This window comes from Oryza glaberrima, chromosome 10, assembly GCF_000147395.1.
Source record: "Oryza glaberrima chromosome 10, OglaRS2, whole genome shotgun sequence".
NCBI lineage: Eukaryota > Viridiplantae > Streptophyta > Magnoliopsida > Poales > Poaceae > Oryza > Oryza glaberrima.
In genome coordinates this window covers 2,723,355-2,795,162 of record NC_068335.1, presented here as the reverse complement: position 1 = coordinate 2,795,162, position 71,808 = coordinate 2,723,355, and the positions used below count along the sequence as shown (strand labels likewise).

Below are 71,808 nucleotides of genomic sequence, written 5' to 3'. Positions count from 1 at the left end.
TTCCTGAGATTAACCACCCGCCGGGGTAGGCTACGATAACATAAATCAAAAATTTTCTACCGCGTAAATCAGGAGCCATGCAAGTATGGGATCATAGATTGTTACCACTCGATGCGCTGCGCTGTGGAAGTAGGTATTAAGAAGCTGAAGGAACGTCGGCGACGTAGCGCGTGTCGATGTAGAGGATGTAGTGGATCGCAACAGCCCGACCTTCTCCTCCTTGTGTGTTCACCTCGCCGTGCTCCCACGCCGATCAGCACCGCAAACCAGCGGTGTCTCTACCGGTATCCACACGTACAAAGATGGAACACCACGCGTGGACGTGCTAGGGCCCGTGTGCGGCTAGGGTTTGGCTCGGGGTGGGGAGTGATGGCTAGGATTTCTCTCCATCCAATCCTCTTATTTTGGCTCGTTAAGCTGCAACCCTTAGCAGAATATGTTGACCCCCCAGACATTAATAAATATCATATCGGCTGAACCTCTAATATATATTTGTATGAACCCTTTTTCCTCATGATATTGATTAAGCTTAAGGCTGGATTTGTGTCATCCTCTAATAGCTCAATCATTCACTTGATCCTATGATTTATTTAGCCTGCAATTGACTCCTCAATCACTTTTGGCATGGCCATGCACCTCCATAATCTATAATATCGAGGGGCCCAAAGATATCTCTCCATAGGAGAGACAAATCCCATGATTATTCATATACCACTACATATTTCATAGCATACTCGAAGACTACTTTTATAACTACCCAGTTACGGAGTAGAGTTTAGCAGTCCCTAAGCAAGCTACTACACATGTTGGGAACCATGATAATCTCGGGTCTAAGGATTTTACACCAACACTAAATAAGACCACTGATGACACATCACATATAGATATAGCTCCTGCAATGTCTTATGTTGGTTCTATCCAATAATATGTTCCCCAACATGTGTCCACAATATTAATTTGGTATATCCATAATCCATGAGACATGATCATCAATCAATACATGTGCTAATCATTAAACCATATTTGTTCCACATATCCTCTCTTACTATAAAATTAGAATCCACTAAATCTCAAAGCTTAACATCCAAAGTTGCCGCATCATCATCTACTAACAATTATTGCATTTAAACATCATGCAAGCATATTATATTATTTATAATTTTATAATTTATTAAATTTTGTAGCTTTTCAAATATAAACATGTTAAATCATCATCTCACACATGATATTTCAATATGTCTCTTCATCTTTTTTATAATATTTTATATACTTATTAACTTATATAGTTAATCTTAACTCCTAACTTAGTTAATGTGCTTTCTCAATTCTCTCTTCTCTCAAAATTTCAAATAGCCCTCAAAACAGAGCTGTAGGCATTGGAAGGCACAGGAAATAAAACCTGTGATCCTCTTGATATCGGGAAAAAGAAAAAAAAGAACTGATAAAATCGAGTAAATGACCTGCAGTAACCCCCCCCCCCCCCTCCCCCCCAAAAAAAAATCTAGGCATGTCCTGGGTATAGACAATTTCCCCTACTTATCTTGGATTTAAATTGCTATTCCTTTTATAAAGTTTCAAGGCAGAGAACAAGAATTGGTACGAATCTGCCCCGTTTATGATCTCCACTGTTTGCTGTATATGTTGCTGAAAGTCTGCAACGGTTTCAGGCTTTGGGTATTTACGTACTGATATACTGTATGTATGTATTACATCAAACTAAAACAGAGTTTGCGTCGTACTGAACATAGATTGTTCGTCAACAATAAATTTTCTTAAGAAACCAAATAGTCATGGTCAAACCGACTATCACTACATGTAGATGAAGGAAAAAGGGGACAGCCTGTTGATTACAGTAAGGCAAATTTTGACAAGTTATTGGCTAGTAGACTAGGAGTGTTTGCCATATATTGGTCAAATGTTCATGTGCACTGACATGTGGGTCCTTAAAGGTGTTACAGGTACTCGGCGGTAGCGAGACAGTCGGTTTGATTAGGATGGTTTGATTAGGATGATGGTGGAAAGAAAAAAGGACAGTAACTGCTTTTGCTAGTGAGCCTGAGGGATTACATCACACTGACTCTCAGAAAATACATAATAGCACACCTGGTTACTGGTGTTCCAGATTAAATACAAACAAAAGTAAGTTCAGTTCAGAATACGATTACAGACATGGAAATAATAATCAAGCTGATTGCTCTGACTGGTTACTTTGCTCCTCACGCATTCCTCCAACAGTTTTTACCTTGCCCCTGCTCCTAGGCCTTTAGCATCACTCATTCTTCTTCTGTAAATGTCGTCAATTATATACATCATGCAAGACATTTCTGAATGATGCTGTAGACTACAATAACTACACAATAGAGAGATTCTTGAAAACCAGCCTTATTTAAACATGACTTACAATAATTAAAACTCACCTTCATCACTACTAGGATGGGGCAGATTGTGCCTATAATTAGAGTATGACGCACTATCATATAAATTGGACGATCTGGGATTGGGTGGTTCATCGATGTCGATGGTGCCCTGAAGCATCTCAACAACCTTCTGCATGGAGGGTCGATGGTCTGCATTGAATTGCATACACCACAAGGCCGTTTTCACCATGTGCTCTGCTGTGGCCATGCTTCTGGCAGAATCATAGGCCTCTGCCTGGATAATGCATGGATCCAGGCAGTCCGCAATTCGTTGCTTTAGATAAACTTCCTGATAGACTATATTGACGAAGTCAAATGACTTTCTGCCCACCAACTCCTCCCAGAACATGGTGTCACGGATACCAAAGACGATATCCAGCAGCAGCTGACCGAAGCTGTAGACGTCAGCCTTTGCCGTGATGAATCCCCGAGAGAAAAATAACCTCTCTGGTGCCATATACATGTAGTTACCTGGTACTACTTCAGTAGTCATGATGGTACTCTCATTAATAATTATAGGTGTTGGCTTGGACAACTTGGAGCAGAAGTTACCATCCAGGAGAATATCCCACGGCGTGATGCTGTCATTCAGTGTGTCCATCCACTTCTCGTGCAAGCATGCTATCGCGTTCGCCACCCCCAACGCAATAAAGTGACGTGTATTCATATCCAAGAGTGACCTTTCCCCTGTTTCTTCACCCTTCTCCACAACTAGGTAATTGCAAAGGGCACCATTGGGCACATATTCACACACTGAAATCGGATGATCCATCTCCAGGCAACAACCAAAGAGCTTGACAATGTTCTGATGTTGCACTTGAGATTGGATGATCAGTTGCAAAACAAACTCCTCACGAGATTCACTCACGTTAGTGAAAACCTTCACTGCCACTCTGGTATTGTCATCAATGTCTCCCAAGTAAACATCGCTGCTAGAGCTTTTACTCAGAGCAGTTGAGAAGTTATGTGTGATATTAAGTATTTCCTCATTTGTGTAAATCCTTATGTTGTAGATGTCTTTTAGTATATGTCCACCATTCTTCTTAAAGTTATTGGTTGCGCCAATCCAGTTGAAAATGCCGAGACTCTTCCTCCTATAGAGAACCGTGTTGGAGCTGGAATTGCTTCTTTCATGTTGGTTCTCTTTTTTCAAATCATTCTGACCTCCAGAAAAGAATTGCCAACCTGTCTTTTCCCCCCTAGTTCAAGAGTTTTCCTGAGCTCTCGGAGACGTGCAGCGACATTATTCATTTCTGGACGTTTATCAATGTCCTCTTTTATGCAATCTTTTGCTATTTTCCCAATACCCTCAAGAATTTTCATGTTGCTCTCCTTTGCAATGTCCACATCAAACAACTCCTTTGCACCCTTCCGTTTTTGAGGAGCTTGAATAAATCTTCTAATGACATTTTTCTCCATGTTTGTTGGCTTTGTTTTTGTAATGAGTTCAATAAGAACAACCCCAAAGCTGTACACATCACTTTTTGGTGTGAGGCGCCCCTCCCTTGCAAATGTTGGATCCATGTAGCCGATACTCCCTCGCACATTCATAGTTAGATTTGTGTTATCTGTTGACAGAATCCTTGATATTCCAAAATCAGATATTTTTGCATGAAAGTTCTCATCCACAAGAATATTGGACAGCTTAAAATCACAATGAACAATGGGATTGTACATGGAGTGCATGCACCCTAATGCTTCCGCACATTGTATAACAATGCTCAATCTTGTGCCCAAAGAGATTGGAGTATCACCACAATAAAGAAGATCACTCAAGTTTCAATTAGCAGCATACTCAAATACAATCATTGGAGCATTTTCGTCTTTACAACACCCAACCAGCCTTACTACATTCTTATGGTTGACTTGAGTATGAACAATTACCTCTTTAGCAAACTCATCTAGTTTATCTACTCTGATAAATTTCTTCACAGCTATGAAACGGTTATCCCCAATAACCCCTTTATAAACCTCTCCATAAGCACCCTTTCCAAGCTTAGTGCTGTAATTGTTTGTTATTCTTTTGATATCATCTTCTGTGAAGTAAGTTATGTTGTGATTGTTGTCCAGTATCCATTTTACCTTGTCAACATCTGGGATATAATCTCTAAGAATGTTTTCTGGGAGGTCTATTTTGTCTCCCATTGTATGTTGATACTAACACAAAAGAGCTCTGGCTAGGAATTTGAAATTCCAATAATATGATCTTCTTTTCTCTTCTTTTTTTTTGAAAGGAACAATATGATCTGACAGACTGGAAACACACAAAAGCAATTTGTTAAAATCTACGTAAACCTGTGAACATGATTTAGATCACAGATAATGTTAAAACAGTAGCTTCATCATGCATGTTTTGGGGAGGGTGGATGAATTTTCCTGAATTTATCACTAAGCTACAGGTTCTCAAGGTTTTGAAGCAATAGCTTCTGTCTTGATGAGCGGCCCCATTCGCAGCTTCTGTCCTGAATTCTGATTTTCTGAAAATGATATAGGGAAATACTTTCATAATACTTATGTAGACATGCAACAATAATCCTTTTGGCATCCGGTTTGCAGGATGTAAAATGGGATCCTGTTGGCTTTGAATCCTTAATCCTTTGATACTGAAAGTTGCAGTAAGACTATAGGTAGTTTCTTGTGTTCATTATTCTGGTTGGACCTAACCTATGCATGATATTTGTGGAAGTAGGATAGCCTAGTATTTTTCTAAAAACTTATCAGTCTGCATGTACTAATCCATGCGTAAACAGATCCTCTGCAGTATGCAGTATTGCCCTCTAACTTTTAGTTGATAACAGGTAGGCCCCATGACCAGCAGGCCCACATGTCAGTGATCCCACGCCAAAGGGCAATACTATAGAGGAGACTCATCCAATCCATGATGTATTTTGTTCTTGTGAAAAAAAGGTAATACAAGTTAAGAAACCATCAGATCTAGAGCAGCTCCAGAATTAGGCAGCTCGAGAGAGGGAAAGAAAGAGTAAAGATACGTGAAGATCAATCGAGGTGCAGCTTGGCTTGGGCTTGTGATGAGATTTGATTTCAAGCTACTCTACCATCCAACGTGATGGCTATGGCTGCTTTGCAACCTAGCTTAAATAGCTTGTACTACCAACTAATTCCTCTAAAAAAAAAGAGGTCATTTTCAGCCCTCGTGCCGCTCAGCCCCGGGACGGCACGGGCGGCGACCACCGAGCGCCACCGCCAACCACTTCTCCTCCTCCCCTCCGCCTCGCCGCTGCCCAAGATGGCGGCGGCAGGGCTCCTTGCCTCCTCTCGCGGGCATGGCGGCTCGGGGCGCTGCCAAGATGGAGGGAGGACCCCAAGTGGTGGTCGTCGGCGACCAGCTTCGACAACGGTGGGGACAAATCTGGGCCTCTCATGGCCGGATCCGGCGTCCCAACTGGTGTCTAGGCGGAGGTGGTCGTTGTGCGCATGGAAGAGGCCGGCGGCGCACGGGGCGGAGGTCGACGACGTGTCGGGAAGGCCGCGGCGATGGTGGCCCTCGGCCCGGTGATGGGGATGGCCGGTTCCGGCGCCCCTTGGCCAGATCCGCCGCCTGGATGATGACGGTGAGCTGCCAATGCAAGGTGGGGGCCAGCGTAGCCTCGCCGGCGCGGGGATGGCTACGGGAGGTCAGCCAAGGAGGAAGTCGGGCGCGCGTGACGGAGGCGGGGGCCTGGTGCTACGACGGAGGGGGCGGGTGCGCCACTAGCAGTTGCAGGAGGCCCTCGTCGGCGTGGAGACAATGGCAGCCACCGGCTGCGCCCACCGGCGGTTGTGGTGGCGACGGTGGCAGCGGTGCAGCGGCGTGTGGGCGCTCACGGTGACGTTGGCTTGCCGAGCTTCGATGGTCGGATCCATGGCCACCTTGGCCAGATCTGGTCGGTGCAGCAGAGGTGGCGGCAGGTTGGCAGCACGGCCGACTCGCGAGGCTGCCTAAGTTGTGGGTGGTGGGCTAGGCTTGGTGGCTAAAGGGACGATGTGGCGGTTCGGCAACGTACGTTGTGCAGGTGGGTTGTGTGGTTTTGGATGACGCTGGCGAAAGCCTTGGCTGGCCTTTGGTTGGCTTGATGACGGCGCCGCCATTAGGCATCGTTCCCCTCCTTGGAGGCGCCATTATGTCGTCTCCCTCACTACCAAGAACCTTTTCCATGCAAGGATGGTCGTTCGTGGACCCCCCATGTAGAAGCTCTATAAGCCTAGCTATTCGGCGAGGCCTTCATCTCCTGGGTGCCGCTCTTGGATGTGGCAAGCGTCCAACTTTCTCCGTTTTCTTCTAGGTGAAGTCGGAGCTGATTTATTGGGGTGCGATGAAGCTTGGCAATGATAACACGTTGCAGTTTTCAAGGGAGGTTGGTGTTAGCTGTGCACAAGTAGTAGTGCTCAAGTGGCTTGGGCTGATGTTCAAAGTGGACAGTCGGTGTCTTGCTCGTTTTCTGCGATGCCTTTGTCAACGATGACGTGATAGCTGTGGAGTCGAAGCTGCTGTGTCGCTTGGTGACAAGCTCGGCAACGATAACACTTGCCTCGCGAAGTCGAAGCCTTTGTGTCGCTTTCAACAAGCTCTTTATCGATGGCTGTTTTGGGCTCCGCCATTTTTTCTTTTTTCGCGGTGTTGGTAGCTTAGGTTAGAGTGTCGTGGTTTTCATCCAGTTTTCTATAATTAACTGCGCATTGTAAGTTGCGCAAGGTTTGGTCTCGTTTTCTCCTTAAAATGAGACACCTTCTTCTTTATATAAAACGTCGGCGACGGCCTCATCGTTCGAAAAAAAAATCTAATTCCTCTCGCATGGTTAATTGTGCAGAGGCACTTGCAGGTCCAGGAAGATGAGACGACGCTGCAATTTGTGCGCTACAACACAAAATAGGAGTATGTATCTATCGTGCAGGAAAACAGATGGACAAGAGAGTGGGCTTGACTAACTTCTTGTCCACCTACCATACGCGGCAGCTTGATTAATTAAGTTGACGTACGTGGCATGATTAGTCCACCGGGGGTACGCGCTCAAGGCTCACACTCACACGTGCTCGTAATATTTCTTTTAATTTGCTTCAGGATTAAATCTTGAACGAGTCATTGCGCACCATGCATCTTAGAACGGGATGCACAAATTTAGATGATGCTGCTCAGGGCTGGTACTATGATTTTGAGGGCCCTAGGTGAACTCATCGTGATGATCCCTCTAAGCTATAAAATAATTTATTATATATATATATATATATATATATATATATATATATATATATATATATCTTCTCTACTACTTAAAAAATAAATAAGAGGTGCTTCCATCGTCCGTCAATAAGTATTTGGTTCGGACAAAAAAGTCATGTCCAATTCCAGAAAAAAAATTATGTGAAAACCAAATCCGTTACATGAAAACAAAATCCCATCGGTTTCCAGGGAAAAAAAAACAAAATTGCTGTTGGGCCATACCTACAGAATGCCTGTTGGGCCATACAATCAGTTTGAGATTTCCTGTAGCCCAAACTAATATGTTTTAGCCCAAAGCCATATTTACTAATATGTTTCAGCCCAAAGCCATATTTTAGCCCAATAGGACTTGGCCACTATTACAAAAAATGAAGATGTTTCCGTTGGAATTTTGGTACGTCATTCGTATTTTAGTTGGTTTTCTAATTTTTATGTTATCCATATGTGAGTTAGTTTTCTAATCCATCAAATCCTTGTCATTCGTAATTGTACATCTGGCATCATTATCACGTCAGTCGCATGTTAGTTGCAGTCTATTTCACACATGCAAGTTCCTTTTTCATACGACAATTGCGTACGACATGTGTGTGCCTTTTTTTTATCCGAGATGCACGTGCTCGAGTTCCTTTTTCATGTGCCCCTTGCCGCGCGCCGTGATTGGACGTGATTGGACCTGTGACGGCTCGCGCGATTTGTTTCCTCTGCCGTGCAGCCATTGGGCCCACAGTTGCATAAAATTGTATCTGATTCTCTACACTGTACATTTTTTACGCATCGACATGATCTCTGTTTCCCATTTTATATATACGTAATAAGTAGCCAGTGTAACCAGTTTGTCTCACTTGGAAAACCGAAAACTCTTGAAGTGACTAAAACTCTTCAAGTGCACTAGAAATTGATGTATGTACCTAAAAAAACATAAAAAGATTGAAAGTTTTGTTTCTCATGCGCATAATCGGCTTATTATGCTAGAAAATCAGTTATTTTTAATCTCTAACAAAATCCCATTCCCTCTCGCTCTAGCATATGTCACCTCCCTTGCTAAGTTGCTGTAGAATAACCACACTATCTCTCCTTCCACATTGCCATCTTACTTGGTTGTTTGCTGATTATGCCTCTCTATCTATATACTCAACTTTTTCATATTTTCTTCCCATTGCAACGCACGGGCACTTTAGCTTGTGTGTGTGTATATATATATACACACACACATATACATACATACATACATGGCAACATATCCTATGCACACAGGCCCTCACGTGTACACACGTGCACACCAACTAAAAAATATCACCAAAAAATCTAGAAAAAATCATACACATACTTTCAGTTGTATTACACCTAGGGTTAAAATCTTAACGTCAAATTCATTATATTTTAGCCGTAACAAAAAAAAACAAAAAATCTAACAGTTTTAAGGTTGCAATTTTGTTAGAATTTTATCTTTTTTGTTATTCTCTATGTAGAATGAATTTGAAGATGCGACTTTGCACGTAGATGTAATACTATTGAAAGTACATGTATGAATTTTCCTAGAATTTTTTGTGATAATTTTTAGTTGGTGTACACGGTGTGTACACACGAGTGCCTGTGTGCATAGGATACGCTCCCTACATACATACATACATACATACATACATACATACATATATATATATATATATATATATATATATATATATATATGTATATACATACATATATATTGCTACTCCTAATGTACTAATCTAAAGCCGGCGGTTATGCCGTCTTTTGATTGGGCCACGTGGCGCCCCTAACTTATCAAATAAATCTTGGATTTTGTCTAAGGAAAAAAATACAGAAGATCAAGAAAAATAGAAAACTACAAGTTCTATGATAATTCTAGAAGCAAGTAGTACCATAACAGTTTTTTAAAGAAAAAGTAGTACCTTAACAACTCTGTCGATCATTGATGTCGCGATTCCGGTATTTGTATAGTATGGGGATCGTTGGTACTAGGATATATGCAAGATTGTAGTAAAAGAGATGAGGACGAGGATTTTTATATAGGTTCGGGCCCCTGAATTGTCAGGTAATAACCCTACTCCTGTTGGCCGAAGCCGGTCGTTGCTCTTATTTACCATAATCACACCAGTACAATATTTGGGGTAGCCTATCTAACTGTTGTCGACATGACGGTCTGTAGTACTGACTCGTAGTCGACAACAAGGTAGCCTTCCTCCTTGAATCCGCATCCAGCGAGATCAAAGACAGCGCTATATCTCTCCTGACAGTATCTGTAGACACCGTAGGGGACTAGCCATGCTTATCTCTGAAGTCGATATCCGGCGTCTTGTCTTGGCGTATGTTGGCTTGTATGTTGATCTTATGTCCTGATCTATTGTTCCGTGTCCCCTCTCCTCCTAGGGGGCCTTGTATTTATACCCATAGGTGTCCCCTTATCGAAGTAGAACTAGGGAAATCAATATGGATACAATCCGAGTAGTCCTTGTCGTTTCTATGTAGAACTCTATTCATCCTTCCTTATGCGGAACTCCTCCTATATTCGAAGGTTGTTTCTGTATAAAACATGGTATGTTGTGGGTCCTGCCGAGATTTAGTCAACTACTATTAGGTATGTGGTATCCATAACCCTGACAAACTCAACATCCAGAACATTTTGATTAGATTGGATTAAATGGATGTAATCCCCCTCCCCCTCATATGCTGATCCACCTAAAACTTGCATAGAGAGGTATTTACTTAAAGACCCTAAGCTTTTTTTTATTTGGAAGAGTGATCCAACTGTAAAAATCACTTAGGATTTGTTGCCACTTTATTACATATATTGTTAGAATTATACATTTCCATATTATTTTTTTCAAATAGGAATATAACAAATATTCCATTTCATATATGTTTTAGAATTAATCAATAAAAATAAAACTATTTATGTAGATAACCCCATATATTTAATCTCCCTAGCTCTTAAGTATATGAATTTCACATATATTTGTATATGACTTATTGACTTATCTTACACTACTCACCCTAACTTGACTTTGTGGAATGTGTCTAACTAAATGTTTTCCGGTGGGTACTATAACTATATATAACTACGTGTTCTGGAGGTGAATTTCATTCTAATATTTTCCTTTTTAGTCTCTTTGCTTCCGTTCGTTTGTATAGAGTCTTCAAATCTCAAGAAAAAAAATGATCAATTTATGTATCTCGAACATGAATAACAATATCACCACAGGCTTTATTAATAGACGCGCCAACTGGCACTCCTATTTTCTAGTTTGGTACTACAGCTGGTTATGAATTTGGGGATTTGGCGTTACTAATAATTCCTTTGGTAGTACAACGGGTAAATATAGATGGACTGATCAGTGGTCAGGACAGCCTGCTTGTCCGAGCCCAGCCCAGTAGCTCCGCAGCTCGTGGTCACGCGTCACGCCTCGGCCCAACAGAGCGCCCGCGTCACATGTTGTCTCCGGCTAGGAAAAAGTACACTGAAGGTCCCTCAACTTGTCATCGAGTTACAAAATCGTCCCCAACCACAAAACCAGATATCCGACGTCTTTTAACTAATCAAAACCGGTCATAATTGATGCTTAGGTGGTTTTGGCCCCGATTTTATCCTACGTGGCGGCTGAGTCAGCGCGGGACCCACGAGGGGCCCACATATCAGGATGCCATGTCAGCACCTGTCACGCCCAGAAATTCACGAACCAGAATTTCTAAGCTGAATGTGCATTAAATCCCTGTCCAGGACCAGCCAGGGTACACAAACGACAATTGTTGATATACAGATTCACGTCTTACAAAAATAGAAAAGATTACAAATGCAGCGGAAAAGATAAAACGAATTAAACTCGGAAGCTTGACTTCAGCAGCGGGGCGACTCCATTCCATAGGCAATCCTTGACGGCAGCGACAAAACCAACTTCCACAAGACAGCTCCAACTAGAAAGATCTTCAGCTCTGGTGTGGGGGAAAAGAGAGCAAGACTGAGTACTACCCACTGTACTCAGCAAGTCATACCGGAAGAGGAGGTATGATGCAGAATATAACCAAAGGAGGCTAGGGGTTCTTTTGCATAAAGCTAGCATTTATAAGCAATAGTTGAAAGCAGTAAAACAGCTGTAATAATTAATCAATATTAACCAATCACTGTCCAACGCTACACCACATTGCAACAGGCCCAACCAACCACCTAAACTACACCAGTTCATTAACCTAAACTAGGGTGAGACTAATCACGGTGAATCTGGTTGATCGCCCATAACCGCGGGCACGGCTATTCGAATAGTTTTACTCTGGCCAGAGGTGTACAACTGTACCCACAAGACACGATTCCACACATGTCGCCATGCCCCGAAGTATCACCATGATACTGCAAAGGGGGAAATCGTGACAAGACCCTCCACATAACCCTCCCCTAACCATCCACACCACGCTAAGGTTTCACCCCCACCCCTCAAAAGGCAGTGGGCGGTCCCCTCTTGCGCCGCGGTGAATCCGGCAGCTGGACAACCGGATACCCCGGCCGACCCAACTCCATCACGCCCACCCTCGCCACCGGTGCCTAGGAAAGGGTTGAGCTATACTTCAGATCAAGCAGTTACCCACTCCCGCTTGTGGTAAGCACGGTAAGTCTCCCAGGGTTTTCCGTGAACCGGTCCTTAACTGCCATGGGTTTGACCAGCAAAACCATGCACCCACAGCCCGCCATTCAGAATATTTTAATTAACTGACACCCTTGCGGTGGCACCAGTCCAAAGCTATACTAATAGTCAGAGTCTATGTAATAATGTGATCCCCATTTATGTACTAGTTGAACTAAACATGGCTAAGCATTTCCTAAGCCAACATTTAGTCATTTTGATACCCAAGTTATCAATGGCATAAGGTAACCAATATGTGGCTGAGGAATAGGACCCATCCCACATTACATTGTAAAAGAATGCAACATTTAATAGAAATGCGGGATATTTGTAAATTGGGTACAATATGATCAATTGTAATGCATGACTTGCCTTGCTCTCGCACTGATGAGACCACAGCAACGTCTTCGAGAAACCGCGGATCGATGAAACGGCCAAAATCTATGCGACAAACAAAGCACACAAGCAAAACATGCTATAAGACTATTGAAACAGGAAACAAAACCATTTTTAATGGATTCTTTGCATTTTTATGAATTTACTGAGACTTGAATGGACTTAAACGGAGCTTGGATGAATTACTTATGAATTTTAGAAGATAAATTGTGTTTTTACTAATAAAGAAAAGTCCTTAATCAATTTATTGCGCAATAATACCCAGGGCTGACGTCATCCAGGGGGGCGGCTGCGCTGACAGGTGGGCCCCGCTTGTCAGCGCACAAGGGGAGGGAGAGGGGGCTCGGGCAAGTGGGCCCCACTGGCAGCGGCACAAGGTGGCCGGTCTACCGTGGACCGGGACCACGCGGGTGGTCCACCGCCGGTCCACGGGACCGACGGTCCGGATCGGCCCGAGGCCGATTGGACGGCGCGGGCGGCGGCTAGGCACGGCTCGGCTCGGCACCAAAACCGACCGACCGGCCATGGCGAGCGGCGGCGGCGCGCACGGCTGCCGACGGCGACGACCGGCAGAGGGAGGCGGCGGCGGATGGCGCGAAAGGCGACGACGGACGGCCGGAGCGGCGGCACGGCCAAAGGCGGCGGCGCACGCGGGAAGGGGAGAAAAGGGAGGGGGAGGGAGTCCTCACCGGAGGGGCGGCGACCGGAGCGGGAGGGGATGAGCGGCAGCAGCGCTTCGGAAAACGGCGAACGGGAGCGGCGCGACCTGGGAAAAGGCGGTGAAGGGGTTAGGGAGAAGAGAGGAGCCGCGGCACGGCGAGGAGAAATGGCCGGAGATGGAAACAATGGCGAGCTCACCGGCGGCGCAAGGGAAGAGGCGCTCCGGTGGGATTCCGGCGACGCGAGGCGGCAGCCGGGAAAGCTCTCGCGACGGCGAAGCTAACGGCGGTGGCGACTCTAGCGGCAGCGGCGCGCGGCCGAAGGCGGCGGCAAGCGGCGGAGCTCGGGTGTGACGGCGTGGGCGCGGTAGGGGGCGTGGGAGAGGACGGCAAATGGGGGAAACGAGGGAGGGGACTCGGGGGAGGGTTTTTATGGGCGAGGGAGGGGCGGACGTGGCCGGGGAGATGGCCGAAACCGCCGGCGACGTGGGGACGAGAGAGAGAGAGTGAGGTGGGATTCAAAATGAATCCCGCCCACTTCGTGCGTGCACGCGGGCGGGAAGGGCGGAGGAGTGGGGCGGCGACGTGGCTGCGCGGCACGGGCGGAGCGGGGCGCGGAGAACGGCGGGAAACGGCGGCGGCAGTGTGGGCGGTTTCGACGGCAGCGGCGGTTCCCGGAGGTAGGAGACGACCGACTGGTGGGGCCCACCTGTCGGCGTCCCGAGAGAGGAGGGAGGGGCGGCTTGGGCCGGCCCACAAGGAGGAGGGGCCGCGGGAGAGGTATGGGCCGACGGCCCAACAAAGAAAAAGGAGGGAAAAGAAAAGAAAAAGAGAAAAAGGATTTTCCTGGGATTAAAAATATTGCACTTGCTCAGTTTTAATTGGTTAAAATTATTTCCAAGGCTCTGAAAATTCCACTAAAAATCATGTTAATGTATTGGAGCATGGGGAACTCAAGAAAAATTCCACCACGCCGAATTCGATTATTAAATGCATTTATTAATTAGGGGTTTAGCTCTAGGTTAAGTAAACAATTTCTTCGGGCAATTTATTTAACCCATTTTTAAAGCAAGGAAAAAAGGGGAAAACTTCAGGGCGTGACAAACCTACTCCCCTTAAACGGAATCTTGACCCCGAGATTCGGAAGAGCTGGCGAAGAGGTGCGGATGGGCGGCCTTCAACTCATCTTCTCTTTCCCAAGTGGCCTCTTCCTCTGAGTGGTGGCTCCACTGAACCTTGTAGAATCTGATTACTTTGTTTCTGGTCCTTTTCTCGCTGGTTTCGAGGATACGAGTCGGCTTCTCCACATACGTCTTCTTGGATTTCGATGTGATCCGGACTTGCCTATTCCTCAGGAACTCTCAAACATTTCTTCAACTGAGAGACGTGGAACACATCATGAATGCCAAGCATGTTGGGCGGAAGCTCCAGCTGGTAAGCGACTTCACCTCTACGTTCCAAAACCCGATATGGTCCCACAAAGCGTGGTGCCAACTTTCCTTTGGTTTGGAAACGGTGTACTCCTCTGAGCGGAGTGACACGAAGATACACATAGTCCCTTGCTTCGAAAACGAGCTCCCTTCGACAATTGTCTGCATAGCTTTTCTGTCGAGACTGCGCGATTCTCAATCTTTCCCTGACAGCTCTGACTTTTCTTCTGCCTCATTTAAAACTTCTGTACCAAACAACTGACGTTCCCCTGTCTGATCCCAGAAGAGCGGAGTACGACACTTCCGTCCATACAGTGCTTCAAATGGTGCCATCTGCAGACTAGCCTGGTAACTATTGTTGTAGGAGAACTCAGCATACGGCAAGCTTTTGTCCCATGCTCCACCAAAGTCAAGCGCACAAGCTCTTAACATATCCTCTAGTATTTGATTGACTCGCTCAGTCTGGCCATCAGTTTGTGGATGGTAGGCTGTGCTGAAGTTCAGACGGGTTCCCAATTCTTCTTGCAATTTCTGCCAGAACTTTGAGGTGAATTGGCTTCCTCGATCAGACACGATCTTGTTAGGTACACCATGTAGACACATGATTCTTGCCAAATAAAGCTCTGCTAACTTCTTCCCTGAGTAGGTAGTATGCACCGGAATGAAGTGAGCCACTTTAGTGAGTCGATCAACGACTACCCAAATAGAATCATGCCCCGATGACGTCCTAAGCAAACCCGTAATGAAATCTATTCCGATTTCTTCCCACTTCCATTCTAGAATCTGAAGTGGCTGTAGCAAACCTGCTGGCCTTTGGTGTTCTGCCTTTACTCGCTGGCAAACGTCACAGAGTGCGACGAATTCAGCTATTTCCCTTCTCATGCTGACCCACCAGAATTTTTCTTTGAGGACTTGGTACATCTTGGTACTGCCAGGATGAATGGAATACTGAGTTTGATGAGCTTCTGTCAGTATCAAGTCCTTTAACTCCTTGTTTTCAGGTACACACAATCTTTCTCCCATCCAGATTGTTCCTTGTTCATCCTCAATAAAACCTCGGGCTTTTCCAACTCTCATGTTCTTTTTGAGCTCTGCTATTTCAGGATCACTTGCTTGAGCTATGCGAACCTGTTCCACCAGTGTGGGCTGTGCCTCTAGGGCACCCACGAATCCGTGCTCAACTATACCAAGGTTCAGATGTTCCAAATCGCGTTGAACCTCACAACATAGTTGCTCTACAAATGCAACATTGCAGTAGCTCTTCCTGCTCAAGGCATCTGCAACCACATTAGCCTTGTCGGGATGATAATGTATTCCCATATCATAATCCTTGATCAGCTCCAACCATCTTCGCTGTCTGAGATTCAAATCAGGTTGAGTGAAGATGTACTTTAGACTTTTGTGATATGTATATACCTCACAACGGTTACCGATGAGATGGTGCCGCCAAATCTTTAAAGCATGAACAACTGCGGCCAATTCCAGATCATGCGTCGGGTAGTTGCCTTCATGAGGACGCAACTGCCATGAAGCATAAGAAACCACTTTGCCATCCTGCATCAACACACATCCTAGCCCCTGGCGAGATGCATCACAATAGACCTGGAAACCTTTCGTCTGATCAGGCAGGATTAAGACTGGTGCAGACACCAACCGTCATTTGAGTTCTTCAAAACTCCTATTGCATTCAGCAGACCAGATAAACTTTTCTTCCTTCTTCAATAGCTGTGTCATTGGCTTAGCAATTTTAGAGAAGTTCTCAATGAACTGGCGGTAATAGCCCGCAAGTCCTAAGAAACTCCGAACCTGAGTGACTGTCCTTGGTGGGGTCCATTTGGTAACTGACTCCACATTTGCTGGATCCACAGCTACTTCTTGAGCATTCACGATGTGACCGAGAAACTGAACTTCCTTAAGCCAGAAGTCACACTTGCTGAACTTGGCATATAGCTGGTGCTCTTTTAACTTTTCAAGTACTAGCCGGAGATGCTGCTCATGTTCTTCCTCGGACTTGGAGTAGATAAGTATGTCATCGATGAAAACCACGACAAACTTGTCTAGAAATTCCATAAACACCTTGTTCATCAAATTCATGAAGAAAGCAGGTGCATTAGTGAGTCCGAAAGACATAACTGTGCATTCGAACAACCCGTACCGAGTGATGAATGCTGTCTTTGGAATATCCTCTTCGCGGATCCTCAACTGGTGATAGCCTGATCGCAGGTCTATCTTAGAGAACACAGTAGCTCCTTTCAGTTGATCGAACAGATCATCAATCCTTGGCAAAGGGTACTTGTTCTTAACAGTGACCTCATTGAGTGCGCGGTAGTCGACACACATCCTCTTGGTCTTGTCCTTCTTCTCCACAAAAATGACCGGAGCACCCCAAGGCGACGTGCTCGGGCGGATGTATCCCTTCTGTAACTGTTCATTGACCTGCTTCTTGAGTTCCGCCAACTCATTGGCTCCCATTCTGTAAGGCCTCTTGTGGATCGGTGCAGTTCCAGGTACCAAGTCAATCCGGAACTCGCTATCCCTTTTTGGTGGCATTGTTGTCAGATCATCCGGAAAAACCTCTGGATACTCTCTGACTATGGGTATATCCTCCAACTTCTTAGTGGTTTTCTCCACTGCTACCTTTTGTTCTTCACCAGCAGCCTGGTTCAGACTGATCCTTGGCTTCTGTGGCACTGGAGACTGGAAGGTAACCACTTCTCCCTTCGCATTGGTCAACTTGATGGTGCGGCTAGCGCAATCGATCACTCCTCTGTGCCTTGTCAGCCAATCCATTCCCAGAATAACATCTAGATCCTTGGATTCGAGAAGAATGAGGTTGGCTGGAAAAATCAACCCTTGGATTTCAACTGTCACTGACGGGCAATAGTGAGTTGTGGTCATGCCACCTCCAGGAGTATGAACTCGCATAGGTATCTTAAGCTTCACTAAAGATAACCCATGTGCACCAGCAAAACGCTTGGAAATGAAGGAATGAGTTGCACCAGAATCAAACAATATTACTGCCGGTGTCGAGTTGACGGGAAATGTGCCCAATATGACCTCTGGTGCTGACTGTGCCTCCTCTGCAGACGCATGATTGACACGGGCCTGCAGAAACTTGGGTCCAGCATGTCTTGGCTTCGAGCACTTTCCAACTGTGTGTCCCGGTTTGTTACAATTGAAACAGAGTTCGGGCTTTCCTTCGAACTTCTTGGGCTGTTTTGACTGAGCAGGCAGAGCTGGCTGAACTGACTGAGCTGGAAACATTAGTGGACTTGGAGTCGGGTTGAGGCTGTGCTTCTCGCTGTTGCCGTGACTGCCACTATGGTGGTTCTTGTTGAAGCTACCCGGGTGGTAGGGACGGTGCTGCCGGATAACCATGGTGGAAGGTCCACCCTGACGTCCCATCATGAAGCGAGGCTTCTGACTGTTCCCCTGGGAAGTTCTGAACTGAGATGCCTTTATTTTTCGGTTCATTTTCGGTTCATTTTGTTACCCTGCTCCTCCTGACGGATAGCTTTGTCCACCAACTTCTGAAAGTCCTTATAATCTCAGGAGATCAACTAGTTGGTCAATTCATCATCAAGACCCGACAAAAACTTCTCCTAGCTCTCGGCATCAGTGCGCACGTCCTCAGGAGCGTAGCGCGTAAGGCGGTTGAACTCGTGCAAATACTCTATAACTGTTCTGGTTCCTTGTTGCAGAGAACGGAACTCTCTCTTCTTCTGTGCCATGATTCCCTCGGGAACCTGTGCCTTATTAAAACTCTGGCAAAACTCTGACCAAGTGACTTCTATCCCAGCTGGACGGGTCACCATGTAGTTGTCCCACCAAACAGAAGCGGGACCTTGCAGCTGGTGTGTAGCAAAAGTAACATTCTCTTGTTCGTTGCATTGCAAAAGGTTCAGCTTCTTCTCAATGGCATGAAGCCAGTCGTTGGCCTCGATTGGGTTGGTGGTGCTTGAGAAAGTGGGTGGCTTGATACAGAGAAATTCTAACAGTTTGGACTGGGGTGGTTGAAGACCAAACTGCAGGTTCTGCTGCTGCTACTGTGCTTGCTGCTGCACCTGCTGCAACACCTGATGGTACTGTTGCTGCATCTGTTGCATCATCATTGTCATCATTTGAGTCTGATTGTCCAACACCTGAGCAATTGTTGGGTTCTCGGGCGGTGGAGACGGACTGTTGTCAGATGCACTGTTGGCACGTGCTCCATTGATCTGCTCTTCACTGCCACTGGCGTTGTTGGATTCACGGGAACCATTCCTTGTCTTCACCATCTGAAGGGGGATAGGTAGAAATAAGAGAAAAGAAAGAAAAACAGGAGGCTTAGAAACTAATCTTTCTTATAAGTTTAAGTGCAATTATCTTAATCTTGATTAAAACACTGAAAAAGAGGCACACAACTCCTAATTAAGGCAGCCATACCACTGACACATGATATCGACCGCCGACTAACCCACAAGCAATAAACCTAAGCACGGAAACTAGCAAGCAAACAAAACTAAGAAGACGAGAAAGCTAAGGGCGGCGACTCTGAAGCTCGGAGCGGCGCTTGCGATCGAGGAACAGGTCTGACATCTAAAGATGGACAAGGGATAGGAGCCAATTCATGCTCAACTCCAAATTAAACAAAGCAACAAATGACACAAATAAACAACGAAGCATGATGATTTTTATGCATAGAACATTTTCATGAACTCAAATAAACACACTAATGCAACTGACCAAACAATAACTTAATGCATAAAATAGATGCATAGCCATAATGATACACATAAAGCTGTCCCATCGAACCTAGACACGACTTAGTGCATATCACCCGATAAATTTCCAAATAAGATCTTTCTAAAACCCTAGACTGTCCCTAGTCGAGAAATCCAATTGAAGTAGCGATTAAGATTTTTCCCAAAAATCAAAGAACGAACCCCCAAATTTTCCCAAAACAAATCCAAGTGCAAAGAGCATATGCAGATGAAAAGGGGTTCAGAGGGCTCTTAGGGTTTTCCAGTTGGCTTATCATACGGTCAACGTCGGCTCTGATACCAACTTGTCACGCCCAGAAATTCACGAACTAGAATTTCTAAGCTGAATGTGCATTAAATCCCTGTCCAGGACCAGCCAGGGTACACAAACGACAATTGTTGACATACAGATCCACGTCTTACAAAAATAGAAAAGATTACAAATGTAGCGGAAAAGATAAAACAAACTAAACTCGGAAGCTTGACTTCAGCAGCGGGGCGAATCCATTCCACAGGCAATCCTTGACGGCAGCGACAAAACCAACTTCAACAAGACAGCTCCAACTAGAAAGATCTTCAGCTCTGGTGTGGGGGAAAAGAGAGCAAGACTGAGTACTACCCACTGTACTCAGCAAGTCATACCGGAAGAGGAGGTATGATGCAGGATATAACCAAAGGAGGCTAGGGGTTCTTTTGCATAAAGCTAGCATTTATAAGCAATAGTTGAAAGCAGTAAAACAGTTGTAGTAATTAATCAATATTAACCAATCACTGTCCAACGCTACACCACATTGCAACAGGCCCAACCAACCACCTAAACTACACCAGTTCATTAAGCTAAACTAGGGTGAGACTAATCACGGTGAATCTGGTTGATCGCCCATAACCGCGGGCACGGCTATTCGAATAGTTTTACTCTGGCCAGAGGTGTACAACTGTACCCACAAGACACGATTCCACACATGTCGCCATGCCCCGAAGTATCACCATGATACTGCAAAGGGGAAAATCGTGACAAGACCCTCCACATAACCCTCCCCTAACCATCCACACCACGCTAAGGTTTCACCCCCACCCCTCAAAAGGCAGTAGGCGGTCCCCTCTTGCACCGCGGTGAATCCGGCAGCTGGACAACCGGACACCCCGGCCGACCCAACTCCATCACGCCCACCCTCGCCACCGGTGCCTAGGAAAGGGTTGAGCTATACTTCAGATCAAGCAGTTACCCACTCCCGCTTGTGGTAAGCACGGTAAGTCTCCCAGGGTTTCCCGTGAACCGGTCCATAACTGCCATGGGTGCGACCAGCAAAACCATGCACCCACAGCCCGCCATTCAGAATATTTTAATTAACTGACACCCTTGCGGTGGCACCAGTCCAAAGCTATGCTAATAGTCAGAGTCTATGTAATAATGTGATCCCCATTTGTGTAGTAGTTGAACTAACCATGGCTAAGCATTTCCTAAGCCAACATCTAGTCATTTTGATACCCAAGTTATCAATGGCATACCCAAGTTATCAATGGCATAAGGTAACCAATATGTGGCTGAGGAATAGGACCCATCCCACATTACATTGTAAAAGAATGCAACATTTAATAGAAATGCGGGATATTTGTAAATTGGGTACAATATGATCAATTCTAATGCATGACTTGCCTTGCTCTCGCACTGATGAGACCACAGCAACGTCTTCAAGAAACCGCGGATCGACGAAACGGCCGAAATCTACGCGACAAACAAAGCACACAAGCAAAATATGCTATAAGACTACTGAAACAGGAAACAAAACCATTTTTAATGGATTCTTTGCACTTTTATGAATTTACTGAGACTTGAATGGACTTAAACGGAGCTCGGATGAATTACTTATGAATTTTAGAAGATAAACTGTGTTTTTACTAATAAAGAAAAGTCCTTAATCAATTTATTGCGCAATAATACCCAGGGCTAACGTCATCCAGCGGGCGGCTGCGCCGACAGGTGGGCCCCGCTTGTCAGCGCACAAGGGGAGGGAGAGGGGGCTCGGGCAAGTGGGCCCCACTGGCAGCGGCACAAGGTGACCGGTCTACCGTGGACCGGGACCACGCGGGTGGTCCACTGCCGGTCCACGGGACCGATGGTCCGGATCGGCCCGAGGCCGATCGGACGGCGCGGGCGGCGGCTAGGCACGGCTCGGCTCGGCACCAAAACCGACCGACCGGCCATGGCAAGCGGCGGCGGCGGCGCGCGCGGCTGCCGACGACGACGACCGGCGGAGGAAGGCGGCGGCGGACGGCGCGAAAGGCGGCGACGGATGGCCGAAGCGGCGGGACGGCCAAAGACGGCGGCGCACGCAGGAAGGGGAGAAAAGGGAGGGGGAGGGAGTCCTCACCGGAGGGGCGGCGACCGAAGCGGGAGGGGATGAGTGGCGGCAGCGCTTCGGAAAACGGCGGACGGGAGCGGCGCGACCTGGGAAAAGGCGGTGAAGGGGTTAGGGAGAAGAGAGGAGCCGCGGCACGGCGAGGAGAAATGGTCGGAGATGGAAACAATGGCGAGTTCACCGGCGCGCGCGAGGGAAGAGGCGCTCCGGTGGGATTCCGGCGACGCGAGGCGGCGGCCGGGAAAGCTCTTGCAGCGGCGAAGCTAACGGCGGCGGCGACTCTAGCGGCGGTGGCGCGCGGCCGAAGGCAGCGGCAAGCGGCGGAGCTCGGGTGTGACGGCGTGGGCGCGGTAGGGGGCGTGGGATAGGACGGCAAATGGGGGAAACGAGGGAGGGGACTTGGGGGAGGGTTTTTATGGGCGAGGGAGGGGCGGACGTGGCCGGGGAGATGGCCGAAACCGCCGGCGACGTGGGGAGGAGAGAGAGAGAGTGAGGTGGGATTCAAAATGAATCCCGCCCACTTCGTGCGTGTGCGCGAGCGGGAAGGGCGGAGGAGTGGGGCGGCGACGTGGGCGCGCGGCACGGGCGTTGTGGGGCGCGGAGAACGGCGGGAAACGGTGGCGGCGGCGTGGGCAGTTTCGACGGCAACGGCGGTTCCCGGAGGTAGGAGACGACCGACTGGTGGGGCCCACTTGTCGGCGTCCCGAGAGAGGAGGGAGGGGCGGCTTGGGCCAGCCCACAAGGAGGAGGGGCCGCGGGAGAGGGATGGGCCGACGGCCCAACAAAGAAAAAGGAGGGAAAAGAAAAGAAAAAGAGAAAAAGGATTTTCCTGGGATTAAAAATATTGCACTTGCTCAATTTTAATTGGTTAAAATTATTTTCAAGGCTCTGAAAATTCCACTAAAAATCATGTTAATGTATTGGAGCATGGGGAACTCAAGAAAAATTCCACCACGCCGAATTCGATTATTAAATGAATTTATTAATTAGGGGTTTAGCTCTAGGTTAATTAAACAATTTCTTCGAGCAGTTTATTTAACCCATTTTTAAAGCAAGGAAAAAAGGGGAAAACTTCAGGGCGTGACAGCACCCTCTCTTCCCCTCCCCTCTCTCTCTTCTCTCGTGCCGCTGCCTAGCCGTCGCCTCCGCCCCCTTGCCCCGGCCTGCGCTCGCCCGCCATGGCCGCGCTCACCTCCCGGACGTGCTCGTACTTGTCATGGCAGGTGACGGCCGAATCTAGGGCGACGCTGCTGCCAAGCATCAAGGTGATGCCGACGGGGGAGGAGGGCCGGCACAGAGTGGTGGTGCTTGCCGGGTACTCCTAGCCACTCCTATCTCCAACCCTTCCCCAAATCGCTCCACCGAAAGCGGCGCCACGGAGGAAGGCTGACGCGGCCACGCTCTCCGCCGCCACCACCGCCACCGTCTCCTCCGTCGACGCCTTTCTCGCCGGCCTCCTCATCGACCACAGCGTGCTATCCCCTACATCCGTCTCTTGTTCTGCCTGCGTCGTCGCGTCTTCTCGGACTTGGACTCCCGTCTCCTCTCCGAACTACATAGTTCGCCGGCCTTCCATCTCTCTCGAGCCGCACGCCGAGCTCAGAGACCCAATCCGATCCTGCTAAGGTTTGGTTGGTAGCTCGAGCAGGTGATGGTGACGACATACACCCTGTTCCCGGTGATGTTGGTGGCTGCTACCGCTAGGACCTACTGTCCGGCTACTGCCACGGGGGAAAAGCGTCAGGAGAGGAAGGAGGAGCTGCGATGCCACCTCGCTGAGGACGCCAACTGGCCCCGCACCGATGGCCGCTCCTTCCATGACTGTTGTCCTGCATGTACATCCTCCTCCTTCATGATTTGTAGGCCGCCGGGGCGAGGCGGGAGAAGAGTAGGCGGTGGCGGCGACGGTTGCGAGGCGTGAAAAGGCGAGGGCGGCGGCGAGGCTACGGTCCTCGAGGTACTCTACGATGTCAGTGAGCCACTGGGAGGCGATGCCGTAGTTGTTGGAGAGGAAGTGGAGCGCCTCCTCGAAGTGGGACAGCACGTTGAGGTATCCGGGGAGGTCATCGGCGACGGCGGAGGCCGCGAGGAGCGGCGGCTTGAGGCTGTGCACGGCGGCGGCTGGCCCCAAGGCGTGGTCGATGTACTCCCCGGCGCCCTTGAGCGCGTCCTGCGGGGCGCGGATCAGGCGCACCGCCGCCTCCATCATTGGGAGCCTCGCCTAGATCTCCCCGAGTGGGAGGTCGACGACGAGTCGCCTGCTCGGCTCGGTTGCACTGCAAGGTTGGAGCCAGCTCACCTACCTCGCGGCAGGCGCACGCCTCCACCTCTGTGCCCACCGTCGCGGGTTGCGGCGTCCGGCCCCGTCTCCGCCTCCGCGCCCAACGTCGCAGCGCCCGCCCGCGCGGGACTGCTTCGCCGCTGGCAGCGACACAACGCCGTCAACGCCATTCGTGACCGGCTGCCGCCCTCGCCTTTTCCCACGTCGCAGCCGCCGCCGCCGCCTTGTCACCCGCCGCCTCCTCCTCTCTCGCGTCGCCTCGGCGGCCTCCGCCTCAGCCGCCAGCCAGCTTGCTGCCTCGTCGCTCTAGCCGCCACCCCAGAAGAGAAGAGAAGAGTGAGTGAGTGAGAGAGAGGAGGAATGGAGAGAATAGGGGAAAGAGAGAGGAGGCTGACATGGATTGTCTGACATGTGGGGCCCACGTTGGTCCCACACTGACTCAGCCGCCACGTCGGACAAAACCGGGGTCAAAACCACCGATGGACCTAAAGCGGATGGCTTTGTTAGTTGAGGGACGCCCGGTATCTGGTTTTGCTATTGTGGGATGATTTTGTATCTCGATGACAAGTTGAGGTACCTTAGGTGTACTTTTTCCCTCCGGCTAAGCTGGTCGATCGCCACCGTGGCCAACACAACATTTATAACTTTCAATATAAAAAATTTTCAATATAGACTTTAGAAGATTTTCAATTCAAATTTGTACAACTACCAACACAAATTATTGATACTAACTTTATATTGACACTGAAAAATATATACATGGCATCTACATGTCATATAGCCCACATGGCCCATTTGTCTTCAAAAGCCCGGTACACAGACATTAAAAACGGAATAAGCCTATTTTGCCTCTTTCAGCTATTGCCGTTGGTCATCCTGAATCGGGTATAATGCAATTTCCAACTTCAAAATTTGATGCAAATTAATCTCATTGGTGGTTCTGATAGCAGTTTTTGTTAACGTGATAGGTTGACTTAATCCAAATACACTGACGTGACAATTCAGTCATCAAAGAAATTGAAAATAGAAGTGGATCTAACGTGTAATAAAAAAATGGGGCTTCTACTTGTCAGCGCTACTTCTTTTTCGAACAGCGACATGTACGTACGTAGTTGAGCGCCTGTTCGAACCGCTCCTGTAACGCGCCGCCGCTGCGGTTTGCCTCCTGCTGATCTGATCATCACCATGCTTAATTAGTTCAAACAAAACCTGGTTTGACAAGAATCGAAGCTTCAGTTTTGTCTCAATTAAGCTGCAAACATTTTTCGAAGTGTGGCTCCTTCTTGGAGCAAACGTTCGCATTTGGATCCAAGCTATTGTTCTTCTTTACCTCCAAAACTTATTTCCTCCGTGCCGCTTGTCACCGTCGCCGTGCGTGCCAGCTTTGCCCGTGAGAGGAAGAAGAAGATAAGGAGAAGTGGGGCTGACAAGTGAGCCACCATTTTTTATTTTTATCTTTGTCATTTACACATGGGATCCATATCTGTTTTCACTTCCTTTGATGGCTGGGTTGCCACATCAGTATACTTGGACCAAATCATTCTGTCACGTCATAAAAAAACCGTTTTTAAAACCATTGAAAGAAGTCAATTTACACCGATTTTTAAAGTTAGAAGAGGTATTATACCCAATTTTGCTGTTACAAGGGATGCGAACAAGAGATGGAGACAAAGGCCTTGTGTGTGCAGCTTCTAGCGTGTGATAACGCACAAAAAAGAAGAAAAAGAAAGAATTTTTTATTTTTATTTTTTAAAAGATTTAAAAAAATAAATTACCATTTCGGTTTTTTAAAGAAATATACTCTTCCCGCCCTATGGTACGGCGGGTCATATATAAATTGTTCTACCGTAGGGTGAGAAATATGACGTGATGGATGATAGGAGGAGCGCGTCGTGGCAATTTTGCAGGCATCCCCTTATCGCCTTCTCGTAGGGTGATTTATTATCGGGAAGAGGTCGCCTGCAAAATAAGACCAGGGAGCTGCTTGATAAATTGCCCTTTGTTAGGACAACCTATCAGGAATTTTTTGAATGTGGCCCTCTCTTGACAATAAATCGTCTAACGGAAGAAAAAAAAGGAGCGCCTGCAAAATTTTCAGTCTGTCACGTCATATTACTCGCTTTAGCATAGGGCGATTTATATGCTCCGTCCTACGGTTAGGTAGGAGGAGTACATTTCTATGGAACTTCGAAACGGTAATTTATTATTTAAATTTTAAACAAATAAATAAATAAAATTCGAAAAAAAGAAACACCTCAAACACGTGAAGGTGAAGCATTCGCTCAGGCGTGCGCCCAATAGCAAAGAGCCAAAGATGTTGTTTATACATTGAGAAGGTGATTTGATTGACCCAATTCCGATCATCTTGTGGAATCGGCTTCCACTATCTTAAAAAAATCGACTTATAAGAATGTATTGCTCGTACAAAAATAACAGGAAAGAGATTGGAGAACAATTCCCCAATTATTCGTGTCGTGTCCATATTCTGATCAGTGCTTAATTAGTTAAGGAGTGTGGATAAACTAGCTGAGCTGGGTCTCTGCATGACTGCATAGATGCCACCTGGACGGAGCAACATGCAACATGCATGCATGCAATAATTGTGGACGATTCCCTAAAAGAAAAAAATAATACTAGACCTTTTAGCATTGTCCATATTCATATACTCTCTCCGTCCCAGAATATAAGAAGTTTTAGAGTTAGACACGGTTATTAGAAAAGTAGGTAGAAGTGAGTAGTGGAGGACTGTGATTGGATGATTAGTGGAGATAGGTGAGAAAAGTGAATGGAATGGTGGAGGGTTGTGGTTGGTTGAGAAGAGAATGTTGGTGAGAAGTTGTTATATTTTAGGACAATCTTAAGAGCTAAAAGTTGTTATATTTTTTAAGGAGGGAGTAGATATTAATGAATTTAGGTATACATATATGTCTAGATTCATTAACATATATATGAATATGGATAATGTTAGAAAATATTATAATATGAAACGGAGGAAGTAGATGTGGACGCAGTCGGCGTCGGAGATGTGGCCGACAAGCGCTACGGCGACTTCCCACCCGAAGATGCACTTACTGATCGACCAGGCCGGGTCTCTCTCTGCTACACTGTTTTCTTTTTTTTATTTAATCTTCCGAATCAGAATAGTCGTCTCTTATCCAGATTTATTTATAGTGTCAAGACATCAATCATATTTTAGAAATGGAGGAGGCATCGTCGCCTTGTACAAGTCGATGAATGGATCATGATATTCTTAATTGATAAACATGAGCCGGCTGGCTTGTTTATTTCCGCCCGCAGCGTATGACTGTACGTGTGCGTTCATAAATAACGTCGTCGTCGTAGAGAGTAGAGGGACGAGGTGTAGTGCACGCATCACATGGAAACACACTCAATTAATTTAGTCATCATATATACGGATTAATTACGTTAGATGAAATACAATGCGCCACGATTACATATACTCAAGACATATAGTACTTCCAGTAAAAAAGAGAGTAACGCTCTTGACTTTATACCCACTTCATTTCAAAATATATATGCCACCATTGACTTTTCACATAATGTTTTACTTCCTCCGTTTCATATTATAAGACTTTCTAGCATTACCCGCATTCATATATATATATATATATATTAATGAATCTAAACATACATATATACATACGTGTTTAGATTCATTAACATATAATAATGCTAGAAAATCTTATATGATGCTAGAAAATCTTATAATATTAAAAAATAATGCGAATATCATTTATTTTATTGTGACTTGTTTATCATCAAATAAAATCTAATCTTAACTTATACTTTTACGTATTTATACTAAATTTTTGAATAAGACGAATGATTAAATATTGTGCGAAAAGTCTACGTTGTGCGAAAATTCTACGGCGAAAAGCAGAGAAAATTGTTCATTGCTTCTCCTCCAGGAATTCGGTGAAGTCAGTGATGAGTGTACTTGGATTTTCCACACAGTTAACAGACTTGGTAATTTTGCCCCATATTTCGCATACAATACTCTTTTAACATTTTTTCTAACTTAATCCATTTTCTTTTCTTCTCCTATTTTTCCATCAACTGATGTCATCATTTTACCACTAGCTCTGCTTTTTCTCCACATTAATCTTCTCCTCACGCTTAGTCACCATTTATATACTCCTTTACAACAAACAATGCATCATCATTGTAAATTTTAAAATTAGTCCTCACCTGTTCTTGTTGTGAATTTAGCAGATTAGTCCCATGAACTTCTTCATATTAAAAATAATTAAATCAAAATAGATAGCCACATACAAGCGGATATTCCCTATACAGTAAAAAAGACAGGTTACAACATCGCATGGGGAAACATATTTTATTTATATGATATTATAATACCTTTTCTTTTACCCATAACAAAGCAAATGCATTCACCTAGTACTCATAAAACCGTTATTCAAAATTACCAAACCCATTAATTAACATCTTCAGTCAAAATTGCCAACTCTACACTATACTCCCTCCTTCCCTAAATATTTGACGCCGTTGACTTTTTTAAACATTTTGACCATTCATCTTATTCAAAAACTTTTGTGAAATATGTAAAACTACATGTATACATAAAAGTATATTTAACAATGAATCAAATGATAAAAAAAACTAATAATTACTTAAAATTTTTAAATAAGACGAACAGTCAAAAGTTCAACAGCATCAAACATTTAGGAGGGAGTATACTCCAAGGAAAAACAAAAACTTATCTCTTATTGATACATACAACCAACTTCCCCCTTTTTTTGAGGGTTGAAAGGAAAATTCACATAGGACCATATCCTGCAGTCCCTGTTGATTCATCCTGCCACCGATCTTGTCTCTTCTCCGGCCGCCGGGCCGCCCTCCGCTTTGGACCTTCCGGCCACCGGCCTCCGCCCCGTGACCTCCTCCTCATCCTCATCCTCCTCGTGGAAACCACCACCCTCATCTTCTCATGCTTCCTAGTTTCTAACGCATCGATCACTTCCGACACGACATGGCGTCGTCGTCGTCGGCGCTGGTGGCGGTGGTGGTTGTGGCGGTTCTTGCGTTGGCGGAGGCCGCGGTGGCGTTCGCGGGGTACAACACGAGCGCCGGGGCGGTGGCCGGGAAGCTGAACGTGCACCTGGTGCCGCACTCCCACGACGACGTCGGGTGGCTCAAGACCATCGACCAGTACTTCGTCGGCACCAACAACTCCATCCAGGTAACGTATAATTCCCCCCTCCCCCTCGCCGCGTTCACACCAGCGCGGCTAGGTGTTCGTCCGCGTCGCCGCCGCCGTCGCCCGGCGTGCTCTGTTCTGCTCTGCTCCGTGGTGCGCTGCTTAATTGTGGTTGGGGTTTGGGGATGGGGGGATTTGCAGGGCGCGTGCGTGATGAACACGCTCGACTCCGTGGTGGACGCGCTCATCCGGGACCCCGCGCGCAAGTTCGTCTTCGCGGAGCAGGTGAGGTGCTCGTACCAATGCTCCACCCGATTCGCCTTCTTCTTCCTCCTCGATTAATTTCTCTCTGTGATATCGTCTTCTGTTACAAACACCAACATCCTCTGCTACCTCTGCTAGAAATGATTTTACCATGGGTAACTAAATTATCTGCTACCTCTGCAAGAAACGATTTTACCATGGTAACTAAATTATCTGCTACCTCTGTAAGAAACGATTTTACCATGGGTAACTAAATTATCTGCTACCTCTGCAAGAAATGATTTTATCACGTGTAACTAAATTATCTGATTTTTTACTACGTGTAACTAAATTGTCTCGTTTGATGATGTCTCACTAGTTACTGATTCCTGGGTTTGCTTTTTCAACACCTCGCCTCAGCTCTAAATAAACCCAAAATTTATGAGTTTTTTTTCTTTTGGGAAATCAGTGCTGCAAAATTGCATGACAAGTGTAGAATGAATACAAGGACTAAATCAGATAAGAGAAAGCAACCCCAAAAAAGGTGCTACTTTCGTGTTGCCATCTTGTGCTTGGAATTTAGGAAAGAAGCTAAGGTGGTTGAGCTTTGCTGGGGCTTCATGAGGGATTCTTCACATATTGTTTACAAAGATGCTCGTCACACTCATAATATTCTTTCACTATGAAAGCAAAACATACTCCAGATATAGGAGTACTTCATAATCGTTTCCTCTTCTTTTTTTTCCCCTTTTTGAGAGGCTATTCTGCTTCTACATCCGTGATTATGGTCTGTTCCTGCGTTTCTGTCAGTGGCTTTGGGTTTTGCATCAACTGTGCCACGACAAACAGAAGCAAATATTTTAATGTGCTTGATAAATTAGTACACATGTGCATCAATCCCTACTTTGTACTGTACTATGTTCCAATGATACCATATTCGAGCTTAGGCTGTGTTTAGATCCAAAGTTTGGATCCAAACTTCAGTCCTTTTCCATCACATCAATCTGTCATACACACAACTTTTCAGTCACATCATCTCCAATTTTAACCAAAACCCAAACTTTGCGCTAAACTAAACACAGCCTTAGCTGTGGGGAAGTGTCTCTTGTCTGCTTCACTTTATCCTTTGGAGGATATTCCCTCCATCAAAAAAATATAGCAATTTCCAACATTCAAAATTCGGTTCAAAATACTGCAACTTCTCTATCTACTCTTTTATCTCAACCAATCATAATCATCTCCTATTTAATTTCTTCATCTACTTTTTCATCTCAACCAATCAAAACTTTCTCCCATTTAATTTCATCCCTCGTTTTAATCTTCTGAAAAAAAAATCAGAAGTGCTTATATTTTAGTATAGGGAGAGGACAAGCAATGGCCCATGGACCATACCAGACCTCGCTCCTGTTCTGGATAAGCATGCCCATAATTCAGTGTCTCACTCAATCGAACTTTCATCCTACAATTGCCTCTCTATGATTGTCTGTACCAATCAGAGGTAGTATTCGGATTTGAGAATTCAGAGAAGTAGAAAAATGACATTTCAGAACACATGGCTTAAAAAATATCAGTAAATAGCTGACTTCCTACTTCTTTTTTTTATGGCGAGGCAATCATAACTTTTATGGAGGACGAATCATTTCGTAGCTGCATGTGGTGACATATCAAACGGGAATTTTAAATTTCCTTGTCAAAAAAGTATGAATTTTTAAAATACTTTTTCGTATTTTCAAAATACAAACTGATACATTCAGAGAAGAAACTGTTTCTTATTGAACTTGTTTCCATGAGGAAAAGAAATCATTTCTTGTCTTTCAACTGAATCGATTCTGAAGGGGCCTTGAAACTTTTTTGGAAAGTCAAATTTCAAGCTTTGAAATTTTCATAGCAAGTCCAAAATTCAAAACAACTTTCTATGTCACCGACATGTTGGACCGACTAATAGGTGGCACCCCTCCTGTAAGTTCCTGGAGTCTCAATAGATCACAGGGAAATTGTTCATAAAAATATGACTGAAGTTAAGAAATGAAAATGAAATCTCAAATGTCTTAATGGATCTAACTCATAGATTGATACTCTCTCCTTTCCAAAATATAAGAACTTTTAGGATTTGAATTTTGTTCAAAATATAAGGACTTTTAACATTATTCACAACAATAGTTGTCCCATCAATCAAATCCCATTTAAATTTCTTTCCGTCTTACTCTCACCTACCCTCCCACCCCCACCCATCCCATATTTGTTGAGGGTAATGAAGTCTTCTCTTCATAACCTTAATCTCTGCTAAACATCCTAGAAATCCTTATATTTTGGAATGGAGGGAGTAATAAGAATAAAAGTCCTCTATGTATACTACCTGCCAAGAATTGTTGGTGTTGGACCACATCAACTGTAGAGACTGACATATGTCTTTTCCTTCCAGGCTTTCTTCCAAAGATGGTGGGCAGAGAAAAGCCCAAAAATCCAGGCCATAGTCCACAAGCTAGTTGATTCTGGTCAGCTAGAGTTCATGTATGGGATTCAATCTCATTGCTATATTGGATTTTGTCTTTAGAAGTTTGAGAAAATTTGGAAATTTTAAATTCAGAAATGGTGGGTGGTGTATGCATGATGAAGCCGCCGTCCATTATATTGACATGATTGATCAGACCACACTTGGTCATCGGGTAATCAAGAAACAGTTTAACAAGATCCCAAGAGCTGGCTGGCAAATTGATCCTTTTGGTCATTCTGCAGTTCAAGGTTATTTGCTTGGGGCAGAGGTAATATTAACATCACATTTGAGCACCATGCATGTCGAGTCCTTATAGAACTGTTGGACCGCTATAATCTCATGCTCCTACATACTATTCCATTTTCTGAAAGCCTTGCCAATTTATTTATGTGTATTTGTGCAAATGTACCTTAAGTCCTTTTGTTGTTTTAAGTTATCTTCATATCAAAGTTTAGATTTTGCCAGATCGATGTATCATTTTGCTGGATGTTCAAGAAGTTCACTGTGTCATAGAATTCTTTTTTCCTCATAATATCGGTGCTAGAGTGTGGAGATTTTACATTTGTTTACATTGCAATTCTAGCTTGGTTTCGATTCTATGCATTTTGCGAGAATCGATTACCAAGATAGAGCAAAGCGTAAAGGAGACAAAGGCCTAGAGGTTATATGGCGCGGCTCAAGAACATTTGGTTCATCTTCTCAGGTTACTATTGTTCTTTTTTCTTGCAAATAGTTTCATATCTATTCATTAGTAACTTATCATGTGTTGTTAAATTGTTGATTCTATTATCACTGTTCATTTAAACATCTGATTAAACTGCAGATCTTCACAAATGCATTTCCTGTCCATTATAGCCCTCCAGAAGGCTTCGGCTTCGAAATTTTCGATGATTTTGTACCTGTACAGGTATATGCATGGTTGCAGATCAGCAGTTTCAGTTATCCCCAGATACACAAATTTCAATTGATTGTTCAACCATTTCGATATAGGATGACATGTTGCTGTTTGACTACAATCTTAAAGAACGTGTGAATGATTTTGTTGCTGCAGCCTTAAAACAGGTAAATTTTCATTTCTTGGTTTATTTCTTCCCAGTTAAAAATCAGCATTGAACAGAAACCCAGATTTGGATTCTGCCTTTTTTTTTTTTATGTGACAGGCAAATGTTACGCGCACAAACCACATAATGTGGACTATGGGGGACGATTTTAATTACCAGTATGCTGAGTCTTGGTTCCGGAACATGGACAGGCTTATCAATTATGTGAACAAGGTATTGCTGATTCACAAATTTAACTTCAGACTATCGATCAGACTGTCTGTGTGCCGTTTATGTTCTCTTCTGATCATTTTTAACTTTCTGCAATTTAATCAGAAGAATATGAACCGGCGAATTTGAATTAGTTATACTGAATTCAAAAGAAATGAAATTTTCTTGAGAAATAGTGGTGGGGGTGGGGGTGGGGTGGGGTTCCGAGGTTTCGAACATTTTGAACCAAAATATTGAACCCTGGTTTAACAGCTGTTTTATCGGTTTTCGACGGTTCAAGCATATGGATGGTCGTTTAGCAAAACCAGAATAACTAGGCCCTGGATCTGGTTTTAATAACTAAGCCGCTGGGTAATTTTCTCTTCTTGAAAAAGAAAGCTTAGTGTGCTGAAAACGCAGGATGGCCGTGTGCATGCACTGTACTCTACTCCATCTATTTACACAGATGCAAAACATGCGTCAAATGAATCATGGCCACTCAAATACGATGATTATTTCCCGTAAGTTACCAAACTTCGCAAATCAGTAAGAAGAGTTATCCTTCATGCCCTCATTCTATTGCATATTGCAGGTATGCTGATGCAAAAAATGCTTACTGGACTGGATATTTTACAAGCCGTCCAACTTTCAAGCGATATATTCGAATGATCAGTGGATATTACCTGGTATGATATTTCTGCAATGCAAGTCGAAAACTACAGGAATTATGATGATGCCTAAAATAGTACTTTTATTTTAAAAAATAATAATCCTAAACTAGATATTTAGAAGCTCTAAAATAACTAACTTTAGGACATGTGTTTTCCTGCAGGCTGCGCGTCAATTGGAATTTTTGGTGGGTAGAAGTTCCTTAGGATTGTTTACTTCTAGCTTGGAAGATCCACTGGGGATTGCCCAACATCATGATGCAGTCTCAGGAACGGCAAAGCAACACACAACTGATGATTATTCGAAACGCCTTGCGATTGGGGTTTCTCAGGTTCATAATATTTACTACAGAAATTGTTGCCGTGATTTATCATGATGTACTATTATTTAATCAAATAATTTATAATGAAGCAAAATATCTATTCCTACCTTTTCAGGTTGAGAAAGGTGTTAATACTGCTCTAAGTTGTCTCACAAGTTCCAAAGGAACATGTACAGCAACAAAATTTAGTCAGGTAACATAATATGTACTTGATTTTGTGTACGATGCTTACATTTTCACAAAGAATAAATATTAGTGATTCTAGTACTTTGTCACATTTATCTTTACCATTAGTTTCTTCTAGATTTTCCATCAGCATTACGATCTACAACCAAATGTAAAAGGCGGGCAAGCATTAATATTAATTGTTAAGACTGTTTTTGCACAACAGTTTCAGAAATATCATTTTAAAATTTCCATATGCAATTTTGGAACATATTTCCCTGGTGTGATTATTTGTCTTGTTCATTCAACTTTTTCAGTGCCAACTCCTCAATATTAGCTACTGCCCTTCAACTGAGGAAGGAATTTCATCCGCAAAGAGTTTAGTAAGTACAAATTAGTAATCTGTTCTATTACAAGAAATGCCAGTTAAGTTTTTCATATATTGACATGATCCTATGCAGGTTATAGTTGTTTATAATCCTCTTGGATGGGAACGTAGTGACTTTGTAAGAGTTCCAGTAAGTTTTTCAAAGCTCTGCTCAACCGTTCTGTTCAGTAGTTTCTGATGGTCTGCACAAGAACTTATAGATTAAGAGTTCTTAATGATCCATATGGAGAAAAATATACCTCAATTTAATCAAAACACTTCAATATACTTTGTAAACGCACAGAACGAAATTTCCGATGAACCACGTGCTCTTTTTACTAGATCTAGCTTCTTTGACTAACCCGTATTCCATAATTATTTTAACTATTTTGCAGGTAAATGATGCCAACTTAATTGTAAAAACCTCTGATGGAACTTCTCTGGAGTCACAACTAGTTGAAGTTGATATCGTGACAGCACGTTTAAGGAAGTTATACATAAAGGCTTATCTTGGAATCACGTCCGATAAACCCCCAAAGTATTGGCTAGTTTTTCAAGCTTCTGTACCACCACTGGGATGGAATACCTACTTCATATCAAAATCTACTGGAACAGGTGAAACTTCATAATCTTAACATAATTAGGTGCATCGAATTGTCCTGTCGCAAGTGCTGCTTATTCTTTTTGGTCAGATAAACATAATTATTTTGTTGATAAGGCGGGACATCGTATCATTTTCCAGTGGGGCTGCTGAAAATACCTTCTTTTATCTTTTTTTTTTTGAGAAAATGGGTAAAACTCGCCTCTAAAAGACTAAAAGTCGGATGTACACGGCCAGCAAATACCTGTTGTATTCAACTTTGTTGTTATTAGTCTGTTGATTTACATCATTAACCTTCGAATTATCCAGGATCTAATGGAATGGGGTATGTCTCAACCATGGTTTCTCCAAGTAATGACACAATAGAAATTGGACCAGGGCCTCTGAAGATGTCCTTTTCATCAAAATCTGGACAACTCAAGAGAATGTTCAATTCTATCTCTGCAGTGAGTCTAAAATTCATTTATTTCTGAAAAAAGAAGAAGATCTATTTACAAAATTGAAGGAATCTTCCTCTAATATTTGTAGCGCCCACAATGAAATTTATGGCTGTTACATCAAAATGTGACACAACATAAGATTTGATGACCATTGGGTAAACCAATTCCTGCATAGATTTGATCTATCACAACATGATTTTGGCATCATTCATTTATATAAATTTATTTAGGCAAAATTTGCTACAGAACACATAAAAATCATGTAATTAGTTGGGAGACAACGTAAAAACGCGACACGGCTGATGGATACTACAAAAATTGTGTAATTGGCTGTAGGACACCGGAGGCAATATTTTATAATTTCCGAGTCAAAATAGGTGAGAAATTTTTTGAAATGGCGGGATTGCCCTTGGTGCCGCAACATCTATGCACGACTGGATTTGGTAGAACAAGACCTAGTCACTATCTTTTCCCACTCGAAATCCCCAAATGCTAACCCTAGGTTGGTCATCGGCGGTGGCGGCGGTGGTGGAAGAAGAGGCGCCGACAAAGACGACGGTGGCGACGATGGGCAATGGAGCACTTAATTCTTCCTCTTCTTCATCATGAAAGGATAAAGTTTGGAGAACGTTATTCACAGTGCATTAGTTGGAGCCGGGGACGACGAGCCAAAAATCGTGGCGAGAGTCGTGATGCCTCCAGCCGCCGCCAACATGGCCGGAGGAAATGCTGACGGTTGCTGCACCGGCGGCGAGACGACGCGCGACGATGACCGATCGGAGAAGAAAGAGCGGGAGGAGGATGAGGAGGTGGAGAGGCTGAAGGAGCTCTGGTTGTCGCTCATGGAGCTGGAGCAGTTGCTGCAGCTCCTGCAGGCGGAGCTCGACAAGCATCGGGAGCAGGATGCCACGGCGCGTGAGTTCGAGCTGCCCGCCGCCGCCGTGAAGGCGCGGCTGCTGGAGCTGAAGGCCACCTCGCTGTAGGAGGAGAATCGTCGCCTGGAGGAGGCGCAGGCATCGGAGCTCGACGCCGTGCGTGGCAAGCTGGCGTGCACCGAGGAGAAGCTGCGGGAGCTCAGGGCACGCGTGGAGCGCGACCAGGAGGCGGCCGCGAGCAAGGCGGTGACGACGCTCGGTGACAGGGCGAGCGAGCTGGAGAGGAGCGGCCACAGGGGTAATCTCGCCATTTCGAAAAGTTTCTCACCTCTTTTGACCCGGAAATTATAAAATATTACCTCCGGTGTTCTACAGTGAATTACACAATTTTTTAGTGTTCATCAGCCGTGTCACGGTTTTGCAGTGTCTCCCAGCCAATTACATGTTTTTTGAGTGTCCTGTAGCAAATTTTGCCTATTATTTAAACCTATTTGTGCTTGCAGTATTTGCACATTTTTTTTGGGGATTTCTCAATAATTTTATGCAGCAACATATATCTATTTAAATGCATTATGCATATAATTTATTATTCTTATCCATACATGTCTAATTATTTTGATGCAGAATGTTACATTAGAAAATTAGATTTAGCTAGTACTGGTTTCTCCTTTGCTTAATTTGCATGATAAATGAAATGATGCCATAATAAATTATTCTACAAGATCCATTCCTAGGAAATAATTATAAAATAGTTCAATTTTGTCATATGAATTCATTTTGTTTGTAGTGATAAACTTGTTATATGTTTGTATTGTCTATGGCATCTACCAATACGATACCACAACTAGTGAGTTTCTTTCAGGTGGATTTGCCAATTCAACAGAGCTTTCTTTGGTATGCTTCAAGCACGGGAGATTCTGAAGATTCACAGGTTTTATGTGAAACTAAAACTTTCTCAATTGCAAAACATATTATTCACATAGTCAACCGTTTCAGTTATCTATGGTTAATTACAGGCATCCGGAGCATATATTTTCAGACCAAATAGGACTACACCGACTATAGTTTCAGTAATGGTAACAGAATTTCTCATCTCATATTTGCATTCGGTTTTCTTTTATTTATCATCCATATACTGTCCTGTGACATTAGTTCCCCTAGATTAATATGAGGGTAAAATTTCTAATAACAGCAAGTAATTACTGCTGAATCAGTGGTGGCGTACATGGAACCTAATGTTTTGTATTTTCATATTATCACCTAACATCAAATCACTTCAAAAGATATAAACTAAAATAGCATAGTATAGTATTTCAGGGGACAATCAAACAAATAATCTTGTATTGTCTATCAAGTTGCTTTTACGCACGTAGTCTCTCCAGTTGCTACTAAGAGAGCACTCAAGTACATAAATAATAAATAAAACATTTACTAAAATAATTGCACCTCTTTATTATGTATATTATAAATACAGTTCTGTATTTTATTTCCTGTTAGGCGCCATTGAAAGTTATCCATGGACCTCTTGTTGACGAAGTCCACCAACAGTTCAGCTCATGGATTTATCAGGTTATAAAAAAAACTGACTCAAATTTACGTTCGTCCATCAGGATTGTAACTAGTGTGGTTCACTTGATCTTTTTAGGTCACGAGACTCTACAAGAATAAGGAGCATGCTGAAGTTGAATATACTGTTAGTAAAATCTTCCACCTCAAAAATAGATGTTTGGGATGAACAATGATATCCCATATTTTAACATGCATCTAATTGGCTGCAATTCTCTCTTATGTGAAAGATTGGACCAATACCTGTTGATGATGATGATGACATAGGAAAGGAGGTTGTTACCAGACTGACAACAAATATGGCCACCAACAAAATATTTTATACAGATTCTAATGGAAGAGATTTCCTCGAAAGGGTGAATATCTATATAATTTGCACTCCATATATTTATTTCGAGTGGTCTCATAATTTATATCGAAATTGTTTTTTTTATGGGAAACAATTAATAGTCATATTGAGCATGTGGTATGGATGTTTTAAAATTTTTGTACTCTTATACCAAAGTTCACAGAAAGCATCGTTCATTTTCAGGTGAGAAACCACAGGGATGATTGGGACCTTAATTTGACTCAACCTGTTGCAGGAAATTACTACCCGGTATGTACAATATTAAAATTTTCATAGTGGATTCATCTTAGGTTTTCTAGATACCACCATAACTCTTTAACTACAGCCTTTTTTTGAACCTTCACATAATGAGATACCATCGCAAATTGATGCATATTAATGCAGTGTTTTTATCCCTATGCCTGTGGATGACACTTTTTGAAGCTATGCTAGCTGTGCAAACTGGATCGATATGTGCTTAATGCTATTTCAAAAGAAAAAAAATTACAAATGTTGACTGTTATGGGTAGGTTTCATTGAAGATCAATAGAGTATCATTTTTCCTTTTAGCTCTCTGTTTTCCTTCAATAGCATGAGGCCCATCTGAGGAAATATATTCCAGTTGAGTAGTATAAATTGAGTTGCATGTATCAATCAGTTTCTTCTATGCTTCTGAACAATATTAACATTGTTTACTGTTGTTGCTAATTCTTATGCATTAACTCTGCAGGTCAATCAAGGAATATATGTAGCAGATGGGAAATATGAACTATCTGTCCTTGTGGATCATGCTGTTGGAGCTTCGAGTATTCAAGATGGTCAGATTGAAGTTATGCTCCACAGGTATTGGCTGGAGTATCCTGATCTAGTTCTGGATGACTGAATCTAGCACCAGACCATTTTCCATTAGGGTCTCAATATCATATTCCTTCTGTTACCTGTTGACACCAATCTAATTGTGTTGTCTTTTATATCTTAATGTGGTACTGTTATTTTTAAACCAAAATACAGCTTGAATTTAGAGGAGCTGGCCAAAGCAAAAATGAAAAAGGGCCTATTCTATCCAACCTATGTCATGGGCATTGGGACAGGAGTCCTAGGCCCAATGGGAACGATATCCTCACCCCTCACGACCTCACGATAAGTACGTAGCTCATTTGGATAGAGTCAGGTGGATTAGGTTAAGGAGTCCTCCATTTATATAAGGAGAGATCATATCCCTGGTCATTAGGTATTTGATCAAGATTTATCTTAGTCTCCACCGGCTCTGCCTTCTCGGGATGTGATCTTACTCCGTCGCTCCGTCAAGGTCCAGGGTCATTCATGTTACTTTTATAATCCAATCTATTTCCTTTCACCACCCTTTCATCCTAAATAATCCTTGCATGTGACAACCCAAGTTTTGAAAAATCATTTTTGGAACCTACCCAGGTTCGTTCACTATATTGTTTAACTGCGTAGGTTTCTAATTTACAACATCTTGAAATTCAGCGATAATTTTGTGGAATGAAAAATTATATTCCTAGCTCCCTCGCACATTATACATCTAACCATGAATAATTTGTGTCAGGCGTCTTTCTGCAGACGATGGCAGAGGAGTTGGGGAACCACTTAATGAAGTAGTATGTGTGGATCAAAAGTGCGATGGGCTAGTGGTATACATTCATTTAAAACAATTTCTCTCTCTTTTATTTATGATATACAACTTGATATCACATTCTCTATAGATCCTGCAACTGACTGGTAGAAACTTTTACAGGCCAGGGCAATTTACTATATCAATGTCAATAAGAAAGGACATGGAGCTCATTGGCGCCGAACATATAGCCAACAAGTTTATTCACCGTTCCTTGTTGCTTTTGCACATGAGGTACATTTATACCATTTTTGTATCAGTTCTTTTAAAAAATCATGTTACAGATTCTACAATTAGCAGCTATAGGGTGTGTTTAGTTCACGTTAAAATTGAAAGTTTGGTTGAAATTGGAACGATGTGACGGAAAAGTTGAAAGTTTGTGTGTGCAGGAAAGTTTTGATGTGATGGAAAAGTTGAAAGTTTGAAAAACAAGTTTGGAACTAAACTCGGCCTATATTTCTCTGACAGGACGAACGCAGTTGGAAATCCAACAATATTGCAAAAGCAAGTACGGTAGAAGGAAACTATAGTCTTCCTGATAATGTTGCAATCATCACCTTGCAGGTTATCACAAAAATTCCTTCTTGCCTCTTAAATTCTAGCATTATATTGGTGATAAGTTCATTTAAAATCATCTCTCAACATTTCAGAGTCTTGATGATGGCACCACACTCCTTCGATTGGCGCATCTTTTTCAGGTATACATTTAGTTCATATGAAATTTCTTTCTATATTTCTCCATGATACTCATTATTATATTGGTGCACTTGCAGGCTCAAGAGGACACACAATATTCAGTAATGGCAAAGGTTGAATTGAGAAAGCTGTTTGGAAAGAGGATAGTAAGTGATGTGTCACACTCACACAGCCCTTGTTTTTCTGCATTAACAGAAATTGTTTCTGTAAAATAATTATAAGCATAAAGAGATGAGACCTAACATTAATTTAATTGTGTTTGCTCAAATCCATTGTACAGATCAAAGATTTGACTGAGACTAGCCTATCTGCAAACCAAAAGAAGTCAGAGATGAAGAAGCTCAATTGGAGAGTAACCGGGGAGAGCAAAACTGATCCTGCACCATTGAAGGGTGGCCCAGTTGACAGCCACGCCCTTGTTGTTGAGCTTGGACCGATGGAGATACGCACATTCTTGCTGAAATTCTGAACTGCGGTTGTTTTGGCCTTTTATTCTTCTCTCTTTTGCTGTGAGGGAAAGGCTTAATTTGGATAGTTGCCTGGATTTATCTGAGGATGATGTTGCTGTCGGTAACTGGTAATAAGAGAATAATAAGTGCTTCCAGCAAATGAAATAAAGGAAAATATTCTTGTTGCTCCCCTGATGTTGCAAATATTATCTTGATTCATGCGATAATTTGTGCGTGTCTTGGTGAGTCTTCACATTAGTTAGCTTCCAACAGTGGCGAACGTAGCTATAAAATAATAGTAGCTGGGTGAACGACAAAGATAATCGACGCATACCATACCATAAATATGTTGTAATAATCAATCAATCAATATATTTAGGCCTCGAAGAACAAAAAAAAACAAAATAGAGTATAATTTTTTAAGTCACCTACTCCCTCCGTCCCAAAAAAGATCCATCCTAACATCCCAATGTAAAATCCGTCCCAAAAAAGATCCATCCTAACATCCCAATGTAAAATTAGTGGGGAGTAAAAATACCCAAAATGTATCACATTATTCGAAAAGTAGTAATGGTACGTGATATGTAGGTAAATGGTATTAAATGGTATTTAAGGGGTAAAATTTCTCATTTTATACTTTTATGTGCTGAAGATATGTGGGATGGTAGAATTTGGTTTTTCGTGAACAAAATTTAAATTCCAGAAGTTGATTTTTTTTTAACGCAAGGAGTATGCATTGCTGAATGCTGGCTGGGTGTGTTCGGATGCCCCTTTTCACAACCCCTTTTATTTGTTTTCTGCGCGCACGCTTTTCAAACTGCTAAACGGTATGTTTTTTTAAAAAAAAATTTCTATACGAAAGTTGCTTCAAAAATCAAACTAATCCATTTTTGAAAAAAATTAACCAATACTTAATTAATTACGCACTAATAAATTGCTCCGTTTTTCGTGTTTACTACGTGCTGGATGGGAACAGAACCAGCGAACTCACCCTAAGGCGTCAAGTAGACATCTATCACATCACATCACAGGGCAAACCGACAGCAGTCCGCCGGTGTGCCCATGGACCCACGCATGACACCATGTCGGCACACAAACTGGCTCTAGCAACCGGCAAAATCACTTAAGCCAAATTTAGTACCAAACTTTTTCTTCAAACCTTTAACTTTTTCTGTAAAATTAAAGGTGTTTTTGATTGTTATTCTGTGATGAAAAATTGGCATTGGAGATTATTGGTTTTGTTATTTGAAATTTATTCACGAAGTGGTTTTGGAGATGATTGGAATTTACAGGTGATTGACAGGGACTGTTGTTTGTCGGGACCAGTCAGACCGGACAGGGTATGCCGGTCAGACCGGCGGTATGCGCGCGGTCAGACCGGCCAGCCCGCGGTCTGACCGGCCGACTCTGTGTCGGTTTCAGTTTCGGGTTGTTTGTTTGGATATCCATGATTATTTCATGATTATGGCTTCTAGATAGATACTATACGTATGTAATACTATTATTTGCTACTAATGAGTCAAGTTGGAGATAGCTTAGTCTCGGAATATTATTTCTTTGTTTATTTCATGTGTAGGTGACTTGATGCCTCGGGAGAGTATTTGCGGTGATGGACCGAGAGTCGGCTTGGGGATAAGACGACGTCCGTGGTGGTCAGAGATCATGCGGGATACTTAGGCTAGAGTTGATGCACGTGGTTGGTGAAGATTCCATATGGCATACGATGGAGGTATTGTGTGCGTGTGGGATGCGGAGTCGAATTTGGAAGGAGTCTAAATTTGGTACGATTGGTTATGTAAAGTTTGTTTCTTGTACTAAAGGGTTTCCTAAGGTGTTTAGGACTTCTAGTATGAGTTTGGTTCGTGGCTTTAGGCTGCCTACCTCGGGTATAAATAGAGAGGGAGCGTGAGGCTTCCCGGTATTGCTTTTGAGAGCAATTGAGTTGAGTTTTGAGTTAGAGTTTCGAGTTTAGTCGAAAATTTTGTAAGGAGTGCTGTTGGTGTACTCTGTAAACACAGAGAAAATCAATAAAGTCGTCATCCACTTTAAGAGTTCTTCGATTTATGTTTCACCGGGTTTCGGTGGTCTAACCGGCGATATACCGGTGGTGGCGAGGCGGTCAGACCTGCGGCGGCGACAGCGAGCGGCAGCTGATCTCGGCGGTTAGACCGGAGATCTAATCTCGGTCAGACCGACGGCAACCAGGTGGTCAGACCGGTAGGACAACCGCGATCCGTCGATTTCGAGGGTAACTTTTATTTCCGCTAAAAGTTTTCGGTTTTTGGGTATACCAACCATTCACCCCCTCTGGTTGGCTTAGTTATTGTGATTCGATCCTATATTTCTGTCACATAAAAAATTTTTCTACACACATAATTCCGTCACATCGTTTCAATTTCAATGAAACTTTTAATTTTAATTTTGACGTGAACTAAACACACCCTTACACAAGGAAGGGGATGAGTGTCAAGCGAAAAGTAACAAAAATAAACGGTCAAGTGCTCAGGACGAAGGGGTGCATAATAGTGAAATTGGAAGATTAAACAACGATTGGTTGTCTCATGTCTAGCCTAGATCTGTACTTGATGAATTTTATGGCTATTTATGGGTTGGTGAGCGATGCCTAACCCCGGTTCATATTATTTGCCCCTTTGAATTTTTTTCTAATGTTTGATTTTTTCTTATTAACAAAAAAAAATTGAATTATTATTTATTTTGTCTGTAACTTGTTTTATTTGTCAAATGTACTTTAAGTATAACTTATCCTCTTTTACATTTACATTAACTTTTTAAATAAAACGAATGATCAAACAAGAAAAAAATCAAAACGACAAGTAACATGGGACGGAGATAGTAACTCAAATACTCTAAAACGAAAAGACACAGAAATGTGCAGATTGGCCGGGTCTCTTGCGTTTGCATGCAACTACCTCTACTCACCTGGACAAAGCCTCTCCACTCACTGAGAGTTGTGATCAGATCACTCATCATTAAGCTGTAAAACCCCACGATCTGAATATTTCTGATCAGTTCATCAGTACTGTCATTACCAGCCATGGCCACCGTGATAATCTCCTACCTGCTCGTGCTCGTACTCGCCGGAGCGGTGGCGGTGGAGGCCATTCTGGGAGCGCCGCCGGCTCCGGGGACGTCGGCGGCGAAGGTGCCGGCGGTGCTGGCGTTCGGCGACTCGATCGTGGACACGGGCAACAACAACTACCTCCCGACCATCGTCCGCTCCAACTTCCCTCCCTACGGCCGAGACTTCCCCGGCGGCAAGGCCACCGGCAGGTTCTCCGACGGCAAGATCAGCATCGACCTCCTCGGTTCGTTCGTAACTGTTTGTCATTTATTCCTTTTGAATTTACTAATTTCTAGATCTATCTTTTCATCGTTTGTCTTTTAACTTATAAGCCGTTGCGATTTTTTTTTAACGACTCACAAGACGGTGCGAAGTTCTATTGATAGAGCAGGAAAAAATTACAAAATTACAACCTTAGAGGGTCATAACCAGGAAAAAGGAAAAAATATACATCCCCCACACACCGACAACGCCAACACACACGACCAGGAGGAGGCTAGCACCGGACCGGCCGCCGCTAGACCAACAAAGAAACACAGACGAGATCGCCCTACGCAAGGGGGTGCCAAAACGACGTCTCCAAGAAGAGGAGCGACGGAAAACCACCGCCGCTGTCCGTCGGGGCTCAAAGGAGCCAAGACTGGGCTTTCACCCGGCAACCGCCCTTGAGGGGTGAGACAGCACGACAACACCCTCAGGAGGGGGCATACCATCATTGTCGGCCCGGCCAAGGCTGGGCTGGGTTTTCACGCGCCGTTCACCACCTACGAATCCACGGCTGACGCACCGATGCTCTACCACCACTCATCCTCTGCCGACATGTGGGACCCCCGCACCGGCGCCCCCCGCCAGCCAACCTTCGTGTGCCGAAGACTGCGCCACACCCACCAGCAGCTCCTCCTCGCACTAGGGTCGCCTCCTCTACCACCGGCCGCGCCTCTCGCGCCAAACCGGCCTCCTCCACCAGACGCGCCTCTCGCGCCAATCCGTCCTCCCTCCATCGGTCGCGCCTCTCGTGCCGAGCCAGCCTCCATCTCCGCCGCCCGTGCCTCTCGCGCCGAGCCGGCCTTCGCTGCCATCGGCCGCGTCTCTCTGCGCCAAGCCGGTATCCGACCTCTCCACCGTACTCTCCCGCGCTGGCGAAATGCAGCCGTCTGCCATGCCCTCGGCTAGCCCACCGAGGCCACCATGCCACCTCCCACCACCACTGCAGCCACTGCTGCCGATGGCCACCTCGCCGCCGGCCAGCCGCAGCCCCATTGTCGTCGTCCAGCCGCTACCGCAACTGTCACCATGAGCTCCGCGCCGCTGCCTCTGCCGTGAGAACCCCAAAGCCACCGCAGCCGACAGCCGCCAATGCCGTCGACCAGCCACCGTGCTATCGTCGCCGACCAAGCTGCTGCTGCCACCATCGCCATGAACTCCACGCTGTCGGCGTCGCCCCATGCTCCCGTGCTGTTGCTGCCGCCGACGTCGCCGCAAGCTCCGTGGTGCCGCCACTGCCGCGAGCTTGCCCCACACTGGATCCGCCCTCGGGGGGGGGGGGGGAGGGGGCGGGGCGGATCCGCCTCTGCCCGCCGTCGCCATCCTCAACGGCGCCCAGGAAGCGGCCTCCCTGCCATCGCCCCGCTTCAACCGCCGCCTGCCGACGCGCCCGGCCGCGCCGCCCGCGCCGGGCCTCACCCGCGGCCAGCTGCGCCGCCCGCGCAACCGTTGCCGCCACCGCCTCTTCCTCGCCACCAGCACGCCCGCTGCCCGTCGTCGCCCAGCGTCAGCCCTGCAAGATCCGGCCAAAACGGCGTGGATTTGAGCGGGTTTCCACCGCCGCCAGCCCTGTCCGCCGCCACCACACACCGCCAGATGCCGCCGCCACCACTCCGCCCCGCCGCCAACTGCCTCCCCGCCGGATTCGGCCGGGCAGGCGCGGATCCGGACGGTTGCAACCCTCGCCGCCGGGCCAGCTCCCAGGCCACCCGAGTGCGCGCTGGGCGAAGCCCCGCCGCCGCCGTCCCCGCGGGCGCGCGGCTTTGCCAGTGCCCGCTCAAGCGGCGGCGAGGCAGAGAAGGAGGAGGGGAGGAGGAAGAAGACGGCGGCAGCGTCGCCTCTCGTGTCGCCCGTGGGGCGACGCGAGAGCTTAGCTGCAATGTCCTAGGGACAGTAACAACTCGGAGGCTCTTTGCGTTGCGAAAATTTAAATGTAAGTATTTAATTTTAGTGTTGATTTGGGTTTTCCATGTATTTTATTTTGAAGTATTTATTTTCAAACCGAGGATAACATAGATATAAAAGTTTTATTCATAATATTTTTTTTATCTTAATTCATATTTTTACGGCTTTACTTGTCCCTGTTACAAAATGGATGATTTTTTAAATGCGTGCAGTCAATTGGTTTAAACTTCCCCTTAAAAAATGCGTTAAACTTTGAGCACTGATATTTCTTGGGATATTTCGACTCAACTCTTGAAAACAGAGAGTATATATGGTAAGGTCTCGTCCTCAAAATAGTTTTAAAATATCAATTTTATAGTACATGTAATTCGTCTAGATGATTTTGTCGTCACTTTCTTTGCCGGGATGACGGAAGAAGGTTATCCAAATGTTATTAAGATAGGAAGAAAATGTTACAAAGTTTTTCATCGATACCTACAGCTGGCTGTCGTGGAAGGCTGTCGTGGAAGGATGTGCTCCAGAGGACACGCCCCGAACCATGTGCCAAATCAATTCTATACATGTTAATTCGATCATTTGCATGCATGTATGGATCCAACAATGGCGAGCAGCGTCAGCGCTGGGGGTGAAGGAGATGGTGCCGCCGTACCTGAACAAGAGCCTGAGCACGGAGGAGCTGAAGACCGGCGTGAGCTTCGCGTCGGCGGGGAGCGGCTACGACAACGCCACCTGCCGGACGATGATGACGCCGCTCACGGTGGAGCGGCAGCTGCAGCTGTTCGACGAGTACAAGGCCCGCCTCGCCGGCGCCGCCGTCCCCGACCGGGCGCTCTACCTCCTCTGCTGGGGCACCAACGACGTCATCCAGCACTTCACCGTCTCCGACGGCATGACGGAGCCGGAGTACGCCGACTTCATGGCGGCGCGGGCGGTCGCCGCCGTCCGCGGGCTCGTCGCCCGCGGGGCGCGCCTGCTCGTCGTCGTCGGCGCGCCGCCCGTCGGGTGCGTCCCGGCGCAGCGGATCATCGCCGGCGGCGTGCGGCGGCAGTGCGCCACCCCCCGCAACCAGGTGGCGCTGCTGTACAACCGCAAGCTCGGGCAGGAGATCGGCCGGCTCAACGCGAAGCTCGCCGGCGTCAAGATCGTCCTCGTCGACCTCTACAACATCCTAGCCGACGTCATGCACCGATACCAAGCGCTAGGTACGACGAACGATCCATAATCTATTCTAACATCATGTTGCACTTTTTGCATCCACACGGATAGCAGTCAAACTTTGGAGACGATTTTTAATCACCCGAGTGGACATCCACCTGTTTATTGCATGTCAATCAAATAGTTATGAATAAATTTTTTAAATTTTTTTTAAAACATTTACAAGATAAATTAATATGTAGTATATCACTCCACAAACATGGAAGTTCAAATTCAACTTCTACGTATTAGTTGTAAAAAAATAACAAACTTAACTGCAAGTATATGTGTACTAATTTAAGTTTTATTTGTTATTTTTGTTACCATTTATTCCTTCTATTTCATACTATAAAATTCACTAATGAAAAATGAAGGGTTCAAGAACGGGAAGGATGCGTGCTGTGGATACATCGGGTTGGCAGCCAGCGTGCTCTGCAACTTCGCGAGCCCGCTGTGCAACGACCCACCGCAGTACGTGTTCTTCGACAGCTACCACCCCACGGAGAGGGCCTACAAGCTCATGGTCGATGAAGTCATCAAACGTTACCTCCGATTTCTATAGCTAGCCACCTACCTACTGGCCGGCTCTCGATCGATCATCTAGCTAGCTTTTTTTCCTTTATTTTTCCCTTTTTCAGCTCGCAATAATTATTTATTTGTACACAATTTTGTATGCTATATATTCTAGCTCTCATCACTCCATCTATCTATTGAGGGAACAAGGGTATACTAATTAAGTAGGAACTAATAAACAAGATATGCATATGGAATGTTTAAACCCCTTTAGCCTATGATGCATGTCTTTTTTTTAATCTCTTTAATGACTTATATCTTTTAAATTGTATATTATTTTCAAGATTTATTTGCATCATTGTACTCTACGTAAAATATATGACAAAACAAGATCTATGTTGAATATATTCAAACATTTTTATTAATTTAAAAGTAACTTATTAAAATTGAAGAAGTAACTTAGCTATGCACTAGAACTAACTCTCTATAACAGTAGAAATAATTACGTTATGACTAAGTTGAAATAAAAAAAACTATTGTCAACGTTTGATGTCTCGACTACGGTATTTGGATAGTATGGGGATCGTCGGTGCTAGGGTATACGCGAGACATGTTCGGGCCCCTGAGCTATCAGGTAATAGCCCTACATCCTGTTGGCCGGAGCCGATGTTGCTTTTTATTCACCATAATCACACCAGTACAATATGTGGGGTAGCCTATCTAACTGTTGTCGACATAGCGGTCTGACGATCTGACTCGTAGTCGACAACAGGGTAGCCTTCCTCCTCGAGCTCGCGCCCGACGGAATCAGAGACAGTGCTAGATCCCTACGACCGGCCTCTGAAGGTACCGGATAGGGTCGATCCAGGCGTATCTCTGATGTCGATATCCGGCGGCTTGTCTTGGCGTATGTTGGCTTGTATGTTGTGGCTTCTGGTGGGCGTATGTTGATTGTCATGGGTGTCTTTCATGGTGGTTCTCTGTCCCATGGTGGGTGTTGATCGTGTTGATCGTCTCATCATGGTTGTCCCCCTGTCCTCCTAGGGGACTTGTATTTATACCATAGGTGTCCCCTTATCTAAGTAGTACTAGGGAAACCAATATAGATACAATCCGAGTAGTCCTTGTCATTTCCATATAGAATTCTGGTTGTCTTTCCTTATCCGGAACTCCCTCGAGGTCAGTTTTCGTATAAGACATGGTATGTCATCGATCCTGCCGAGATTTAGTCAACTACTATTAGGTATGTGGTATCCATAACCCTGACAGTAGCCCCCGACTTCAATGCAAATGAATGAGTTCATATTCTCAACCGTAGACTTCGGAGGAACTGTTATCGAGCTCACGTGACTGTTCTCGGTGAGTCTAGAGATAACGTTAGACTTCCTTTATCAGCCTCGTGCGGGCACCGAAAGGGTTTGTCTAAGTCAATCTCTGATGTCGACCGAGAAAGTATAGAGCGTACGACTAAGTCTCACATCTTGCTGTAATCGAGAATTTGGATTGAAGTCAAGAAATTTTATCTCGGCGGGTACACCATCTCTTCATTTCGTATTCCTTGTCGAGATCCAGCAACCGTTCTCGAGCGATCGAGAAGGCGTAGAGTCTGTGACGGAGCTTTGTCAACATTTGTCATACTCACCTTAGTCGATCTAGGTGTAGAACCATAGAGACATGGAGTCTTCGTCAATGTCGAATAGAATTTTCCTGAAATCAATACTCAGAAAAGAATATCAAATAGAAATAGCCCTCGAGCGAACGCTCAAAGGGTGACATGTTATAATATGAATGGAAAACTATAAATGAATTAAATTTACAGACCAATGTTTTGTATATGAGCGTCTTCTCTCTTACCGACTCTGATCAGTCAGTTTGTAGAGTCATACACTCTCTCTAGCCCCCAGCCTTGTCGTCGGAGAATCGTTCTTGGAGGATAAGGCTCTTGGACCCTTGACCTGCCTTGGTTGAACAAGCACTGATCCTAGCCCCCAGCCGTGAAGTTGGAAAACTCAATTTCCGATTACACGGCCTGGTTAATATGCACGGCGAGAACTCTTACACGACCAGATCTTACATGGTCTTTTGTCTCTACAGGATCCGACAAGGCCTTATCGGCTCTGGGCGTCCCCAGCCGAAGTTCCCTTAGGTTCCTCGGAGGCCTTGTCAAGACGGCGTAAAGGGACAGTAGGATAGGTTTCAACGCTAGGTGTCGTCGTGGTAAGGGATCTCTGGGTAAAACACTTGGCGATATTGTGTACCTGATATCAACTTTGTTGAAGTAGAGGTAGTAGGAGAATCGCTACACCGCTGGTCGAGGACCAGGCAGTAGTCGTAACTCAACCACTTAAAGTGGAAGTAGTGGGAGAAACGCTACATCGCTGGTCGAGCACCAGGCAGTAGTCGTAACTCAACCACTTGAAATGGAGATAGTGGGAGAAACGCTACATCGCTGGTCGAGGACCAAGCAGTAGTCGTAACTTGACCACTTAAAGTGGAAGTAGTGGGAGAAACGCTACATCGCTGGTCGAGGACCAGGCAGTAGTCGTAACTCGACCACTTAAAGTGGAAGTAGTGGGAGAAACGCTACATCGCTGGTCGAGGACCAGGCAGTAGTCATAACTTGACCACTAGAAGTAATTGTACGAGAGATTGCTACGATTGACTGGTTGAGAACCAGTCAATAGGTGTCTCTCGATCATTTGAAGTCGTGGTGCGAGGACCGCTGCGTTATTGCTGTAGTTGTACCTCGACCATCTGAGGTTGCGGTGCAAGAGATTGCTACGTACTAGTTCGAGGACCAGCGGACGAGTAGAATTATCTCTCGAACACCAATGGAAGCTGCGGTGTGAGAGATTGCTACGTACTGGTTCGAGGACAAGCGAGCGTGTAGAATTATCTCTCGAACACCAATAGAGTGCTAGAGTTGGTTTATTACATGTGCGTCTCATGTGGCCAGCATGACTCACACACCTAACTTGTAGCATATCCGGATGTCCGTTCGCAATCATGTCGGGTGATCAAGCCGACGGCGTTCGCGAGGAATTATCCGTTAACAACCTTTTCTCGAGTAGTCCAGCCGTGGCCGATGCTATGAGATAGGTCGCCGGTCTTCGTTGGTAGGTCTGGTGCGATAACTCCGCATTTGTTGAGAATGTTCTTGATAATAGAGTGTACTCGACCACAACCTACTCGAGTGCTCAATTGTTCCTGAAAAATATTTTCTAGAAGGCAAGACATATAGCAGATAATATCGAGTATGTACTCAAAAAACTGCATGGATCTTCTAGTATTATCAGGACATAACGAGCAGATGTAAATGTCAGGGCATTATGTAAACCGTAAACAAGCATGATTTATACAGAAGAAGACAGAGCGAGCCCCTAGTGTTAGATCGTAGTCGATTTAACATCGGGGACACCCGCGCAACAGATATTATTGCATAAAGAACATGCTCTAGGTAAACATAATAAATTATAGATCTGACAATACTGTATGATCTGAATAGGTACGATAAATTGCAGATAAAATATTGCGTACCTTTGTAGATACATGCCGGATGTATTTACGAAATTAGTAGATCAATTTAAAAAACCAATCTACCAATTACCTTGTTGCGTACTCGTTCGATATCATGCGATCTGACATCTTTTGGTACGCCGCGGAGCTTGAGGCTTGGATGATCTCGATAGACCAAGTTGTCGATGACGATGATGGTTCTGATCTGGTTAGGTTGGATCTCCCCCTCAGCTGAAGTCGTCGAGTAGCTCGTTGTCGGAGAATCCATCTTTTGAACACATCTCGTCGAAATCCTGAAGCACCAAAATCCCCCTACCTGGCGCGCCACTGTCGACGTTTGATGTCTCGACTACGGTATTTGGACAGTATGGGGATCGTCGGTGCTAGGGTATACGCAAGACTAAGGTAAAAGAGATGGAGACGAGGATTTTTATACAGGTTCGGGCCCCTGAGCTATCAGGTAATAGCCCTACATCCTGTTGGCCGGAGCCGATGTTGCTTTTTATTCACCATAATCACACCAGTACAATATGTGGGGTAGCCTATCTAACTGTTGTCGACATAGCGGTCTGACGATCTGACTCGTAGTCGACAACAGGGTAGCCTTCCTCCTCGAGCTCGCGCCCGACGGAATCAGAGACAGTGCTAGATCCCTACGACCGGCCTCTGAAGGTACCGGATAGGGTCGATCCAAGGGTATCTTTGATGTCGATATCCGGCGGCTTGTCTTGGCGTATGTTGGCTTGTATGTTGTGGCTTCTGGTGGGCGTATGTTGATTGTCATGGGTGTCTTCCATGGTGGTTCTCTGTCCCATGGTGGGTGTTGATCGTGTTGATCGTCTCATCATGGTTGTCCCCCTGTCCTCCTAGGGGGCTTGTATTTATACCCTAGGTGTCCCCTTGTCTAAGTAGAACTAGGGAAACCAATATGGATACAATCCGAGTAGTCCTTGTCGTTTCCATGTAGAACTCTAGTTGTCTTTCCTTATCCGGAACTCCCTCGAGGTCAGTTTCCGTATAAGACATGGTATGTGGTGGATCCTGCCGAGATTTAGTCAACTACTATTAGGTATGTGGTATCCATAATCCTGACAACTATGTAGAGAAAATTCACAAAGATTTTTAAGTAAATACATTTATGAAAGTAAATTCAATAAAGTATAAAATTAATTTACATAAATCATAAGAATAACTTAGCACAAAATGGAAGTAAGTTATTACAACATTAGAAGTAAATTCGTTGTACGGAGAAAAATATGGTCTATCTAAAAATTAAATTTAAAGTCCACAAATTATAGAATTGACTAAAAGCAATAATAGAAATAATCAACTTAGAGCATTATGAATGTATAGGAAGTAATTTAGTCAAATCTAAAAGTAATTTTTATATATAACAAAAAAAATTTACAAACATAAATATTTTTCCACCGTAATATAATGATGCAAGATCTTATTGTAAAAAATTAATTGCAACAAACATAATGGTATAATCGGATTGTAAATCGGATAAGTAATTTGAGAGAATTTTATAAGAAGGAAAAAAAAGACATGCATGTCTATGTAGATGTAATAGTCTTTCTTTGCTGTATATGGTGTCTCCCGTTAAGACTAAATAGCGCGGCTTCTCCATTTAGATTTCACTAAAACATAAACATTGAGGTTGTGTTAATTTGGTTTGGGGACGACGTGGGATGGGATCATACCATCCCTGATTTTAGAGATGGAGTGATCCCATTTACTTGTTTAGTTTATTGGATGGAATGATCCCAGTTTTTTATTTGGTAGAAGGGATAGGTAGGGATGGGATGAATGCCGTTTGGAGTGACGTTAGCACCACGTTACTCCCAGCGAGAAAAGGAGCGGAGCAGTAGAAGGATGAGCGGCAACCGGCGGCGTGAGCGGAAGAAGGAGCGGCGACCAGTGGCGCAGGCAGAAGGAGAAGCGGCGCCGACATTAGAGACAACGACGATGTGGACGTGGTGGCCGCAGCACTCACCCTCGCCCGCTGTCGCCGTCGCTGCTGCCTTCCCCTCTGCCGCCGCCCTCCCCACCACCGGATCTGTCGCCGTCGCCCGAGCCCGCCTCCGGATTCGACGCTGCCACCGAGCCATCCCCGCCCTCCCCACCTTCGGATTCGCCGCTGCCACCGCTGGATTCGCCACTGTCGCCCTCCCCGCCTCCGGATTCACCGCCACCGCCCTCCCCACCACCAGATTCGCAGCCGTCGCCCGAGCTCGCCTCCGTATTCACCGCCGCCGCCTTCCCCACCACCGGATCCGCCGCGGCCGTCGCTTGAGCGCGCCGTCGTCGTCGAGCGAGCGAGCACGATGGGCGGAGGAGCAGAGCACGACGCGAGCGAGTGAGCACGATGGGCGGAGGAGCAGAGCACGACGCGAGCGAGCGAGCGGGGCGAAACGGCGCTTCACGCCGTGCACTCATCCTAGGTGGGACGAGTTCGTCCGCCAGATTTTTCCGGATGGCTTGGTCCCAGATTTGAGAGGAATATTCCTCTCTAGAAATCAACCCATCCTACTCACCTCTAAACCATACACCTCTACAAATAGGTTCGTCCCGTCCCGTCCCATTCCACCAAGCAAACACTACCTGATAGTATTCGGTGTCAAGAACTAGTGTGCTTGCTAGCTGTGCCGGTTAGCTAGCTTTTATCAGCGTACCATCCGTTGCACTGGAAGTCTGGAAGGCCGGACGTGTACATAGGAGCCGATATGTGGACGTGTTCAAATGGGCGGTGGCCACCAACATGCCTAATTAAATTACGTACCTACCACTTTTGATGGGTAAGCACAAATAATTCAGGAGATGGAAAATCCGAATATCTACAAATTCAAATAAACTACAATTTGAGCAAGTTTTTGCTAAATTCAGAAAAATAAAATATTAAAATAACATACATACTTTACACGAGTCGCGTCCACGACCCATTATTAGTAGACCCAAAATTTCGGAAATTCATGTCCAAAATTGTGAACACGATTTGCAGGCTAGCTTGCAGCTAGCTTTTTGACTAGACGATTTTCCAGAATCTGCTTTCGAATGATCGACTGACTAAAATCACGTAGGTATAAACCGTAAGCAGGCCACGGCCGGTGCATGAAGGCATTAGTTTGACCGTTGACCCAAATTATGTTGCTAGTCGTAGTCCAAATTAGTTATAGCCGCACGGAGCTAGAAGCCGGCACCGACTGTGCTGTCGTACTATATGAGAGGCCTAGATTAATCTAGTAACCCTAATTAAGCTCGAGAGAGAGATGATGGAGGTGGGGAGATTGAGGGCAACACATAAGGGCAGATAGCGAGAGAGCGACTAAGAGGGAGCTGCAATGGATGACTTATAGCCACGGGCAAGTGTGGCTCAACTTGGCGGTTCGTTTGGAAGGTCGTCGTTGTCAATTTTTGCAGTAGTGACAATAAAATATCACTAGCTAATAGAGATAAAAATATATTAGTAGTAAAAAGTAATTTTTTAGACACCCTTGTTTTAATTTTACAGGATGGGTTAAGAAATTCCACCAGTAATACTTACAAGGTGGTCGTGTGCTTTTAAAACACTCGAGAAATTTGATTGCATGTGAAAATAAGGTTATTTTTTATGTGCTTTTCTTAGGTGACCTCCTATGAAAAAGATGATTTTTCCATACAGTTTCCTATAAGAGAGCTCCTATTTAGCTATTTTTGTAGATGGTCTTCTTTTGGACTTGTGGTGAAAAATAGGTGATATAATAAAAATCAACGGTTGATGTGTATAAGTCCCATCCTAGCTGCATCCCCCCCACCAATCTCCTTAGAGAGACCACCGATCCCCATCTCCTCCCCAGCACTGCACGGTCTCATGTCCATCTGCTCCACCCGGCCAACACTCTCTCCTAGCCAGTGACAGCGCCGTAGACCCCTACACAAACACCACCCCAGTCAGTGCAACGGTATTGCTACCACCACTGCCATGAGCTCGTGCCATCGGGATCTGACCGCCCTAGCTAGCCTCCAGCCCTCAACCATGCCACCGGCTGCGACAGGCCTCGGTACAGTGGTGGCAGGCCTAATGGCTCCATATATATCTAACAAATTAAAATAAGAATAGGCAAACCACATCTTAGAAACATACCTATATATTAAAAAAATTACATAGCTTAGTTAATTAAAAAGTTTAAAAATAATTGTTGTCTCTACACGCCAACTATAAACTCGCACAGTTATTTTCACCGTGAGAATAGGATATATAACCCTTATATGCTAGGTCAGGATTCCACCACTACACTTATCAATAATATATACTCATAATATTGTATAAACAATTTAGCAAGTGCCGGCTACTAGGCCTATTTTTTTATTACTGATTAGGATACCGATTCTACCTCAGTTTTCATTAGCATAGTTAATTTTCAAACTTTTAGAACGTGTGTTAGTGCGAAAACTTTTTATAGTATAAAACTTGCTCTGAAATATCAATACATTTTTAAGTTTGTAATAATTAAAAATAATTAATATTGATCTAATGATTTTCTTGTTTTGTGTGCCCTTACTTAATCTTAATCTTCATTAATGTCAACCATCCCGTGTTCATTTCTAATAAAGATGGTAATGAAGTTAAGGCACGAAAAAAAAAATCATTAGCGTATCATTAATTGAGTTTTAATTATTACTACCTCCATCCCATATAAATTGTATTTGTAGGTTGTTTAGCATATATTAAGATTGAGAAGAAAGATTATAATGCTCCTTATTAAATGATGTATAGTTAAGAGTGGAATGATAGTTGAGGGTAAAAGAGAAAGAAAGTTAGACGATAAGTGATTAATAGGACCATTAGTACTCTATTGTGATAATTATTTTAAAACAAATTCAAATCCTAGAAATACAATTATTATGGGATAGAGCCAGAGGTAGTACAAACTTAAAAAGTATATTTATTTCGTATTTTAAAGTAACTTATAAGTTTTCGCACGACACCATTTAGTAGTCTAGAAAGAATACTAAGAGAAACCGAGATAAAAATTTCAATCATACGGGGCCTAAATCCTGAACGAGTTCGATTAACCTGCTCCGATCGTGCGATTGACATTTTGTGAGATGAAGTACGGGCGCCGTACGATCGGGCCGGCGCATCGACCATCGTTAGCTAAGCTAAGAGCGCGTGAGATTCTTCTTCCTTCGTTTTCTTCTTTTCTTTTCTTTTATTATATATGCATGCATGTATAGATCGATCGTTGTTCTTTCGGTTAATTTGGACATGGTCGGTGCTTGCCGAATCTTCATGTGCAGTACACGTGCTCACCACCACTAATGATGAACAAATTACTACTACTTTTTAATATATGTTTGACCGTTCGTCTTATTCAAAAAAATTAAGTAGTTATTAATTCTTTTCCTATCATTTGATTCATTGTTAAATATATTTTTATGTAGGCATATAATTTTACATATTTCACAAAAGTTTTTGAATAAGACGAACGGTTAAATATGTGCTAAAATGTCAATGGTGTCAAACATTTTGAAACGGAGGGAGTATTATATTTCATCCTTTTCCGTCTTCGCCAATCCTACGTACGGATCGATCCGGTCCACTGCGCATCTCACTGGTTAAAAAAAATGCACTGGATGCATATATGCGCGTGTGCATTAGTGTTAATTACATCAGGAATATTGTTTTAGAAAAAAGGATAAATATAGCAAGCATGTTCAATAATCTAAAAACCTAAGAGTAATTTTTTTAAATCTAAAACCTACAAATTATAATTACACATGTTCAGAAATATTGGGCCTGTTCGGCAGACGAGGGCTGCAGCCGCTCCTATCTTTATGCTTGTTGGACTATTCTGGTTAGCTGTGATATAGTCGTAACCCCGGCAAAAACGTTGTTGACCAGCATTTTTAAACTTCGACCATAGTTAGACTATGGTGATTGAAATGGAAGCTTTTTAAGTATTTATAATCTTTTAAAAAATCTGAGTGGTCAAAGTTTAAATATAAAAAGTGTTTGGTAATAACGGTTGGACAATATAGTGAGTCTCAATTGAATAAAAAAGCGTTTTATTGTGGCAAAATCACCACGGTGTGTTACTTAAAAGACAAATTTTAGGGTACCTGAGTATATATCCAGGTACTTTCTTAAATACCGTAATACTGTAAAACTATTTTATTTAAGAATATATAGCAAAAACGCACAATTATTATTAATCTGGCTAGTTAAGATATTGATGTACATGTACAATGACCGGGTGGTGACCTAGACAGCAGCTCGACAAAATCTAAAAGAAAAGGACAAGTAGACGAATACGGGCAGCATGTGGGGAGCAGTGCCAGACGCAGCAACGGACGGCCAGATGTGCCTCGATCCCCGATCCGACGGCCACCATCGCTTTGGCGGTTGGTCGCCTCGCACATGCCCGCAGCGAGAGAGAGAGAGATTCCCGCCACGCCCGGGAAATCGCGGCAGCCACACGAGAGATCGCGGCGTGGTTGAGCCACCCGTGTCAATTCCATGTGGGGCCATCGGGTTATGTGGGTCCCACTGTCAGTGGCGGCGTCGCTGTCGTGCGATCATATGATTGGGGGTTGGATGGTGGTCATGGGCGGTCGGGTCCAGAGGGTGACGTGATGACAGGCCGTACTTGGTCGGTGCTCTTATTGGTTTTTTGATTGGAAAAAATGGAGAATATGTATATGTGCAACTGCTGCAAGTTGGGACAAGTTGTTTCTGCATGGAGACCCATGAATGTTTTTCTTCATTTGATTACTCAAATTTGTGCATTTGGATTATATTTTATTTTCCTATTTTTTATCTTGTAAAATAATATCATCTCCGATCTCGAATAATCAATATTCGCTATTCAAGTTAAAACTTTAATCTTTTCCCAAAAAAAAAACTTCATGTGCTTAGAATATGTCGTACTATTGAAGTATGTGGTGTCGTAAACAAATCTAGCCAAACAATTTTTATTCATTATAATATAATCATATGGAAGTAATTTGTGGTCAAAGTGAGCTGGCCATATGCAACATTAACAATTATTTGAAAATAAAGATATTAATATAAATTTACAAGTGAATTTGTTTGCATGATATTAATCATGATGTCCATCGTATCATGGCTTTCTTTTCACCTAAATATATGTGTAATCAAACCATCTCGAGTTTAAGAGATTCCAGCTGTTTCCTTAGAAACAATATATCTGTTAATTTGCGTAAAAAAAACCGTTCTGCAGTTTTAGTTCATCAATATAATTAATTTTGAAGAGCAGAACTTTTTAGTGTCCGCATTTGTAGTGTGTTTATCGAAAAAATATCTTTAAATAATTAGTTTTGAAGAGAAGAATTCCTAATGAACCTATGCCATTGATGCGTCAAAAAATAATTAGGCTAGTACAGCGGGTGCAGAAGAAAAGAATAACAACTTGGGATTAGAGAATCACATGTGCAAAGCACTTGCTAATACCAATAAATTAGCATAAAATTAAGCAAGATGGCGACTTGGAAAGTCAACTGTACCACCCTCCTCTAAGATCTCTACATAAATAGGCAGCAAAGGCATCACCTCCTCCGAGCCCGAGCCCTTGCCCTTGCCCCGGAGGCCTGTGAGAGGCGGGTTAATTAGCAGCTTCTTAATTAATTAGCTACTAATTAAATTCCCCTCTGCCTTTTTAATTACCCTACTCTTCTCTCTTCCTCTCTAGCGCCTTTCCATCAGATCAAAGTTTGAGAAATTTCCATCACTAATAATCACCTTTTATTTTGATCAAACAATCCACATCCTTTGATCTCCTCTCCTGCAATTTTTTCTTCTTTTTTGCAAGTGTTTTTGCTCTGTTCATCATCAAGTGATCATATCAACACGTTCTTGATGCAGAGTTTCCACAACTAGCTTTGCCTCTTGATTTCTTGGCTTCAGATCGATCCATCCATCGATGGAGAACGTCCTCCTCATCGGCCAAGTCACCGGCGGGGGCTTCGACGACTACTTCGGCCGGCGGCTCGCCGTGGCGCCGCCGCCACCGCCTCGTAGAAGCATCCAGGGCAGCTTCACTTTTGCTGCTCCATCTCCTCCTCCGTTTCAGTACACGACTTACGAGGCGGCGTCGCTGTACTCCTCGCTCTCTCTCCCACTACACCTGCCTTACACCTACTACGCGGCGGCGGCGGCGGCGTCGGCTCCGGCGACGGCGACGCCTCTCCTCCCTCGCATGCTGCCGCCTCTGCCGCCGTCAGCCACGGTTGTGAGGAGGAGGATTAAGAAGCCGAGGACGCCGAGGTCGGGGGAGGGGCAGGCGAGGGCGCCGCAGCGGAGGAGGCCGCTGGAGAGGGCGGCGCCGCTGCCGCCGCCGGCGGCGGTGGCGGAGGCGCTCGACGACCTGGAGCGGGAGGTGACGCGGGGGTTCGTGGAGGACCTCCTGCACGCGCTGGCGCCGCCGCCCAGCAGCCTGCCGTTGCCCACCTTCTCCCTCGTCAGGGCCGCCGCCGCAAAGGCCGCCGCCTCCTGCGCCGTGTAGAACGCCGTCGGCGAGGGAAGGACGTCCACGCCGGCGTTGACCGCCGCCGCCGCCGCCTCATTCGCACCGATATTTATGCATGCGAGATTTGCCGGCGGTGGTGGTTTTTACTATTATTCATGTTTTTAATTTGTGGTGTCTCTCTATTTTTCCATTTCTTTCTCCAAGACTTTTTTTTTTCTTTGGATGGAAGAAATGGTGAAAAAAAAAGTGTGTATTTTTTCTTGAATTTATTTTCTATCATTTTTAGGGGTTGTGAGGCAATTAAGTAAACCCATCTTGGTAATGGCTAAGGCCTAAGGCTAATTAAGGGTTTACATAGTAGTAATATTCACTGGAATTAGTGAAAAGTTCTTGATGGGGTGTGTTTTTTACTACCTTTTATCAAGATATATTGATCCATAAATTGGGGTATTTTATATGCTTATTAATTATGTGATCACCCTGGTTGGTTCATCTGTCCCATGTGCTTTGCAATATCTTGCTCTTAGGCCATGTTCTTTTCTCCAACAAAAGTTGGATTGAATTTTGGATACTCGTGACACGCTTTTCAAACTGCTAAACGGTATGTTTCGTGCGAAAACTTTCTATATGAAAGTTGTTCTAAAATATCATATTAATCTATTTTCAAGTTTGGAATAATTAAAACTCAATTAACCATACGTTATTACAACATCGTTTTGCATAAAACACTTAATCTTCATCTTCAACCTCATTAAGAAATTATGGTTCCATTTAGCACAGCTTCAAATCCAAAATCCATGGTAGATTTGAAGTTTGTAAGGTCTTTTACAGGTACCAGGAGGTACCAATATTTTTAGTGTAAATTTTGGTACCTTCTAACGTGGAGGTACTGAGATACCAAATTTTACACTGAAAAATTAATGGGTTGTTAAAAAAATTAATGGGCCGTCAAAAAAATAATGGGCCATTTAAAAATATTTGTTGAAGTTACCTGCCACATCATCAGTGACATGTCATCACACACGTGTCAACGACCACGTCATCTGCCATGTTGGCCGCCATGTCTCAACTATCTGTGACGTTTAATTTTGTCACAAAGGTTGGGCCGGGGCTGGACTACATGAGCCCAAAAGTGTTTAGGACGGTTAAAAAAACATCATAGATTGTGCTGATCCGTGACGATTTCAGAGAAAGCGTCGGCAGATTTAATCTGTGACGCTCAATGGATGACGATAAGTAGAATCGTCACGGACAAATTTATCTGACGAATTTTCAGTGTTCTATGACGAATTTTTTTCGTCATAGATTAAATAGATTCTTGTAGTGTTTACACACGGCAGCATATCGGACAGATGTTTTCGCCTGGTACGCACCACGAATATATGACATCAACCCGCAGTATATATCGCGCCCGGATATGGCCATGATAATATGTCCCATGCATATAGATACATTTAGATTCGTTTTCGGTAGTGATGGAGAGCAGCGACAGCAATGACGTGAGGGCTCGCTCGACATCGATAACGCCTTCGCGTATAGCGAGAGTGCTCCCCCCGGCCTGCAGTACAGCATCGCTGTTGGAGGGCCAAGCTAGCATCCGGCGCCGGAGGTCAGTAGCTTATCCGCCCATGGCGCCGGAGGAGACCCCGCTTGCCGCCGCTGCTGCGGACGGTGCCAGACATGATATGCTGCACCGTCGGACACGCCCAGTCGTCGTGATGATGATCACAAGGCGTGTCTATTACGAGGTATAGGGTATAGCTCCATCACTAAAGTCTACAGGCATTATCTTGTTAATTAGCTACCCACTTGATGGATGCATGCTTGTTTATCTGCTAGCTTCAGACGGTGGCGGCAACGAGCTCTCGGCTCTCGCTATCCTTGACGACGACGCTGCACTCGGGGCTCACCCGGATCAGCGGCGCCGCATACTGCTGCAGCGAAGCAAACAACTGGCTCTCGTCGCCGTCGATGATCTTCAGCAGCGACCGACGGTGGCTGCTTCGTGAATCCCACCATGTTTAATCCTACACGATGGAGGCGGCGCGGTCGGTCGATGTATGTGGACTTGCGGAGGCGTCATCGACGTCGAGAGATGCATGTCGTCGATCCCCATCACTGTCGAGGCGCGTGACTCGTCGCCGCCGCACGAGCCAAAACGCTATTGTTCACGCGGATTGGGCCAAAGATTAGCTTGGTCGCCCAATTAAACGGTAAACCCTGGTGCAATCTGTAAAGGATGGTAAAAAAAGATGGTGTGATATGAAAACTTAGACTTTGCCCTGGTGCAAGTTGCCACTTTGGTAAATATACATGGACCAAAGTGGCATTTACTCTTTTTTCTAACTAGGATGACACGTTAGCGAAACCGGACATCTATACTGCTATGGGACCTAAATTGCACGGTTTCGTATAGTTTAATGGTGGAGATTTCTGGTATCGAGGATAAGAGATGTCAAATAAACTCGGTGTAAAGTTGAGGAATGGCTGGTGAACTTATTCCTTTGCTAGAACGTGGATTGGACTAAGTTTGGGCCTCTTACCTTAGCAGGCCTGTCGCTAGCAAGTACTAATTGGCCGGCCTCACTTGATTTTGAGAAGGCAACTTATCATTGCCATCCGTATTTAAATACCGGCCCATTAGGCCCACAGTAGCCGACCCATATCCCTAGGCCCTAGCTCCTCTTCTTCAATTCTTTTTTTAATAAGGGAATAAGTTCAATTTATGTCTTTCGATTTAATTGTCGTCGAGTCTAAAATTCGTCCCTGAACCAAAATAACTAATATAGCACAACCCCCAACTCAAAATACCGTGTTAACTTTGGCCTCTCGGCAGTATAGTTGTCGGTTTTGACTGATGTGGAGTGTGGGACCCACGTAGGCCTCACATACTAGTGGCCAACTCTTATTCCTCTCTAAACGTCGACCCGTTCCACCACTGTGTTGTTAACTTCCAAACCTAACCATCGTCGCACCCTCCCCTTTCCTTCACCCACCACTACAAAGGTCGGCATCATGATCCCCTCCAAGCCTTTCGCTGGCGACAATCAGTCATCGGCGTCGTCACCATGCCACCCTCCTACACTCCCACCGCCCGCCTTCGCCGCCTCGTCCTCTTCCTCGCGGTCCTCTCACTCCTTTCACCCAAACCCTGGCCTCATCCGCACGGCCTCGGAGGCCGAGGTCTCCAATCACTAGGCTACGTACCCCGTGTCAGACAGGGGGAACAAGGCCCCGCTATGCCCCGTGCGACGCTTCCGCCTGGACCCGGTCTGCGGCGCTGACGGGGTCACATATTGGTGTTGCTACCTAGAGGCCGCCTGTGCTGGCACGCGCGTGCGGCATGGCGCCGGTACTGCAAGGGTGGGGCTGGCTCAACGCCCGTCTCCGGGCATGTGCTACTGGCTGTTTATGCTCGACACTGCAATCATGCTTGTCTTCCTCTGATGTGTGCACCCTGCATGGCCTCCCATACCCTGGGCATGACAACATGGTGGGTGTTCGCACCCTAGAATAGTCTCGTGTTGCGGCCAAGCACCTCCCTAGGTGAGTACCCTGTGAGCAAGATGAGGCTCTTGGAGACGTAAACGATGGGGTGGCCCAGCATGGCCGGGTCAGTGAGGAGGCATCTCCCCGAGAGCTCGTCCAGTGCCTCTTCCACCGAGTCTGATCAGTACCGCTCCGTCAGCGAAGCCGTCAACCTCCCCTCCTTCATGTCCTCAAGAGAAGATGGAGAAGAGGGAGAAGAATTGGCCACTAACATGTAGGACCCACATGGGTCCCACTCGCCACGTCAACCAAAATCGGCAATTAAACTGCTGAGAGACCAAAATTTACACGGTATTGTTCGTTGGAAGATGCCGGGATGGGCTATTTCGGTTCAGGGACGAAGTTCGGATTCAACGACAAATTGAGAGACCTAAAGTGAACTTATTGTTTTAAGTACTCTGATTGGCACAACTCCGTTTTCGGAATTTCTTTTAAACTAAATATTTCCATCTCTACAAATCCATAATCTAAATCTTTGAAACATTTAGATTAAAAATTTTGTTTCTATTTTAAATAAAATATAAAATTTTAAACCTTTAATACATAACATACAAACTTCAAATCCAGTGCGGATGAACCTGAGGTTGATGTCGTCTTGTTCGATCACAGGACAGTCCATTCGGTCATGTGGACAACTCTTTAAGGAGGAACTGAAGAATACAATATAAGCATTGGCTGGCCGGCATAACGGGACCATCGGTCTGAAGAAATAAAATGAAACACAGCAAATACTATATTGGATTATATTACTACAGTATCACGAGGTTCACGTAGGAGCACGCAATTGTAATTAAAATTTTATTTGAGCTTTTCTTTTCTTCGATCGAGGCCATAATAAGCCAATCTGGGCTCATAATTCTGCGTGAAACATGACTGGAGTGTGGTTGAGGTCGGAGGATGCATACACGCACACTCACCAAATTAAACAAAAATACCTAAAAAAAAACTTCTGGTGTCAAACTACTCCCTACATCTGTTCAATGACTTACAATAGCTAAAAACGAAAAAAAATAATCTAATATTAAAGAGGCCTAATGAACCACTCTATAACTAAACTATTTTACAGACAAATTTAATTACATTCTTTTAGGATAAATTCTTAGGCTAGAGACGGAGAGATTATAACTAATTACTGTCTTTTCGAACCCTTCGTTTTGGGCATAGCTAGGCTTACAAAATTATCCCACTGTTAATTTTTAAGCTGACCACGAGTCCACGACCAAACAAGCCTATTGGCTTTTGTACACGTGCATTCTGGCGTATAGTTCAGTGATAAGAGTTAAAATAGCTGTCATGCATACCTTTGATACTGATATGGTGATGTTTAATTATGTGCAATTTTGCATAGTTAACCAAGCTGTCATAAACCTGATACTGATATTACTCACTTTTCAACATTTTTACTTTGAACATATGTATGCACTGATACGGCATGGCTTGTTTTTCTTAAAAGTAATCTATGTACGTAAAAGTATGCAACCGTAACTCTTACTGATCATTTTTTCTTGTCATATAGATTAAGTGCTTAAAACCTATTAATAGTTAAAGGGATAAGTCCATGCTTCCCCCCATAACTTTGCCTATGTCTAAAACACAACGAAAACTACAAAACCGGGTAAATGACGTACCCTCCATTTATCAATACCTGACACTTTACCAAACCAAGGCAGGTTTTGCCTACGTGGCAGCATAATCAGCAAAAAAAATATATAAAAACAATGGAAGCAGCTCATCAGTACAAGTCATTGTCTTCCCCTGCTTTCTCTCTCAATGCCAGTGAGACGCCACTGCCCAATCCACCCACATTGGGCACCCACCAGTCGCTGCCGCCGCCGCTAGTGTAATGTCCCGCCTTTCCCAGGCCGGACTCGCTTACATCTGGCAGCTTTTATAGGTTATAGACTGCCCTCACAGACTAACACAAGTATTTTCTTCACACTTTGTCCTCACTAAGCTTTTATAGGTTATAGACTGCCCTCACAGACCAACACAAGTCTTTTCTGCACACTTTGTCCTCAGTAGTGCGCACCCGGGAAGAATTTCCCGGTCGGTCACACATCCCAAATTGCTCCAGGCCAAACACGCTTAACCCTGGAGTTCTTTGGAGATCGGCTTTCGGAAAAGAAGTTGCAACAAGCCCTAGGCCGGGATGTTACAGCTAGGCTCCTCAAGCCCTCGAGGGACACCTCCACTAGTCGACCTCCTCCTCCCAAGCCCACTGCCGACTGCCACCGACACCTTCATTTGGGAGCTTGCTAGCAACACTGGCTCCTCGAGCTTCAAGCATCTTGCTTTTACATGCTGTTAGTATTTTTTACGACCACAGATAAATCCGCAAACCCATGGAATACCGCTGAAGTACTTCACCTTCGGGTGACCCCAAAAGGATATCGAACTCAGGGAACATGTGTAATCTATCTAAGGCTAAGACTATTCAAGGACAACAACTGACGATAGGCAGGCTAGGCTAGAGAGTCTTTCTATGGGTTTTAATTATCTAAGCTAAGCAAAGGTAATTCCCTATTTGTTGCTTCAGGCACCGACCCCTGCTGGTCTGCTAGCGTGGTTCCGGCTATAGCTCTATGATGTACCCGAACATGGAGGATTATTGGGACGGAATTCAGGGTTGTCACCACCTGCCGCCTACCTCTGGCAAATCCGTGGGATACACAACAAACAAAGGTAATCTCTACCCTAGACACCACGCCTAAGTTATTAATTACTACTCTAATACTTGCGTAGGAACTTTCTTCTTTATCTGGAGTCCTAGTACTAGAGCACTTAGTATGAATACTAAACAATGAACCCGCAAAGATGGAAATATATCTTACTTAGACAAAGTAATTAAATAACATAAGAAAGGAGCATGAATGCTTACTTTATAGAAGAAGTTTCTCTGAACCCGGAGCAGAGTGTACTGACAGCTCCGGTACTCCTCCAGAATTTCTCCTAGGAAGCTACACTCGTTGAGGTAGAAGTCGGATGAGTGCCAAACTTCCGGACACTCCTACATAGCTTTCTCTCACTCTCTACCTTATTCTAATGTACAAAAGATATAATAGAGTCTCTTGTAATTCAGCTCAAAGTTGTGTGTGTTGGAATGAGAGTGAGCTCCTCCTTTTATAGGCTCCAAATGACGGTTAGGGGTATGGGGAATGACCAAAACACCATGCAACCGCCTCTGGGAAGGAATCCAAGCCATCCACGTGGAAGCAGATGGCAGGAAGCGGCAGGAAGGGTTCAGCCGAACTGGTGGGTTCGGCCGAACCCAAAAACACTCCTCCCGGCCTCTCCTTCGGCCGGGAGGTTGTTTAATGGGTCCCCAACAACCTAGGCTATGTTTTGGCCCAATTCTAAATGGTTTTTATTGACTTATTGGGCCTCTAATCCATGTAAACGCGTCCTGAATGTGCGGAGGTGCATTTTGCCACATGACGGATGTGTTTTCTCCTCAAATTACCTGCATACACATATTTCACCAACACTAGTGGAAATTATTAGTAATAATCCCTATCACTAGGTTTGATACCATGTTTTATTTCATTATATGCAGGTATTGACGGTCAGATATTATGATTTAAGGACCGTCAACACATGCTCAACAAAGCCAAGGTCGAGCTCTAGCATTTCAAAAAGCTCCTCCGCCGAGATTCATGTCCCAAGCGTTTCTGTCTTGTTGAGCTCCTCCATCCCACCATCTCATCGAGCTCCTCCATCATCGCTGCCTGGTCATTGAGCTCTAGATCTGATCCTTCTCCTCGTACAGCTCCTTCATCGCCACCACCTTGCGAGCACAGCATCCACCTCCACCTCCACCAAGCAGCCCTTCCGCCTCCACATCATTGGTGGCAATATGAGAAAATGGTGGCTCTTCATCCTCCATGCATTGGTGAGGTCAAGGTCGAGCTCCGCCTCCTCACCACCTCTGATCAGAGCACCTCCTCCATGCACAGGCCAACTGGCGAGCTCAAGCTCCGCCTCTTCCCCCTGCCTCTAGCTATAGCTCTTCCACCGCCTCCATTGAACTCATGCTCCCCAACCTCGCCGCCCTGGTCTTGGAGATGGGTCGCATGAGCAGGAGAAGTAGTGGTGTTCACGGAGGCGCGACACAGAGTCCTGACGACATCTGGCCTCTCCCCTTTAACCGTGGTTGCTGTTTGGATCTCTTTCTGAGATGATTCTAACGGGGGCGAGTCGGCAATCCTTGGGGGAGCTCGGCGGCGGTGCTCCATAGTGAGGATCCCAGTAGCGACTACTCTCGAGGAGGAGCTCGGTAGCGACACTCCACATGGAGGACTCAGTGGCGGTGCTCCTGTGTGTTGCCGTCGCGAGAAGGGAGAAGAAAGATCGATAGAGAATGGAAGAAAGAGGATAAGACCTTGACTGATAGATGGGCCCTAGAGTTTTTTAAATATTATCTTTTCTGAATGAACTGCCATGTTAGGTGCCACGTAGGCTAAAATTGCCTGACCTAAAACAAGGGTGTTGGGGGTGGGGTGTAAGTTGGACGGTTTTGATAGTTCGAGGGAGGTGAATACTCGGTTTTAGAGTTTGAGGGAAAATTTTAGACAAAGGTATGACTTGAGGGGTATCAATTGGACTTATCGCATATTGAAATTTGAAACACAAATGTTTAGTGGTGACGAGTAAAGAAGGACGGGGAAGTATGACTTCGTATTGCAACATTAATATTCTCTATATATCACCTTTGTACCTTTGTTTATAATATATGATGTCGTTAGTTTTGGATCTGACAGTTTACAATCCGTCTTCTGAAAAACCAACTATGTATATCACTTGTTCTATTTCAATATTTTAAGCATGAGTTGTATTTTTTTATATTTGCACCAAAATTTTAAATAAGACGGAAATATATTATGTTCAAAAGTGAACAACGCCGTAAACTCAAAAATAAAGGGCGTACAAGTTTATGTGTTACGTACCGTGGTGCAACTTAATTTAATTATTAATAGTGCGTCATGAACGACTAATTAAGAAAAGATCAAAATTAATCATATTTTTTTCGTACCTCCGTTAGTTAGCTGCCTCGCAGTTTCGGTCTTTTAATTGCTTGCTCACCAAGCAGATAACAAGTCAAGATCGGACATATGCAGTCTCTCCAATAATTTGTCAATTACTTGCTCCCAAGTTCTCTCTTTCATCAAAGTATAATTAATAAAATATCTTCATTTCATTTGGTTTCATAACCTGATTCATGTTGGGTCAACTCCATTTTTAACCCCTTTCTCCCTTTCTTAATTTATCGGCATTGCTCTTTTCCTTAGAAAAATAACTTTATAATTTCTCTTCCTCTATACTTTGATCCCTTTTATTCGAATTACATATTACCTGATATATTACAAATGTGTTTATCATATATTATAAATTATTTTTTTTTCATATTGGTAGGGATACACCAAGGTACTATTAATTTTTAGTAAGCATATCTTGTTCTCACCCAGAGAACAAACGAATGTGTAAATTATTAGATGTTGATCTAGTCCGAAAGTGATTGATCGATAGTCTCGGTTTATTCAAATGGTCTCAATGTAAACACACGGAAATTTAGCCCACAAAAAGATTTAAAGATACGTATATTCTAGGACAAGTACGCACGTACGTACGCTGACTGAGCTTATATACGTGTGTACGTACATGGAAAATTGTTCTAAACTCTTAAGATATGTCCTCCCATCTTTTACATGCCGTTCGTCTAAATAGTTGTAAAAAAAAACTTTTAAAAAATTACAAGATAATTAGTACTTCTTCCGTCTCATAAAAAATCAATCTAGTACTAGATATGACACATCTTATTGAATGTGTCACATTAAATCTTATATTTACTTTTTTGGGGACGGAGAGAATGTTTAAATATGACTTGTAACAAAAACAAATATATATGTGGATATACTCATAGGTTTGTTTTTTTTCACAACTCATAGAAAGGCATATTTAAAACTGTATATTTCTCATATTAAAATAATATGTTTTTAACTATTTAGATGGTATATGAGAGACGGTGAAATATCGTCGAGAGTTTTAGAATCCTCTCCCGCGTGTACGCCAGAATAGTAAATTTACGTCGTTGTTGATGGATGGCTACAGCTAATTTTTTACTATTCAACTACAGCTATCAACTTTTAATTGGTCTCCATGATTTCCTCCTAATTAAATACATTCTTCTCCAATGATTCAGCTATAAAACCTTACCAAATCCACAAAGTTAATCACCATATTTAGCTGGATAAATCTCATCAGATCGAGCTAAGCTTGGAGGCAAGCACAAATGGAGCTCACATGGCTTCTACTCCTCGCTACTCTCCTCCTCTCCACCACTCTCCTCGTCTTCCTCTTCCATGGCGGTAGCAGCGCCACCGGCGGCGAGAAGCGCCGCCGCCTGCCGCCGGGGCCGGCCACCGTGCCGGTGCTCGGCAACCTGCTGTGGGCGACCAACTCCGGGATGGACATCATGCGCGCCGTGCGCCGCCTCCACGCGCGCCATGGCCCGATGCTCGGCCTCCGCATGGGCTCCCGGCTCGAGGTCATCGTGGCGGACCGGCGGCTCGCCCACGCCGCGCTCGTCGAGAGCGGCGCCGCCATGGCCGACCGCCCGGAGTTCGCGTCGCGCGCGCTCCTCGGCCTCGACACCGCCACCATCTCCAACTCCAGCTACGGCCCGCTCTGGCGCCTCTTCCGCCGCAACTTCGTCGCCGAGGTTGCGCACCCGGCTCGCCTCCGGCAGTTCGCGCCGGCGAGGGCGGCGGTGCTCGAAGAGCTCACGGACAAGCTGCGTCGCCGGCAGGAGGGCGCCGGCGCGGGCACCATCCTGGAGACGTTCCAGTACGCGATGTTCTTCCTCCTCGTGGCCATGTGCTTCGGCGAGCTGCTCGACGAGCGCGCCGTGCGCGACATCGCCGCCGCGCAGCGCGACCTGCTGCTCCACTCCTCCAAGAAGCTCAGGGTCTTCGCCTTCCTCCCGGCCATCACGACGCGCCTCTTCGCCGGCCGGATGAAGGCCATGATCGCCATGCGCCAGCGGCTGAAGGGGATGTTCATGCCGCTGATCGACGCGCGCAGGGCGCGCAAGAACCTGGTCGACGACCATGGCGACGCCACGGCGCCACCACCGCCGGCGGCGAGCGCCACGACGTTGCCGCACTCGTACGTCGACACGCTGCTCAACCTCAGGATCAACGACAACGGCGGCGAGCGCGCGCTCACCGACGACGAGATGGTGGCGCTCTGCTCCGAGTTCCTCAACGGCGGCACGGACACCACCTCGACGGCGCTGGAGTGGATCATGGCGGAGCTGGTCAAGAACCCAACCATCCAGGACAAGCTCCACGGCGAGATCAAGGGCGCCATCACCTCCAACTCCGGCAAGGTGTCGGAGGAGGACGTGCAGAAGATGCCGTACCTGAAGGCGGTGGTCATGGAGGGTCTCCGGCGACACCCGCCGGGGCACTTCGTGCTCCCGCACGCGCCGGCGGAGGACATGGAGCTCGGCGGGTACACGATCCCCAAGGGCACACTGGTGAACTTCACGGTGGCCGACATGGGCATGGACGGGGCGGCGTGGGACAGGCCGAGGGAGTTCCTGCCGGAGAGGTTCATGGCCGGCGGCGACGGCGAGGGGGTGGACATCACCGGGACGAGGGAGATCAGGATGATGCCGTTCGGCGCCGGGCGGAGGATCTGCCCGGGGCTGGGCGTGGCGACGCTGCACCTGGAGTACTTCGTGGCGAACATGGTGGCGGCGTTCGAGTGGCGGGCGGCGGAGGGGGAGGCGGTGGACGTCGACGGCGAGAAGCTCGAGTTCACCGTCGTCATGGAGAAGCCGCTCCGGGCGCGCCTCCTGCCAAGAGCCGTCACTGTTTGACTCTGGGTGAGCTTTGACATTTTG

At 45.0% G+C, this 71,808-nt stretch overlaps 5 protein-coding genes across 5 annotated transcripts in view; 4 read left to right on the top strand and 1 right to left on the bottom strand.

Moving 5' to 3' along the window:
• Positions 1-2,309: 2,309 nt before the first annotated feature.
• On the bottom strand, positions 2,310-4,562 carry LOC127752645 (uncharacterized). Its single transcript, XM_052278051.1, is given in 3 exon segments — positions 2,310-2,341; positions 2,418-3,456; positions 3,603-4,562. Coding segments are annotated over 3 exon segments (2,031 nt in total).
• A 24,351-nt stretch (positions 4,563-28,913) lies between these two features.
• LOC127786374 (alpha-mannosidase-like) lies at positions 28,914-41,604 on the top strand. Its single transcript, XM_052313766.1, has 29 exons — positions 28,914-29,355; positions 29,515-29,598; positions 31,979-32,067; positions 32,144-32,318; positions 32,634-32,753; positions 32,874-32,957; positions 33,041-33,112; positions 33,211-33,324; positions 33,721-33,821; positions 33,893-33,986; positions 34,133-34,300; positions 34,407-34,484; positions 34,774-34,839; positions 34,918-34,974; positions 35,219-35,438; positions 35,734-35,870; positions 37,602-37,670; positions 37,756-37,815; positions 38,237-38,308; positions 38,385-38,432; positions 38,536-38,661; positions 38,838-38,903; positions 39,364-39,476; positions 40,204-40,288; positions 40,393-40,503; positions 40,738-40,833; positions 40,920-40,967; positions 41,043-41,111; positions 41,246-41,604. Exons 1-29 carry the CDS (start codon positions 29,146-29,148, stop codon positions 41,432-41,434), a joined length of 3,021 nt encoding a protein of 1,006 aa, XP_052169726.1. The 5' UTR covers positions 28,914-29,145; the 3' UTR covers positions 41,435-41,604.
• A 2,839-nt stretch (positions 41,605-44,443) lies between these two features.
• On the top strand, positions 44,444-48,633 carry LOC127753196 (GDSL esterase/lipase At5g42170-like). Its single transcript, XM_052278659.1, has 3 exons — positions 44,444-44,740; positions 47,277-47,867; positions 48,234-48,633. Exons 1-3 carry the CDS (start codon positions 44,470-44,472, stop codon positions 48,419-48,421), a joined length of 1,050 nt encoding a protein of 349 aa, XP_052134619.1. The 5' UTR covers positions 44,444-44,469; the 3' UTR covers positions 48,422-48,633.
• Positions 48,634-59,453: 10,820 nt separating this feature from the next.
• LOC127786070 (uncharacterized) lies at positions 59,454-61,026 on the top strand. The gene has a single exon (XM_052313397.1). The coding sequence runs from the start codon at positions 59,811-59,813 to the stop codon at positions 60,390-60,392; it is 582 nt and encodes a 193-aa protein (XP_052169357.1). The 5' UTR covers positions 59,454-59,810; the 3' UTR covers positions 60,393-61,026.
• Positions 61,027-70,154: 9,128 nt separating this feature from the next.
• The window catches only part of LOC127752870 (cytochrome P450 89A2-like), a 1,861-nt gene continuing 207 nt past the window's right edge, over positions 70,155-71,808 (top strand). The window contains exon 1 of the mRNA XM_052278308.1: positions 70,155-71,808. This exon is cut by the window's right edge and continues 207 nt beyond it. Within this exon, the coding sequence (XP_052134268.1) occupies positions 70,192-71,784 (1,593 nt within the window). The 5' untranslated portion in view covers positions 70,155-70,191 and the 3' untranslated portion in view covers positions 71,785-71,808.

Excerpts from the sequence above, each read along its gene's own strand:
- LOC127786374 (XM_052313766.1), top strand. The coding sequence starts at position 29,146 with ATGGCGTCGTCGTCGTCGGCGCTGGTGGCGGTGGTGGTTGTGGCGGTT. Across the intron at positions 37,816-38,236 it reads CGACTATAGTTTCAGTAATG|GCGCCATTGAAAGTTATCCA; the intron begins GTAACAGAATTT and ends ATTTCCTGTTAG. Across the intron at positions 40,289-40,392 it reads AAAAGTGCGATGGGCTAGTG|GCCAGGGCAATTTACTATAT; the intron begins GTATACATTCAT and ends AAACTTTTACAG.
- LOC127786070 (XM_052313397.1), top strand. The coding sequence starts at position 59,811 with ATGGAGAACGTCCTCCTCATCGGCCAAGTCACCGGCGGGGGCTTCGAC.
- LOC127753196 (XM_052278659.1), top strand. The coding sequence starts at position 44,470 with ATGGCCACCGTGATAATCTCCTACCTGCTCGTGCTCGTACTCGCCGGA. Across the intron at positions 44,741-47,276 it reads GATCAGCATCGACCTCCTCG|CGTCAGCGCTGGGGGTGAAG; the intron begins GTTCGTTCGTAA and ends AATGGCGAGCAG. Across the intron at positions 47,868-48,233 it reads GCACCGATACCAAGCGCTAG|GGTTCAAGAACGGGAAGGAT; the intron begins GTACGACGAACG and ends TGAAAAATGAAG.